Genomic DNA, 72,089 nt, shown 5'->3' on the forward strand with positions numbered 1-72,089 from the left:
TATTTTATCGATACAAAACTTCATCTACTTCATCCATCGGTCTTAGATGAAGTATAATTCGGGTTGCTGGCGATGCAGGTGCGGAGGTGATTCCATTCAGATAACGTCTTCGGCACGAACGAATTAATGTACATGTTGGTCTGGCGAAATGATATCTAAAAGGTTAATCCATTGTCGATACGAGAAGAAATGTAGCAAGGCGGAGACAACAACTTGACGCTTCAGCTCAGGGTTGGTAAAAAATATCTTATGAAACGGAGAATTGTGGAAAGGATGTGGTTGTGACAACCATGTCCTGTCAGAAAGGATATGGTTGTCAAGAGATTTCATTGCCGTAAAACTGCCGCTAGGTGAATAGTTGGCAACAATGAACCCAGCTGAACGCTTCTGGATAGCTTCGAGTGCGGACACAAGTGTGGGAGTCTGAGGGTCCCGGACTAAAGAAGCGTTCTCGAGTTCAGATCTGACTGTCTTCTAAAGAAGCAGCTTCAGGAAAAAGGAGCTAAAGAAAAGTTCTGGCGCAAGAACCGAGAATGCTGTTGGCATTGTTAATCACATAACTGATATGCGCATTCCATAACGAATTGTTATTGATGTGAACACAAAGATACGGAATTAATTGACAGAGGACCACTGAAAATTTGTGATCGAGTAAACAGGGTTAGTACCGTGAGTTGTGCTGCCGGAGATCCTCATTATTTTGCATTTCTTGACGTTCAATTTCGTGTGCCAGTGAGAACATCAAGAAGTAATGCTGTCAAGATCAGACTCAATGTAAATAGAAACATTCGTGATAGTTATTTCGCGGTAGAGGACAACACCATCGGAGAACAATATGATTGTTGAGGAAATGTTAGCAGGAAGAACAATAATGTAGATGAGGAATGATGAGGGTCTGAAGTCGGGGCCTTGTGGTATGTCGGAAGTGCAAGCTATGACTGTTGGCCAGTAGATGTTTAGTCCTGTTCGGTGAAAATAATTTATTTCATTGCAAAATATTTGGGTAGCTGTTCAGCAAGCTTCATATCAGAAGAAGAATGCGGTGAGAAATGCTATCAAAGCTTAATGGAAATAACAAAAAATGCAGTCAATAATACAGGCACTTTCAATGCCGAAAAAACGTTGTTAGTAAAGAGAATTTGAGTTTCCCTCAAGTAATTTTTTTCGAAAACCATGCTGACTGTTGTGAAAAAAAGTTGTTCTGTATCAGAAAATTTATTAGATTAGAGTAGATAATGTCTTCAAGCTTACGCAGAAAAGAAGTCAAAGTGATCACCTGTAATTCAATGTACTGGTTGTATCACCTCCTTAGGAACAGATATCGCCTTCCCTGCTTTTTAAAGCTGGGCATTGTTGCACATGCCAATGACTGGTAAAGAGCTGCGAAAAAGTTATTGAGCGATAAATGGCAGTCCATCTTAGAAATTGAGGAGTTATTCAATCCGTGCCAGGTGCTGATATTTTTATGTTAAGAACAAGCTTAAAAATCCCTCATTGATCAATGATGATTGGTTCCATGGAAGGAAAACCAGTTTTAATTGGAATAGGTAGGTCGTTACAGAGGTGAACAGAAAACGCATTTTAAATACATTCTGCAATAGTTCACAGCACCTGTCGCTTGCATACACTGAACCGTGATCGTCATGAAGTTGTATGTTGTGATTTTTCGGACAATTCACTATGCTCCAAAATTTGTGAAGATGGCACTGTAGAAGAGAAGCAAGGGCATTGCTGAAAAAAGTACGCTTTGCAATTACATGTTCAAGTTTATACTCGGACATTCCAGTGTGTATCAGATGATGAAGCGCTGCGACACAGACCATTTTTATTACGAAAGGAAAGGAGTCACGGCGTGAACCATGTTGAACGAAAGACCGCTCCAACAGTACGTACGGAAACGTGGCGATCTAATAATGACGTAATCTTTTTATTGTGATAGCAATTATATGGACACTCCGAAGCCAATTTCTGCCGTGGGCGTCGCCGTGAGGTTTCGTATGACATCAACGGCGATAAAATTGTCGCCGCGAGCCGTATGCTGTCTGTGCGAGTGAAATAGCGTGAGGGACGCGCGCTTTCACGAGGAGCGAACGCACGGCGGAGAGCAAACGCGCGTTCTGCGCCGTGCTCCCTGAAGCAACTTTTATAGATACTTTGAAAAGTATCTATAAACGTTGCCCTGAAGGGCTCCAGAAATAAGCGTCTCTTTCCACCTTTGCAATCACCACATATATAAAGAAAACGCGACTTCTTTCGTCGCGCGAAAGCCCGTGGGGGGACGGGAAGGAGGGGAGGCGAGAGGGTGGTAAAGACTTCCGACGCTGCTCGACGAGTGTCCCGTTCTGATGGAGGAACGCAGGGCAGCCGACGCGTACGGACGCGTCTCCGCCGGCTCCATCTTCTTCGAATGATTGCGATCGGAAGATTTGCTTCAATCCTCAAGATTTTTCACCATTCTACAGATCTCGTCGAGAGGATTTCACCGAGCCTGTTTTTGACCCGGTAGGCCCATTTTTCGCCATTTTTGGAGACGTTGAAGTTTTCTCCTACCGATTCCCCTGCTAACCCTAGATTTGGGATTAGCGGGGGCGAGGAGTACGGCCGGGCGCCCGCCTGCGCCGTCGGAACGGCATCATGCCGGAGGTGGAGATGGTTGAAGGGGAAACTCTTTCCCGCGAAGAAGCTGACGCGCCTGGGTGGCGGACCGCTTTAAGCAAGAATAAGCGTTCTTCCCGGCAGCAAGAGAGCGTTTCTACTCAAAGTGACGGCACAGCTGGCCGCCGCACGGCCAACGCGCAGGGCGTCGTCCGGCGCCTTGCGACCACATCGAGGCTCCCCCGCTTGCCGCGGAGCCATATTCGAGTCATTGTCAGACCCAAGGGAGGCCTGGATCTCAAGAAGGTTAGCCAGATTCGTCTGGCCCAAGCCCTGGCGACGGCGGCGAAACTACCCCCGGAGGAATCAAAGGAGGATATCATCTGCCCGAACTTAACTCAGAATATTCTTGTGGTCTTTACCCCAGAGCCCAAGAATGCGGGCGCCTACGCGGCGCTGCGTCTCATCAGGCTCGGCTCGACTGAGTATCAAGTTTCTGCCTACACCGCGGCCTCCAACGATACCTGCAAAGGCGTCGTCCGAGGTGTCGACGTGGACATTGAAGAAGAAGAAAAGCTGATGAAGAAAAGCTGCCATGCGCTGCATGCTCTCTGCTGGGTCTGACGTGAAGGCTGGCATGGCTGGGAATGACGTCGTAGGCACTGGCATGGTCGGGAACGACGTTGAAAATTCGGGCACGCATGGCGCGGGTTCGTGGTTTGGCGGTGGGTCTTTCGCGGTATCAACCAAAAGTCGGTCGATTAGTTCCTCCTTTTTGCCGGTTGTGGAGAGGTTTCGGCGTGGCAACTCAGTTTTAATGAATTGTGCATTCAACGTGGCGAGGTCTTCTGCGGTGGCAACACGCCAGTTGATGAACGACATCGTTGTTGACACGCCGTGCTGGGTAGGCTTAGGAATGGTTTGGCGTTCAACAGCGCTCAGTCGAGGGCACGGCGGCTTACTTGGCGGGCGAAGTGGCTGTGGCAGGTTGCGGATGTCGACTGCGCCATGTGTGAGCGGAGGAAGCGGGCAGAAAGGTTGAAAAACGTTTAATTGGCAAAATTACAAACTGCGTTCATGGTCTGAGGCTGAAAAAACTCCGGCTCCCCGCTCTTCTCTCGCAAAACGTCCAACGACTCTCAAGGTTGCTTGACCTCGTCTCTGAATAAAGCTATGTTTCGAGCTGAAGCTCACAGTTTAACCGCCGGCTTCTTGGCCAATCCCCCGTGGTGGGTATGCGCCATGGCATAGGAAGCAAGCAAGCAAAGTGCAGATCGAGAATAAAAAATCAGTTCGAAAACTCAATGCTGTCAGGGCTGGATCTTTCTCGTGTTAGCTCCGACAGTTAATGGTAACCCGATAAAGAACACGCAACCATAACCATCCCGCATGGATCCCGCCGGCTCTTCCACCCAGCCTACCGGTCCTGACACCCAAGAAGACGCCAGACCTAGCAGTGCTGCGGTGGCTGCGATCCAACACGTCAACCTGTCACTATTTTGGCCAAACAACCCTTGCACATGGTTACTGCGGTCGAGGCGCACTTCCGTCTACGGCAAATCACCAGCCAACAGACCAGGTACTGGCATCTGGTGTGCTCCTTACCTCCGGACATAGCCGAAGACTTCGCTGATATTTTAGCTTCGCCGCACCCGAGTCATGGCTACGACACGTTGAAGGAAGCTATCATTTCCCGTGAGTCCGAGTCTGAACACAGCAGACTCCAACAGCTCATCACGGCCACAGAGCTCGGTGACCGTCGCCCGTCCCAGCTCCTGCGACGCATGCGCCAGCTCATTGGCGGGACCTCCGCCCCTCAAGAGGAGAAGCTGTTGCGAGAGTTGTTCCTCCAGCGCTTACCGCAGAGCATGCTCCCGGTCCTCGTCGCTGCAGGAGATGTCCCAGTAGACACGCTGATCGAGTAGCAGACTACTCGCGGGCACATAGCCTCAACGCCATGACCACGTCGCCACCGGCCACCGCTGCAGACCCCGAGCTCGCGAGCATCGACAACCGTTCGGACGCCCTTGTCGTATGTCTCGACGACTTCGTACCTGCGCATCACCGATCGGCATCCAGGTTCCAGTTCCACAGTCGCTCCTCGACGTCTCCACGCTCTCCGGGACTTCAGACAACCGACGCGACACGGGAAGGCTCGTCCTCGACCATGTGCTGGTACCACCGCCGATTTGGGGCCTCTGCTCGCAAGTGCACTCGCCTGTGCTTCTGGTCGGGAAATGCGACGACCGGCCACTGACGGCGGCAAATGGTACTGGTCGAAAGTCATGCCGCCTTTTCTATGTATCCGATAAGATCACTGGCGCTTGCTTCCTCGTCGACGCAGGAGCCCCGGTTAGCGTCATACCGGCCTCCTGTGCAGATCGCCGTCGCAATGAACAGACCTGCCCACTCCAAGCGATCAAGAACTCAGTCCTTCCCACATGCGGCCAACGCTCTCTTACACTTGGCCATGGACTACGCCGTACGTTCCGCTGGCTTTTCATCCTCGCTGACGTCTCGCAAGCTGTTCTTGGAGCTGACCTCCTCAGTTTTTTCAACATAGCTGTGGACATGCATGATCATCGCCTCATCGATCTCAACACGCGCCTATCCATCAACGGTATACTCTGCACTTCCTCGTCAACGAGCCTTCGAGCTCTCACACCCGCTTCGCCATATGCAAAAATACTCGCTGACTTCCCCAACAACACGAAGTCGCACACCAGAGCGTCACCTCACCGGTGAAGCATTCCGTCACTCACCACATTGTGACCACTGGACCCCCCGTTTTTACACAGCCTCGTCGACTATCTGGAGAACGCCTCACCATAGCCCGCCGTGAGTTTGAGCACATGCTTGAACTTGGCATCGTGCGGCCTTCCTCCAGCAACTGGGCATCGCCACTCCACATGGTGCCGAAGAAAGATCCTGGCGACTGGAGACCATGTGGGGATTACCGCGCTCTCAATGCCCACACCTTACCAGACCGCTACCCACTTCCTCACATACAAGATTTCACATCAAATTTGGGTGGGTGCACGATCTTCTCTAAGATTTACTTAGTGACGGCTTACCATCAGATTCCTGCCGACCGACACCCCCAGTCTGCCTTCGTCAGCCAGGATCTGCATGACTACAGTCACGTCTTCATTCGGCGTGACCAAATACGGCCACCACTCACACCGGCCTATGATGGCACATTTCGCGTACTGCATCGTACACCTAAGACGTTCACGCTGGACATCAACGGCCGTGAAGACGTCGTGGCTGCCGATCGACTAAAACCTGCCTTTCGGTTGAAACTACACACAGTGGTCGCTAAGGCCAGGTAATTATTGAACAGATGATACAATGGCAGGATTAGTGGGAAAACCAAGTCTACTTCTTTAGAATAAGAAACTGTCGTGCACGTGCGTTTAAAAGTAATCTGGCTAAAATGGAAATCAATACGTACATGTGTAAAAACTTTACTATCACCTGCATGACATGCAGCCGCTCATCCCTCAACGTTTCAAACAATGTCCGCGAAGTTGTTATCTTCCAATAAAAATATTTGCGAATTTGTGTCTTAGGACAAACACATCATGCCAACAATTATATATTTTCTCGAAAAAGATTAAAGAACAGTGAAGTGGCCAGTAGCAAGAACACAGAACAACTTGGTAATGCCTCGTCTCCACCTGTGTTTACCAAACCTTTACTCCTTATCTCAGGAAATCACAGCAGCAAAGACGTTTATTTCCGGCTTCCTTAGGAAGTTTAAAAGCCACGACTCTTGGAGGCACCCACAATGTGCGATGCTATAGCATTTCTGTGACAAAATGCTCTTGTCTTTAATGAACAAAGTTTTGTTTCTAACACAGGCATACATTCCCAAAAAAGTTTAAACGCTTTGGGATGTAGAAAAGTCGGACAACAGTAATCCTCATCCATCTCGCGTGCATTCAATTTCTTCAACGATACGTGCCCAGTACTTCCTGGTCGCGAGCGGCATGACACAGCGTGACAAAGCCTTCTTGATAGGAAAGTAATGAGCAGGGAGTTTTTAAGAAATGAAGCGCAAGCATGCTAATGAGGAATATTTTTGCGGGGCGAAAATACGCCCCACTCGGTGTACACTTTTTGAGGATGTACACAGAAATGAAATTCCCGTAGACTTCGCACGGTTAATCATAAGGACTGTATCAGCTGACTGTTTTTTATAGGAGGAGAAAATAAGGGCCCGTATTCACAAAGCGTTATTACGCTAGAATTGTTTTTAAAAAACCGGCAATCCTAATGCTGAACATATAAGTAGCGAAGCCAATGGGCCAATGGCAAGCAGCTGTTACGAAAGAAGAGCTTTGTTAACCAGGCCCCAGATTCGAAGACACAACAGCCTCAACTTTTCGTATGTTTCCTTTTTATGGGAACTATCTCAAGCAGTGGGATTCCGCATAAAAGGCGAAAGTTTGATTCCCACACCAGCTTATCGATTACGGGCCAAACATTTCGCTGCAGTTAAGTTTCTTTGTTAAATCCTAAGTTTGCGAAAGCCATGTTAGGAATATCCTTGAAGGTAGGTTGAGCGAGCAGATGTATCCCAAAGCACATCACATTAGAAGTGCAGATAGCCTAGCACACGTGCACATTGGCAGGCTGCACGGTCACAGATGCGTTAATTGCAGTGCGGATGCCACAAACGCGTCTAAACGTCGTAATGAATTCCCGCGATCGAGATAGAATGTGCGAAGTTTACCGTTCACCCAAGCGCGAACCAAAACGCGAATTCGGCGATGCTTTAGCTGTAGGAGCAGGAGAAACGCGCCATGATCCGCGTCCAACTTGTCGTCCAAACAACAACGAGGGATTTATAAAGAGTTCTGACAAAATTCGGCCTTGGAAAGGACGCCTGACTTAAGACCTATTCTTCGATTATCGTTTTACGACGACCGGCGCTATCAGACGGCCGCGGCCAACAGCACTGATTGCCTGGGCCTACACAGCCGACTTCGCCGTGGTACCTAGCTGGTCGAACCATCAAGCCGATCGAGGTGACCGCTTCTATCGCCGCTCACGGCGCCCTAGAAAAAGGCTACAGTTTGTTTTAATGGGAGTAGCAATCTTGGCCTACTTCAGAGGTTTGGGGATGGTGATGCGGTTAGCAATCAAGCGATGTGTGCATAAGCGGTAATAGTGATGTCAAGTTTATTTAACACGTGTAGTGAGAATTCCGATACGAAACACCATTTAGTTTTGTACTTCAATGCGTAAAGTAGCGTTTTTATAAAAAAAGTAGGTGGAAAACAGTGCATTTTTACGGCAAGTCTTATGGTAGATATCTCCAGACTGGCGTCATTCTGGAAAGTCATTCCAAGTGGATACACCTTGCAACTTCATCGGCTACAATTCGTAAATTGCAATGTGTGTGAAAAACTCAATCATTCAAAACATAATTAATGATTTTTTTAAATTATTTGAATATGTGTTTCGATTTCTCGTGCAAGTAATGTCCGTCTCTCTGAATAATGCAACTGATGGACTATAATTATGTTACCTGCAACAAGATCTCTTTTTTTAAAGTTCCATAAAAGTTAAAATGATAATCTTGCACGAACGATATGTATTTTGATACAGCGGTTACGGCATATGCGCTTAACTGTATAAAGCGAATTGCTTTCTTTGGCTGTTCCCCCAATATTTATGGACGGAGTTTGTTGTTTGGAGGTTGTGACAAAGGCGCCGATGGAAACGTTCTTAGCACAACACCAAATGTCATAGCTTGTAGACTTAAACTACCGCTATAGATCTGCTCTTTAATTACAGCCCCATTTGTACGGAATTGCGTCCATGAATAATGAATTGCGACCTAAATTAATTCATGGCCACAAATGCGTGTCGTCAAGCCCACCATTTCTTTAATAAAGTTAATAGTAGCTTTCTTCAAGCATTTGGCTATTCGCTTACGTTCGTAATCATTGTCGATGGCTTCAATGATTACTCCTGCTTGAACTTGCCCTAATGACGCTAGTGGGCGCCTGACAAATTGAAGCAAACCACTCCAATTCGCTGTGTTAGTGTGACAGCACCAGCGTTTTATATTACAACATTATGATAAATCCTCAAGTGAGCGAAACAATGGATAATATGTTTCCCAACTTTGTTGTGAGCCCATCAATCCAAAATTCTTTGGAAAATTGCGGAAATAGTTTCCCCACCACCGCTGTCACTGTAGCTAAAACGTCCCCAGCTCCATCCAGGAAAAGAGACACCTTGTCGATGAAAACAGGCCTGGGACCGCTGTGATGAGTCAGGACAGGGACGCTCCCACCGCGGCGAGGAAAAGTTGGGTTTACGACCTAGAAGGGAATAAATAAAGAAAGAAGAATGTTTACATTGGTGTTATAGACTTGAATTGCCGACATTTCATTTATCATGTCGGAAATACATATCGTTCTTGCATTCTTTCTTTCTTGTTTCCGTTTTGTGCGTACCTGTACGAACCTATGTGTGCGCATTTTTACAATAACAGATTGTCCTTACTAGGCTGCTGTCCAGTGCAGTGCGGTTTTACTCTTCTGTTTTCTGACGAGCCGTTAAAGCACAATGTAAGAACCAGCGTTTTCAATGACGCTATACAAGATCTCGGCAACGGGCTGAAATCACAAGAGGATAGTTAAGCGGTGGCTAATTCTGTTGCGTTTGGATTTCATGTCACCTACTTTTAAAGGAAAAAAAAGCATGACATCGGGACCTGCCCGGTGAAACATGTGATTCAAATCTTCGATGAAGTTGCATGTTTGGCAACTGTCCGTTTGCCTGAGTATTCCGTAAGTCTTATAGAGAAATTGGATAGCAGATATGTCATGACTCTGGGATTGGAAATGTAGGAATATCACGATGTGCTACCTCAAGTTGTATCATTATTTATATTGCACGTACTCTTTTGTTACTTCCCTTGCTTCCCTGCTGTGTTTTCTAGAACGCGTACCATTCAATAAACGCTTGAAGTAGTTGTCACTGCTGCGGACTGTATCTTATCTTATTTTTACCTTGTGTAATGCTGTTGACTCTCGAAATAAAGAAAATGGGATTATGTTCTTTGAATGTCTACTCTCAAACACCTGAGGCAAGAGCGTGGTGACTAAAGTACATAATTCCCTAATGATTCGTTGAAGTGCACAATCTTTCTGATACATAAGCGAATGATTCGTTGAAGTGCATTATCTTTGTTTTTTTTTTCAACGAATCATTCGCTAATAGTGTTTAACGTCCTAACACAACAGAGGCGAGAATGAAGCTGTCGTAATGAAGGTCTCCGGAATTATCTTGAGCGCATGGTTATAGTTAACGCGCAATCAAAACGCTGTCCACGAGCAACATTTCATTCGGTTTTATTGTACATTATTCGGGCCGCCTCAACCGCCATTCATTCTACGGATTTCACGTTTAGTGTTGCAAACTAATCCCTGCACCACCGTGCTTTGTATATTACGCAAGCGTCATGTTACTCTTCTTTGTCCCTGTGTTAATCGCGACATTATTTGCCTATTGAAATTACCTCGAACGTTACGGTCACTCTCGCTCCGGTGTAGGTGCCGAAGGTTCCGTTGAGGCCGTTGCATGTCTTCCAGCGGGCCCAGGCGCTAACCTGATCCTCTCCGCTCGTGGCCAAATCAACTTGTACTAGCCTCGACCCATTTTTGCAGTATGGAACAACTGGACCGAAAAGCTTGAGTTTATCGAAACCAGTGTAGACGACTGAAGACGACAGAAAACCGGCGATGAACGCTTCAGGCCAGTGTTCGTGCTCTGCGTACTGTACGGGCAGGTGGCTCAACACATCCGTGACCATGAGCTCCAAGTTAAGGCCAGAAAAATCACACGTTCCTGAAATACAAAAAAGAATACTAATACTAGAATGCCATCCTCTATGTTCGCGCAATTGCTAAAGAACATTCTGTGGGCGATTTGATCCGTCAAGTCACTGTTCGTGTTCGTAGTGCAGCTGTAGTTGATTTCAGCAAGCTTGATTTGCCTGTGCTATCGCACAGGAAATGCTACTTTAGTGGAGCTCTAATTTAGCGCTTGTTTCTGCAAGCCCCTCGGTGTCTATTACGCTGCTTTCTCCTTAGCCCCGACGCAAGCTTTTCTTCTTTCGTTTCCTTAAACGCACGTGTGCCCTTGGTAACTCGAGAATGCGCAATATTTTCGACTTTACATAGAAGCCCACACTGCTGTATGAATGATTTATTCCTAGTGGCCGAAAAGGTTGCAGTTTCGCCAAAAAGGAAAGGAAAAAACATTATTAGCGATGCGCCATTTATTGCATTACTATACGATATGAGGCATGCAGTTTTATTGTGCAGAATAAATTGCACTTTATATACACTTACAAACAATACAAGCTTGGTCTCACACGGCCAAATCCACACATTAGCAGAGTTCATTTGATGATCATCAGCACCTTCCGTCACAACGCCGGCGAAATTATCCCTGACAGCTGCGGGGAGAGTTAGTTCATGCAATGATATGTTACTTTCAATTCACTATCAATGCTTTGACTTTCGGGGGGAACAGTGACGTTCTTTCTTTGTTCTGTGCAATTAAATGGATGCTAAAGATAATAATTAGGTCAACGTGGACTGCTAAAATGCCATTACAGAAACCTAGCATCATTTGTATCTTGCCATGAAAATACAGTTGAGGACAAAATTACATCTGATGGGTCCGCAGATGTTTAGTGAAATTGCAATCGCCCGTCTGCGAGCGGGGAGTGGTGACGTTGTATACGCCTGTATCAACATTTACTACCATCGGTAAGGCGCCAGACAAACTGTAATCTGTTTGCAAATCCGCAACGCACGACCTATGGAGAAACCGTGTCATGACAATGCGTTGGATTCGCCGCTGCTGCTATTCTTGATCAAGTGGTGTGGGTCGTTCATGCGTCCCGCGACATCACATGGGCTTGGCAATCTCTGTTACTTGCAGTTTGCGTGTTTCGCGAGCCAGCAAAACCGGCGCAGCACTACGGGATTGCGAAGCTACTGAAACTCTAAAACGAAACATTTTGACCGCCTGCATCATTGCCAATGAGTTCTGGTTTCTAAAAATGTAACAAAACATGACAACTAGCATTTCCTTCTCGTCATATAATGCATTGCAATCGTCTTTTTATTACGACTGCTCGAGCGCTAGTGATAGAATTATAATGAGGAATGCATACGTCACCTGGTTAGTACCTGAATGTCCCGGGTGAGTATCCATTCTTGTCCTGAATTTATCCTCAATTTCTCGATTGTTCACTCTTTTTTCGTGATAATGTTGACATCCTTAGACGTTCTCGAGCAATAATCTATAACTTTAGCTTGACTTAATACTCGTATTTCGTGTCCCTTTAAGCAACCGGCTTTCTCACTCGACTTCGCCTGCACGTTCTCGCAACCCCTCGGCAAGCCGAGGGACTCGGTGGGCTGCTCAGCGTGGGTTGCGCAAGCACGGTCGCGCGAGCAGCGGCAACGGCGAAAACGCACCCGCAAGGGTACGTGTAATTTATACCGAGACAAAACGAAAACATTGATGAGGCTATTCCAGTATGCCGCAGAATCCTGACCCAATGAACAAATAATACAGAGGATTAAATACTTTATTGTTCACATGGTATTAAGGACACAGCATAATGTAAAATATGATTTTGTGACTATAATGGCATGCTTTCCTAATGACGTCTACAACCATGCACGCGATAGTTTATCACGGGTTGCTGTGAAAAGATGTACACCAATTTGCTTCCATATAACTCTCCGATATGCTGGTCCAGCGCCTCCTCTATCTTTCTGTGCATGGGAAAAGGATCGGAGAACAAAGGGAGCCGGCCGTCGGCCCTAGTACGGCTTTGCGCCGCCACGCGCCGCCGCCGGAGTAGGATCACCGTCGCGCCGTTGCTCATGGAAACCCTGGCAGTGGCTGTACTCGCAGCTGTTGAATGGTTCAGTTTTCGACTGTATTCGCGTTGTTTGAAGCACAATCAAAACTTTGTAAACGGAAACCCTGAAGCACTTGTCGCTCTCGGCAACCAGCCAACCTTAGAGACATGTGTCGTTCGCTGCTATAAGTGTTCGAATCGCTCGCGTGTCGTCTGCTGCGCCGATATGAGACCACGCGCCACTTGAAATCCAATGCGTGAAAATTGTTCCATCACCGTTATGTTCTCTTGTCTGTGAATCGATTTTTGAAAGCAGTGTTTGCCAGCAGCTAATGCTGAAAGCTAGGGTGCTGAAAGAGACCCTGTGCGCGATACCGTGTACTCGTGTAGGAGACTACACGCGAGCCGGCAGTACATGCGCTAAGTAGCACGTAATGTCGTTAGACTGCTTACAAAGCGGTGCGTGATCTCGCGTTCCCGTCGTAAAGTTTTTGAGAATTACATTTGTTGCCACCGAAAGAAAGCCACAGCTGGTGCCAGAAAGTGGGGAGCTGTGGCGTATGATTCCATCATTCGAGAGCTTTGAGCAATTAAATCGTGATGGTACAAAAACAGCGCGTTCTGCCACGCGCTTCCTTGAACACTGGCCTATGTGAGCGAACAGATATTGTTTATTCAATCTAAAGCCGTAGCGTTGACTCATAACTTGAGCTAATGCGATACGCGTGAATAACGCGCCCTGCTGTCAGTGATGACAGTTATGTAACGTGAGGCTCTGCACAACCTGCAAGCAGATATCACTGCGCAAATAAAGCGGTTCATGTTTTCAAGATCATTGCGTTGCGAGTCATGGTTTACATTGATTCGACCATTTCAACAGTGGAAATAAAGCATTTATTCCGGAGGCAAACTCCCACTTGTCATAGAAACGTATGCCACTTTCACGGTTTCGCGTACTTTCGGGAAAGGCGCTTTTTTTCCGAAATGTTTAACTGCGTCTTGCCTATAAGTAACATTGAATGCATAGTTGCAGAGGTTCGATTCGCACAATGCTACACAACTGTAAGACATACACAGGCATGCGGAGCACGTGCTTGCAAACGCGGAAAAAACATACACGCACAAACTCCTCCGGGAGTTGTCGAAGTATACAGAAGCGTTATGCCACTTGCTCATCTCCACGCATCTCGGTGTCATTATCAGTGTCAAGACACTTGATCTGGCCAGTACAAACGACAGCGCTGCGGCGACACGAACTGGTGCGCACGGCGGTGTAGGGTGCCTTGATAACGCAACTACTGCCGGTGGCTGCGCCATGTGCGCTGATGACGTTCGGATCAGCATAAGCCGTTATCGCTGTTTAGCTCCTTGTCTATCCGTGTCGAACCATTATGAACCGTGATCAAAAGACTCGTGCGGCAGCACGGACAGATTAAACATACTATGGCACCGTCGCGCGGAGTATCTTGAAAGCGATCTGCGAACCGGACAGGGAGCGCCGACTGCTGATAACTCCGCGCGCTGTCTTTTCGCTGCTTCGAAGTTTACGTTGAAGCGGCAGGCAACATGAAGATAAAGTCGCTTGCTGCTGCGGGCTCTATATTGAAAGCGACGGATGCACGGACAGTTTTCTCGCTGGGCAAGCGTAGAAATGCGTAATCATTAAATTAAAAAAGAAATAAAAGAAACACGAATGCATATATATTCATGAACTCGTATATGAGCTCACCTAACAGTCAGTAAATATTCCTAAAGGGTGTTAAAAGCAGGATGTTATTTTTTTCATTCTTGTCCTGAAGTAACAGTACAGCTAGTGATGCATTCGGTATTCAGATAGAGCCGTTAAAATTTCTTATTGACACGACTGCACCTTGTCTAGAGTACATTTTAATCTGTGTTTATCTTCAGGCCTTTTCCCACGTAGCATGCAGACTGCAAAGGTCACAGTAATATTCAAAAAAGGCAATTAGAATGATATTTCAAACTACCGACCTGTATCGGTGCTGCCAGTTTTTTCAAAGGGCTTAGAGAAGGTGATCTTAACACGGTTTTGTTCATTTACGGATCAGTTTAATATCATAAGTTCTGCACAGTTTGGTTTTCGTAAAAATAGGTCGACTGAATTAGCCCTGCTAGCCCAAAAGGAATTTATATTATAAAAATTTGAGGAAAAGAAAATGGTGCCCGGAATTTTTCTTGATTTTTCCAAAGCATTCGACCTGATCAGTCACAAAGTTCTACTTAAAAAACTGGATCGTCATGGCATTCGAGGCCCAGCTCATTCTCTTATTACGTCCAACCTTCAACACAGGTCTCAGTTCGTACATATAGCCGGGGACCATTCTGAGTTGAAACCTTTAAAAACAGGCGTCCCGCAGCGGAGCATACTGGGTCCGTATCTTTTCATTTTATGCATAAATATAAATAGTCAATGTTGGTGCGTCTGCGAAGTGCGTAATTTACGCAGACTACGCCAGCCTGTTTTTTGACGGTGACTCAGGTTCTGAAATGGCAAATCGAGCCAATGAAACACTTGCATAAATACACACGTGGGCGACAAATAATTATCTTAAGATTAACACAGAAAAAACAAAGGCAGTGCTGTTTCACCCACGTAGCAAAGATTTTCAACTCTTCCCTATTATTTTAAGCAATGCTGAAATAGAAATAGTACCGTCTTTCAAATCACTTCGCGTATATTTTTCCGAAACAATATCATGGTATTGCCAAGTAAATCACTTAGTAAACTGTCCAGAGCAATCCGTACTATGCGTCGACATTGTAATTACCTTCCTACATCTATTAATATGCTTTTATATAATTCAATGCTTTTTTCTTTGGTTCAGTACGGAATTATTGTCTAGGCAACGACTTCAGCGGAGAACATGCATAAACTGACAGTATTGCAAAAAAGATCAATACGCCTTGTCTCCCATGCACCATATCTCTGTCACACCGGTTCTTTGCTTTCAAAACTTAGAGCTATAAAAATAGAAACCTTGTACAGATATAGGCTTTGTCGCTTATATAGAATTCGAAAAGTTAAGAATGATGACACATTACCAAAACTGGCATCTTTACAGCAGCATAATTCTTTGTATAAGTTCCGTCAACTAGAACCTTGGAATGTTAACACGAGCCGACCTAACTACAGCGACCAAATGCTACAGTTTTTGCTTGCCGACACTGTTTAATCGAATGCACGTAGAAAATGGTTTCAATAATCTATTGTACCTTTAAAAAAGCTATGCGATATATTTGTGTGATAGGTGTTCGCTGCCGCAGTGAGTTCATGTTATTCTTCTTTTTCTTTGTTTCATCACTATGCCTTTTTCTCTCTCTCTCTTAAAGCCGTGCTAAATCGTTTTCACGATACTTTTGTTGATTAATTCTGACCGTGGTTGTTCTTTTCTTCAATATGAAGGTTATGTATTATGTATAGCATCTACCGTGTTAACCATTGTTGAAGCGCCAACATCCTGTATTCTACTCACACAGCGCCGCCACGCGGCAGCTGCAAGCAGCGGCGAAGAGGGCGCCCGACGGCCTGAGGAGCGCATTCGCCCAGGCATTGAAAATATAGAGGAGGCGTTGGCTGGTCACTGAAGCAAACCTTCTAGGGAGCTTTTGATGAGGTTGAGAAAAGCTGAATCGCTGAACACTTTCACCCAAAGCCCCTACGGAGTTCACCAACGTATGATTTTCTTATAGCCTTAGAAATGCGCGGAGAATCATGTGATTTTGGCATTGTCAATGACAACAGCAACACGCAATACTAAACCTTCAAATGTTTGTATGTCGTGGTTAGTACAATGTACCCGTATCACACATACCTGCTGATGACGTGGTTTGCGGGCGAGTGTAGGGCAGCAGAAAGCATAGCAGGAATAATACGGCGCGACCTTTCCGCATATTGTGGAACCTGTTATTTAAAGTGGGGAAAATTCAGTCAGAATTAGTCTGAGATCATTCAAAGTTCATATAGGTGCCCCTCAAAGAATAATAAACGTACTAATTGGCCACTGGCAGTGATGTCACTTTCATAGACAAAGTTATCACTGGAAGATAACAAACACGTGCAATATTTTATTACAAATGCACATTTTGCTTAATAGGAACGTCGGATAACATATGAAGAAAAGACACCTATTGTAGTTGATGCTTTCCATGTGATTTGCAAGCCTTTTGATAAATATACACTGGAGCTGGTAAATTTACTATGATGAGTAGTTATGCTACAATTTGTTTGCATGCACTGTAGCTAAAGCAAGAGGAAGAATACGAAAAGAAAAAGTGGTATCCCTCACACCTTGCATGGCATTTCATGTACACTTCCCACATATTAGAAGCAGCATTCTTTTAGAAGTTTTCAATGCACACCTGAAAGAAAAAAATACTTTCTCCACTTTTTATATCTGTCGACTGGTACGAAAATATAGCTGAAAAATGTTTTTTTTTTCTGTCGGCCCAAAAAGTATATAAATAAAGTAGGTTGCTTAGAGATCACAAATGAGAAAAAAATGCGTAGCCCTGCTACGTTTTCTTGCAATTTGAGGACTATGAAGAGACTGATGCACAGACTGATGAATTTGATCATGCAGGCGATTTCATATGTAGAGTAAAATACAGTACCGAATAATGCATTTGTTCGTAGCCCCATTCTGCATGAACTGCGCGTTCACTTTACGAAGCAATGTCACTACCATTATAATTACCTGCTAGTAATTTTTAGCGAAATCTCCGTTGTGCTGCCACCGTTGTCCAGTTTTATTGGAAGCAGTCTTGCATTCGATACATTAAGACTTTGCGTAGCGCATCGTAGCACGTAATGGACTGGTTATAGAGCCAAGAATTCCCGTAGAAACACAACAAAACACCAGGTATTTTTTGAACGTGAAAAAAGAATATGTAGCTTGGCACATAGCTGCTGGCCATTATTCGTTTATTTGAACGCTAACGCTTGATTTCCCGACCGATTTTTTTGCGCTTTTTGTCATATTTAAAATTTTCAAGTGAAATATGTTTAATGCATTTATTTATTTTCACCTTTCTTCATATATCCCATTACAATGACCTCTCCAGTATCCTCGGCCTTCATTTTCAGGAGCGTTTAGGCTACGCTAGGCTAGTTTTTAGTCAAGTCTATAAATGTTTGCCATAAGCATGCAATATATGTACATCAAAAGCAATTTTTTACTCATTTCATTCTGACTTACACCACTGATTTGGTATATCTTTACACATGTATAGCATATTCGTGAATACTTCAATCACTCGAATACTCGCCAGACTCTTCTACGAAAAAAAATATTTCCTTGCGAAATTCTTACCGCAGTTCATATCTATGAAAAATCACGTGCTGGAGTACAAAAAGTGGTAAAGAACACCACCGTAAGAAAACCATTCAAAAGTATTGTCACGTAGTAGTGACGGTGAAGAAAACAGTCGTAAAACTGTGTGTGACGAAACTGGTTCTTTATTGGGCGAACCTGTGCCCACAAAAGAAAGCTACACTCGAAGCACAACGATAGCGGCGAACACAGTCGGCGATCGTCGAAAATCTCCTCAGCGGCGAAACGCGTCGGCTTTTATACCTGAGTCATCGAAGGTTCCAGATTAATCCCTGATGCCCGCGTGTCTTCCAGAAAGTTCTAGACAATTCGCGTCGGTCATACAATCAGATAACATAAGCGTCAGTGAAGACAGGCAACGGAAAGAAGCATCGATAACGTTCTAGAAACTTCCGATACAGGCGCGTCCTGCGCCGAGCGATAACGTTTAACGTTTGTGAGCCGGTGAAGAGCGGTCACCGGTAAAAGATAAACAAGTACACGTGGCATTACCCTCCCCTTAAAAAACATCGTCCCGATGCTACTAACAAACACGAGTCCGAAAACATAAACCACGTCTAATAAAGACAATAAAAAATAACAAAGCAACGAAGTACCTAAGTTCGTCAGCGGGCGTAGAAAGGCTTAAGACGCACCACGTGGATGACTTCGGGTCGTGCGCGGCGCCGCTGTGATTGCGAAATGCCGTCTGGCACGACCTCGTAGTCCAGTGCGCCAATCCGTCGGATAATCTTGTAGGGTCCGAAATAGCGTCGTAATAGTTTCTCGCTAAGTCCTCGCCGGCGTATCGGAGTCCAGACCCAAACACGGTCGCCGGGCTGGTACTCGACGTAGCGTCGTCGAAGATTGTAGTGTCGGCTGTCGGTCCTCTGCTGGTTCTTGATGCGCAGCCGGGCGAGCTGTCGACCTTCTTCGGCACGCTGCAAATAGGTGGCAACGTCGAGATTTTCTTCGTCGGTGACGTCCGGTAGCATGGCGTCAAGCGTCGTTGCTGGGCTCCTTCCGTAGACCAGGTTGAACGGCGCCATGTGCGTCGTTTCTTGCACGGCCGTGTTGTATGCGAAGGTCACGTACGGAAGGATGGCATCCAACGTCTTGTGTTCGACGTCGACGTACATTGCCAGCATGTCGGCGATGGTCTTATTTAGCCGCTCGGTGAGGCCATTCGTCTGCGGGTGGTAGGCGGTGGTCTGGCGATGGCTTGTCTGGCTGTATCGCAGGATGGCTTGAGTTAGTTCTGCCGTAAAGGCCGTGCCTCTGTCGGTGATGAGGACTTCTGGAGCACCGTGACGCAGGAGAATGTTCTCAACGAAGAATCGGGCTACCTCGGCGGCACTGCCTTTGGGCAAGGCTTTTGTTTCGGCGTAGCGGGTGAGGTAGTCAGTAGCTACGACGATCCATTTATTCCCGGACGTCGACGTCGGAAAAGGCCCCAGTAAGTCCATCCCGATCTGCTGGAACGGTCGGCGAGGTGGTTCGATCGGCTGTAGAAGTCCGGCTGGCCTTGTCGGCGGTGTTTTGCGTCGTTGACAGTCTCGGCATGTCCTTACGTAATGGGCGACGTCGGCAGAGAGGTGAGGCCAGTAGTATTTTTCTTGTATCCTCGAGAGCGTGCGGGAGAAACCGAGGTGTCCAGCCGTTGGGTCGTCATGGAGAGCTTGCAGAACCTCTGAACGCAATGCTGAGGGTACCACGAGGAGGTAGTTGGCTCGGAGAGGCGAAAAGTTCTTCTTTAGGAGAATGTCGTTTTGCAAAAAAAACGACGCCAATCCTCGCCTGAACACCTTCGGCACAGTGATGGTCTTGCCTTCCAGGTAGTCTACAAGGCTCCTTAGTTCCGGGTCGGCTCGCTGTTGTTCGGCGAAATCGTCGGCACTGATGGGTCCCAAGAAAGTGTCGTCATCCTGGTCGTCTTGTGGCGGCGGTTCGACGGGGGCGCGAGACAAACAATCGGCGTCAGAGTGCTTTCGCCCGGACTTGTAAACGACGGTGATGTCGAACGCTTGAAGTCTCAGGCTCCAGCGTGCGAGGCGACCTGAAGGATCCTTCAAGTTAGCTAGCCAACACAAGGCGTGATGGTCGCTCACAACTCTAAAGGGCCTGCCATAGAGGTAGGGGCGAAACTTTGATGTAGCCCAGATGATGGCGAGGCACTCCTTTTCTGTTGTGGAATAATTTGATTCCGCCTTCGATAGCGACCGGCTAGCGTAACTTACAACCCTTTCTAGTCCGTCAGTCCTCTGCACAAGCACGGCGCCGAGTCCTACGCTGCTTGCGTCGGTGTGGACTTCGGTGTCGGCGTTTTCGTCGAAATGCGCAAGAATGGGCGGCGATTGTAGGCGTCGCTTCAGTTCTTCAAATGCTTCGATTTGCGGCGTCTCCCACTTGAACTCGACGTCGGCCTTCGTGAGGTACGTCAGTGGCTCGGCGATCCGTGAAAAATTCTTGACGAAGCGCCTGTAATAGGCGCACAGTCCAAGAAATCTACGCACTGCCTTCTTGTCATCGGGCGGAGGAAAGTTGGAGATGGCCGCAGTTTTCTGAGGGTCGGGGCGCACTCCAGACTTGTTGATGACGTGGCCCAAAAACAAGAGCTCCTCATATGCGAAGCGGCACTTTTCTGGCTTTAACGTGAGTCCGGAGGTTTTGATTGCTTGAAGAACTGTTTCAAGGCGCCGCAGGTGTTCTTCGAAGCTTGAGGAAAACACAACGACGTCGTCCAAATACACGAGGCAAGTCTGCCACTTCAAGCCTGCCAATACTGTATCCATGACGCGTTGGAAAGTCGCAGGTGCCGAGCAAAGACCAAACGGCATGACCTTGAACTCGAACAGTCCGTCTGGTGTTATAAAGGCAGTCTTCTCCCGGTCTCTCTCGTCGACTTCGATTTGCCAGTAGCCGGTTTTGAGGTCCATCGACGAAAAATACTTTGCGTTGTAGAGTCGATCCAAGGCGTCGTCAATCCGTGGGAGGGGGTATACGTCCTTCTTCGTGATCTTGTTGAGGCGACGATAATCGACGCAGAAACGTAGGGTTCCATCCTTCTTCTTCACTAACACCACGGGGGACGCCCACGGACTCTTTGACGGCTGGATGATGTCGTCGCGTAGCATTTCGTCGACTTGTTGCTTTATGGCCTCGCGTTCGCGCGCCGAAACTCGGTACGGGCTCTGACGAAGTGGGCGGACATATTCGTCGGTTATGATGCGGTGCTTGGCGACAGGGGTTTGTCGAACTTTTGACGACGACGAGAAGCAGTCCTTGTACTGCAGGAGCAGAGCTTTTAGCTGTTCTTTCTTATGATTGGGAAGGTTCTGATTAACGTCGAAAGTCGGTTCAGGCACCACAGCCACCGCCGAAGGCGCACCAGAATCCGTGAATGCGAAAGCACTGCTGGCTTGTACTATTTCGTCGATGTGGGCGACCGTGGTTCCTTTGTTAATGTGCTTATATTCGTGGATGAAGTTCGTAAGCATCACTCTTGCTTTTCCTTCACATAGTTCAGCTATGCCTCTAGCGACGCAAATTTCACGGTCGAGCAGTAAGTGATGATCGCCCTCGACGACGCCCTCCATGTTTGCAGGCACTTCGGTACCGACGGAAATCATTACGCTGGAGCGAGGCGGAACAGTGACTTGTTCTTCAAGCACATTTAAGGCATGGTAACCGATGTTTGTATCCGGTGGTATCGCTTTGTGCGTTGAAAGCGTTATCGACTTGGACCTTAAGTCGATGACTGCACCGTGTTGGCTTAGAAAGTCCATGCCTAGGATGACATCCCTGGAGCATTGCTGCAGGATTACGAAGCTCGCGGGGTAAGTGCGGTTGTTAACCGTGACTCGTGCTGTGCAGATTCCAGCCGGCGTTATTACGTGGCCTCCCGCTGTCCGGATATCGGGTCCTTGCCAGGCAGTCTTCACTTTCTTCAACTTGGCGGCGAACGCGCCACTGAAGACGGAATAGTCGGCTCCAGTGTCGACGAGAGCGGTGACGTTATGGCCATCGATTAGTATGTCTAGGTCGGTAGACCGTCGTCTGGCGTTACGGTTAAGTCGTGGCGTCGGATAACGACTGCGTCGGCTTACTCTGCTGCTGCTACGTCGCGTCGGGAGGTCTTCTTTCGGCGGCGAAGTGTTGTCAAGGCTGTTGCTGGGCGGCGTACTGATATGTCGTCGTGATGATTCGCGAATCTTCTTCGTCGGCGGCGGAGGATCTTCGGAATTGCGTCGTACAGCAACCGCACCTCCATCGGTTGCTGTCTTTAGTTTCCCGGATAGGGGCTCACAGACCGGCCCCGGGCTGGGCCAGTGTATGGTCGGCGTTGCGGCGACAGATAACGTCCTGGTGACGGTGAGCGTGAGGGTCGTCGTGGCTGCCACTGGGCTCCGGCGAGGTAGTCAGCGATGTCGCGTGGTCGCTCGCCAACCTGTGGACGTGGCGCGTTGACGGCGAACCCTCGTAGGCCCATCTCGCGGTATGGGCATCGGCGGTAGACATGACCGGCTTCCCCGCAGTGATAGCAGAGCGGGCGGTGGTCGGGGGCGCGCCAAATGTCCGTCTTCCTCTGGTAGCTGCGCTGGGCGACGGGCGGGCGTGCTGGCGGCGGCGGCGGTGGACGACGGAACTGCGGCGTTAGGGGGCCCTGGCGCGAGCGCGGAGGGGGGCCTTGACGACGGGCGATGGCGGCGTAGGTCATCGCTTGCGGCTGTGGTTGAGGCGATGCCGGAACCTCTGGCACTTCCAGTGACCGCTGAATCTCTTCTTTATCTATGTCAGCGATCGAAGTCACCTGAGGCTGCGACCTTGGGAATAATTTCTGCAGCTCTTCCCGTACAACCGCTCTGATCGTCTCGCGCAGGTCGTCGGCGCCTAGCGCTTGAGCTTCGGCGTAGTTTGTCAGTGCACGGCGGTTGTATTGCCTGGCTCGCATTTCAAGCGTCTTCTCGATCGTTGTGGCCTCCGAAACAAATTCTGCCACACTCTTGGGCGGGTTGCGCATCAATCCGGTGAATAGATGGTCTTTGACGCCCCGCATCAAGAACCGAACCTTCTTTTCTTCAGACATGTCGGGGTCGGCGTGGCGGAAGAGGCGAGTCATCTCCTCCGTGAAGATCGCGATGTTCTCGTTCGGCAATTGTACTCTGGTTTGCAAGAGAACCTCGGCCCTTTCCTTTCGTACGACACTCCTGAAGGTCCTCACGAAGTTCTCACGAAATAGGTCCCAAGTCACTAGAGTGCTCTCTCTGTTCTCAAACCAGGTCCGAGCAGCGTCATCCAAAGAAAAATAGACATGACGTAGCTTGTCGTCGTCGCTCCATTTGTTGAACGTCGCGGTCCTCTCGTATGTCTCGAGCCAGGTTTCCGGGTCTTCAGCCGATGATCCACGGAAGGTCGGTGGCTCCCGAGGTTGTTGCAGCAGGATGGGGGACGCTGGGGCTGCCATTGGGGTCGTTGACTTGGTCTTGATCGCTGTGGTCTTCTCGGGAAGAAGTCCGTACTCCGGCAGAAGTCCTTGCTGCCTGCGGCTAGCTCGCTGGTCCTTGGCGACGCTGGTGTTGTCCTCCGGTTTCGGGCTTGGATCGCGGCTTTGTGGGGGCGTTCGCTGCATGAACGCAATAGCACCTCCACCAGATGTCACGTAGTAGTGACGGTGAAGAAAACAGTCGTAAAACTGTGTGTGACGAAACTGGTTCTTTATTGGGCGAACCTGTGCCCACAAAAGAAAGCTACACTCGAAGCACAACGATAGCGGCGAACACAGTTGGCGATCGTCGAAAATCTCCTCAGCGGCGAAACGCGTCGGCTTTTATACCTGAGTCATCGAAGGTTCCAGATTAATCCCTGATGCCCGCGTGTCTTCCAGAAAGTTCTAGACAATTCGCGTCGGTCATACAATCAGATAACATAAGCGTCAGTGAAGACAGGCAACGGAAAGAAGCATCGATAACGTTCTAGAAACTTCCGATACAGGCGCGTCCTGCGCCGAGCGATAACGTTTAACGTTTGTGAGCCGGTGAAGAGCGGTCACCGGTAAAAGATAAACAAGTACACGTGGCAGTATCGTTTACCTTGCAATGCAGCAAATGAAACAAACAGATGAGGCACCAATAGCGCGATAATCTCGACAAACGGACTTCTGGAGCCGCAAATTCACGTGCCGGTCTCGGCTCCTGGCAATGCTGTATGCTGTGAGCAGCCCACCTTCAGCCATTTATATTCTCTGTAGCGGATGCACGGCCACGTGCTTGTGAGGAACGCCTTGTTTGCACACGTGGGCAGCCAACCCTTCTTCCTTATCACAAACGACATTGCCGTTGAAGGATGCGGCTCGACGCAACTTGTACGAGACCTCGAGTTCCTGCTTCCTGAGAAAGGTTTCTAAAGCTGCGAATACATTTATAACTGATATACGGTACGGTCCACTGTTAAAGAGAACGTATCCATACGCAGCTCTCGCTTTGCCGGCGTGATGACTGCAAGTACCCGCTTATTTTACCCGCCTTCTTTAGAGACCTGCCCGCATCACCCAACACAATTCATCTGCTGAAAAAACCTGTCGATTGGACACTTGTCAAGGAGGGAAAATATGCCCGTTCCCAAACTCATACGTTACCTTTAGCCGCTGACTGCACTGCACGTTGCGCACTGGCCAGAGTAGAAATCGCAGGCATTTCTTATTGCTATTAGGCACAAACAAAGATTTTGTTCGACCCAAGTTTTGGGTGTTTATCGACGACCTTTAAGTTCAGGCTTCATTTTTATTTTTCAGCAACTGGTAATTAATAAAGTATTAAGATATGGAAGGGTAAATTTGCAAGCTTTCAATTATGAGATATTTTGTTCTTACCCTAATGAGTAAATTTATCTTTATACTTCTTTTTCTTTAGTATTGCTTTAAGTTGTAAGCTTGCATAGATGACATGGCAGCGTAAATTGGCAGCGGTAAAGTGAATGGGTTTGTGGGCATTCATGTGGAATTTTAATACAGCGAAACTCACTTCAGCAACACTCGGAACACATACAGAGAAAGCTAATACGAGCCACTGGATACGCACAACTCCAAAAACAAAGTCAACGGCAGTTCAAACAGACACAACCGTTACAGACATCACAAAATCCAAAATCGAAGTGTTCATACAGACACACGCGCCTGCCTGCGCAAACACAGGCTCAATTCCAGCTCAGAAACAGAGCTGGAATTAAGGGAGGTATGCGGGAGAAAGCCTGCCAAACAGAAACATAACACGCGCAGATATACCTGCCAAAGGTCAACTCAATAACCGCAATTGAAAATAGAATAATATTTTCTCAAACGAAGCACCGAATTTTTACAGGCTAGAAAACTTGCTAAAAAACGTGCTATCTACGCCTTCCATTTTAAAACGTACGCAGATTGTAGACAAACTATTTAACCGCTTAAGGTCTAACAGTAAAGGATGTACCAGTTTTAGGCACACTTCCACCACACCACCATACGAACTGGAAAACATTAAACAATGCCTCGCTCTCACTTGTAAATATCCTCAATGTACACTACGAAGTGCAACAGGAACGTTTTAGCCACAAACTTCAGAACATAGCTCTGACACCAGATGAGAGGAAATATCAAGAGCAAAACCACAAAAAACAGCCTAGCAAATTGGGCAGAAACAGAGCGAAAAGGCTAACTTTAATTAAAAAACAACCTTCGATTCAAAAAGCCACCTCACGCCAAGAACTTGGATCTTGAAACGTCCGAGGCGGCTGAAGTCTCTACAAAATAAACCAGCATAATGTTATCGACATTTCCAAAACATTAGGCAGGGAAGAAATAGGCATGCTTAACAAGGGCATAAACTCTTGTCCCACAAACAACACAATAAATGAATTCGAGCTTCACAAAGACTTTTCAGAATTTGCTCGACGAATGCGTATAAGGCGTTTTTTCGCAGACAACGCATCAGACACGAAGATGACACCACTTAGAGCCCAAACCACTTAGACTCCTGAAGGAGAACTAGCCGTAGAACTCGCTGCATTTTCCATATAACTCAGTGCTCCGTTTTCCTGTATCCATAGACCGAGTATACGAGCTTTTGATGCCTCCTTCATTGTTTGCCTCCTAGAGGAAGTTTTATTGACGCCTATCGTCCTCTAGTGTATAAGGCGCTCTCACTCTAATTTGTTCGGACTCCTACGGGGCAAAATTCATGCCAGATTTCGCAACATGGTCCTCTAGGATCCTAATTGCCTTCTTGAGGGTGAGCGCCAGCTGCACTGTTTCACTTTGTCTCATGGCGATTCTTGTACCCATAGTATTGACGGCCTCAACAGTGGTACACAAAGCTGACATGCCAAAGACGCCGACAACTTAGGATCAAATCAGGAAAGGTCATTTGGCGTAGGCCTTGCCATACTCGCGAATTTGGCATGTCCTTCAGGCTGATGAATAGACAGTACGTGTGTCGTCCTGTATACAAGCTGCATCCTTCTTCCTTGTCACAATATTGCTGCAGCCTCAAAGCGTTCTCATGAAGGTTCTGGTTTGAAATGCGTAAGCATTGCTATGCTCACCCAACGAGAAAGAGCGTCCGTGCGTTTTAAGGTAGGGTCTGTGCGGCCCCGCCATACGCAGACTGCGCCGGAAAATGACTGGTCCCGGTTGACAATCATTCGACGCGGATGGATAGGGCGCTAAAGAGCGATACCTGCTTACAATGATCGGAAGGCCATCAGCGCACCGGCGCCGCTAGCCTCCAATAGTTTACTTACCTCATCGATTCACCTTGCACCGCCATCCGCAGCAGTTCATGTCGCCGCAGTGCTGTCGTTTCTACTGGTGGGATGAAGTTTCATAAAAACGACAATGATACCGGGCTGCATGGACATGAGTAAGTAGCACATTGCTTACGCATACACTGGCAACTACCAGATAGGGTTCCAGCTTTATTTTTATTGTGCGATGGTTCCGAACTAACATTGCCACTTTAGAGAGGTACGGAGTTATGCTTTTCAAGACGACGAGGGTTTCTGATAAGGTGCACTGTCATTGGAGGTTAATAATTTAATGACACTGTTAAGTTCACCAGTTTATTCTAATGCGCTAAGAGAACGCATAGAGAAGTGTTTATATCTCACACTTCTGGCGTCTTTCTTCTTCGCGTAGACTTAGAATCGCTATGTAATTTCATGAGAAGACATTGTTACAGTCAGTAACAGATGAAAAAGTACGTCAGCACATTTAATGAGTCAGTGGTTTCAAAACTGCAGTTCAGATAAGGTTACTTACGCATCTGTATTCGCGATGTTCCGCACAGTGCAACTAGTTGACCTATGCTTTACTGACTCAGCGTGGCTTCCGAAGCCATGATTTCGCTCATATTTACGAGACTAGAGCGTTTCAGCAGCTGTACTTGTGGATCTTGGAACCCGCTATTCGTTTTGTAATTAGAAACAAGAACATTTTTGGCGTACGATTTCTTCATCATTGTTCTTCACGGGCCTTAAAGCATGACTAATTGACCCACGCTGGTCTGACTCAGCAAAACTTTCTTTTTGATCGAATGTTTGCCCTACGAGGCGACAACGTATCATCAGAGGTACTTTTGGATCTGAAATAGTGACAGCATTTTCGACTGCATGTTGAAAACAGGGTAATTTTCGTTATGATATAATCCTAAATAAGTTCGTGGTTTTACAGACAATTAATTTATTCGCAATGGTAGACTCACGTTGGCGTTTCGCCACAGGCTACAACATTTTCATAAAACTAGCAGTTTATTCGACATACAATTAAAAGCTAACTAATATATCATGGATTCCAAAAAATATCTGTAACTATAGCTCTGCACAGTTCTTTGTCCATGTACAATGTGTGCGCGTAGACGACTACACAGAATATAGGCTTAGCGGAACTGTGCCTTCTAAACGGGGAAGCAAATCTTTGAAAATTGAATAACCGTACAATCACAATGTTTTGATAATATTACCATTAGGAATATCTATACACGACAAAACCAAAACGACACCTACAAACATAAATAGTTCTGCAGTGACCAACAGAGTACATGCGCAGACCCACATTACTCTTTTTTCGCTTACCTAATAATAAAGTTGAGCGGCAGACAACAAGCATTTGCACGCTGTTTCCTATAGCGATCCGATTGCTCACGTATTCTTTGCGACATACGTATCCTTATTAAATTAGAACACTAATCTTTATGACAGTCTGAGAATATCATTCTTTTGCATTGCCATATTACTCGGTGCATCGGGATTAGGTAAAGATTTACCACTCGAAAGTTGTTTTGTCAGGTTTCCTCTGAGCCATTTGGTCATCGTGCGTAGGCCGCTAGCTTGAAAGATCAAGCAACTTTTTATGTTGTTTCAATTTGAGATGTTCGTTGATATTTGAAAAGGTAGCTTACCAATGGTTAAGTAGAGGCAATTGTTGACCGTGAGGCCCTTCGATTGCAAATGTAATCGCAACACGCCCGATACCATCCTTTGATTCGTCTGCTTAAATTTCCCGAAATTCCGCGAACTTACATATTGGGTATTCGCTATTCGTAAATGAACATCTTTACACTCGAATAGAATATACTTCAAACTTCGACATACTAGAGGATGTTGGATACCTTCAGTGCGGGTGGGTAAAAGGTGATGTGATTTTTATTTAAAAGCCGGCGAACATTTCCCATCAGTGACAGGTCGTGGTAGATAGCAGTTTTAACAGCGGAGCTGTTTAACCCGGCCGTAATTTGTAGCGCGTTAAAAGAAAAAAAAAGTGGATGTGGGTCGATCCTGGCGGTAGTGCAGAAAGGGTCCAAGCGCAATGGCACATACCCCTGTGAACTAGCGAAGCTGAGCCTGGCATAAGTCTAGCTAAGTTTAGTTGGGACAACTGAAGCTGAGTCACTCATCGATAGCCAATCAATAGCCAATCCATAATCGACAATTAGTAAATAAATTCTGGAAAGTGCTGGGAATGACTTGGTAGTGCTTAGGCTACCCCAAAGGTCAGTACTAGCTAGGTGCCCATTAGCTCCGCTGTCTCTTTAGCATTGCGCCTCCAATGCAAGCGACGCATTTTTTTTTATTATCGAACCATCAAGACCTAATCAGCATTACAGAGGGTGATGTGTACATGGCTTGCAAACCAGTAAATTATGAATTAAAGGGGTCGTAAAAAGAAAATGGAGCGGCCCGGTTGTAATTTTCGCTGCCTCAATAAGCATTAGACATGCTTATTCCTCAATATTTCGGCGCGATATTCAGTCTACAATTAATAACGCCCGTTTGAAACTTTCGCCTTCTTGCGCTCCTAAAACTACCATGGGGCACCGCAGGCCGGCATACGGACTAATCAGTAACATCAGCTTAAGACATTTGAAAACGTAAACATGTTAACTTTCGTTTGCTCTCAAATAATAGATGTATATGAAAGCTAGAAAGTAAGAAAATCGTACGTCAATTTTTCTGCCCACAATAGGGACCGGGCGCGGCATGAGTTCGGACCGGTGGTGCCTTCATGCGGCGCCGCCTCGAAAGTAATGGCATGTGGCGGGTGGACCGGGCGCAGAAGGCGCTGCCACCAGCCACGTCCATTTAGTATGTTCCGCCGTTTCCTTTTCTGTTTTGCGTTACCTAAATACTACATGAAACCAAATCTGATCAAACATGCTGGGTTTTGGGTGCACGAAAAGTTAGTGAAACCTGACTGAAGATGGTTAGGCCACACAGTTCACTCGTTTTTCATCGCGGCATCACGTTTTTCAGGAGGAAAGACTGTATATGGGTGGTCTGTAGGCCACAGCACGTACAGTGCTCAGCAAATAAAACGCGATACGCGAAGCGGATGGTCGCCAGCACTTTTTGCACCGACTGTAAGCGCTGGGAAGACCGAACTGGTGCATCGTGATGAACAGTGAAACCGACAACCTTTATGACGCATTGTGAGAGCATTTGGTCCCACGGCGATCACCTAGCGCTCACCTATGGCGAAAGCGGGGGAAGCCGCGCGCTCCGAGTATCGCGCTTCAATCGCTGATCACTGTACGTACAGTCAACTACAAAGTTTTAAGCGAGCACAAGGTCTGAGAAAAAGATCAAAATTTGCGCAGCCTAGTATTCGCATTTGCAACCTCTACCAGTATATATGAACAACATTGTGATGCTCGGTTTTACTACTACTGTTAGAGGCTGCTCGGGAGTTGAACGTTTTCTGAGATCCCGTGGTCCGTAAACACTTGTGGAAGACTGTAAGCTTTCGAGGCTGCTTTGCTATAATGGTCAAGTTGTTCTAACATAATAAAAGAGCCGTTGGTACGCAAGAGCTTCGTGTCCCATGTGATCATGTGAAATGTCTGTCTTCGCTTTCACGTATGTAGCGGCTCCGGAGCTTGGGCACCGAAGGCGAACACTATGATTTGTAGTCGTCAGTGTCTTGTAAGTGTATTAATCTTTCCATTATAGGGTATATTTTCCTTACTCGCGCTTTCCAACTCTGGTACGTCCGGTAGACGACTGCGTGCTCTGCATCGACAGCGAACGCAAACGCAAGCCGCGTGTTTACAATCTCCGCCAGCAACGGCTCTCGTCGCGCTACGCTGTGTGGAATGGACAATGACTGAAGATTGAGATAGTTCATAAGACATTAAGAAAGGCGAATCATTCCAACGATAAAAATAATTACAACGAACAGAGAACGGGAACTCACTGACACATGTGCGATCGGTGAAGCAGCTCAAGAAACAGAAAAAGGAGGGTTACGTCTTCTGTTTTTTTTTGTCCTTAATTTTTGAGTTCTTCGCCTATTTCCATGAATAAATACGTGACAATGTTAACGCGCAAAACAAAATGCCATCTGGAATATAACCACCGGAGTTCCACGTCGTAGCTTGCGACGGTGAGCTGCGTTATATACTTTACCTGGAAAAAAAAATTATGGGGTTTTACGTGCCAAAACCACGATCTGATTACGAGGCACGCCGTAGTGGTAGACTCCGGAAAATTTTGACCACCTGGGGTTCTTTAACGTGAGCCTAAATCTAAGTACATGGATGTTTTCGCATTTCGCCCCCATCGAAATGCGGCCGCCGTGGCCGGGATTCGATCTCGCGACATCATGCTCAGCAGCCCAACACCATAGCCACTGAGCAACCACGTTGGGTGTATACTATATCTGGCGCTATGAATGTGATCTGCCTCGTACAAGTGACGACCTTTCTCAAAAGTAAACACACGAAAATGCGTTTTCGGGTACGTGAGCCTTTAAAATGCGCAGTGCGAAATCACTGGAATTCGCACTGCACATTACATATAATATATAATACAGACCAGCAAGACATGATACTGAATTTTCAAGGAAAGTAAATATACTTATTCCATGCTAGCATACAGGAATACATAATACGTAAAAAACAAACTAAAACGCGCAATCACCAAACACATTTATAAGTACACAAAAATTTACATTTCCTACAAAAGTATGTTTTCTTTTAAATATAACTTATCAAATCTGTCCTGTATACAGGGTGTTTCTGTACACTTGGGCCAAACTTTAAAAATATGCAAATACTCCGTAGGTGGACAGAACCAAGGTAATGTTTTTGCCGTCGCTTGGAGATAGACTAAGAACGACAGAAAGCTGAGCTAGTTGGTACGGATTCATAATGCAAAAAAGGTAGGGCGTGCAGACCCCGACACAAGACAAGTGGACAACACGAACGCCGACTATCAACTGAAGGAATCACTGAGGCAAAAAAAGAAAGCAGACAAGAACTCATCTGCGCATGCAGTTTTGTCAAACTCATCATATGCGCAGATGAGTTTTGTGTCTTCTTTCTTTTTTCGCCTCGGTGCTTCCTTGAGCTTATAGTCGGCGTTCCTGTTGTCCACCTTTCTTTTGTCCATGTCTGCACACTTTATCTTTTTTGCATTATGATAATAGACTATTTCTGTATTCCACCTAATTAGATAATTAATCTTAATTATTTATTCAACTTCTCAATTATTATAATTAGATCACAAGTGTCAATTAGAAAATTGTATGGAGCAACATGAGAAACTCCCGATACAATTTTGTGTTGCTCAATACGTGCCACACAAAAGTGTCTTTCCGAGTGAGAAAGATGCCCGCGAATACACGTAAAGTACCTCGAGTGGCCAGTCGCACGACAATTTTGTGTGTATTCGCAGGCTTATTTCACGCTTGGAAAAAATTTTATGTTGCATGTATTGAGCAACAGTAAGCTGTATTGGGAGTTTCTCATGTTGCTCTACAATTTTCTCATTGACACTTTTCATCTAATTATAATAATTGATAAGTTATAAATAATACAAATTATCTAATTGGGCGGAATACAAAAAATAGTCTGAGTATCTCCAAGCGACGGCAAACAATATTACCTTGGTTCTGTCCAGTTACGTAGCATTTGCATATTTTTAGAGTTTGGCTTAAGTTAACTAAAACAACCTGTATATATGGTAACACTGAAAGAGCCTGAGTTTGGTGCGACTGAAAGGAATACATTTTCAATATTAAATTACAACTACAAAAATTCTAGTTTTGATGGCCTTGAAAAAAATGTATATTTCGAAAGTCTATTAGGAAAGTACATGAAGTGCAGAGCATACACACAAGAAACACTCTTGGTATTTTGTACACCGGTGTCATGGCAAATCATTGTGATAAGTTCATTTGGAAAGTCGATATAAAGCTTGACTGGCCAACATTTTTGATATACTGAAACAATATATATTCCACACATGAAGTTGCTTTAAATAAGGTTTGAGCTAGGAGCATCATTATGAATTTTCGCTCCTCAACAACGTTACTTGAGCACGAAATCTTTTTCCCGCCTAAATCTTTTTTTTAATGTAAATAGTAAATGTAAATATTCTCTGAGCTAAAAATGCTGTATAGCAGATTTTACAATTACCATCATGGTTTGCTTAAATTTTTGTAACGCGAAGGCATTGCATGGTCTGTTATAAAATATGTTGCTTGAAAATGGTTTTTTAACACGAAAGTGTTTTATGCCGGGGTCCACCAAGACTTCACTGACGTATTTCCGTCACGGAAATACGCCATACGGAAATACGGAATGATGTTCTTACAATGTACACGAACATAATACAAAGAAAGAAACCAGAAGAAAAAGTTCCACAAACATGCAAAATTTGGAAATCGAACCCACGACCTCTCGGTCCGTGACGATAGATCGCCGAGCGTTTAACCCATTGCGCCACAAACGCATTTGCAGAGAGCTACACAGAGGCGCCTTATATATCTAACACTCCTCCGTGTACCCGCGCTCTTGCTCGGGGCGGTGCCGCCGCCTACGAGCAGAAAAGAGAAGTACTGCATTATGACACTAACGCGCACCGACAGTGAACGCTTCGGTGGTCTCAGCACTACGACGCCTCGATGCCAGCATTCGAAGGGACGCTGGCATCAAGAAGCACTACCAACGCCACCTAGGTGGCGTTCACCGTACTCAGCACAGCGGAGCGTGGCCTCCGCAATTAGCTCTGAAAATGTTTCTGAAGTTGATCGCGGAGGCTGCAATTACGACGCGCTGTACGCGCTGATTTGACTCGGTGACGATTCAGTTACGTGCTTTGTCTTGCGCGTTGTATTAGTGTGTCAGTTACGTGCTTCGTCTTTCGCGTTGTGCTAGCGTGTGCAGCGTAGTGCAGCTTCCATATGCACGACGGTTGCTCATGGTCATCTTTTCTACTGCCAGGCAAAAGCCTAAATATTCCACATTGATTACGGTTTAGCTGCAAAGCACCGTATTAATGGGGCCCTATTAAAAACAAACTACTGTTCATTAGGGTACTTTGCTGGCCACATGCGCACGAAGTTAATATGCATTGCCAATTTTAAAATTATTTGTACTTGGAGCGGTTATGGAAGATTAGTGCTTGTAGCATGTAAGTACATAAATTACCAAATAATGTTCATTAAATCAGCCATACTCTGGTTACTGAATGAAGCTTCCAATGTGCGCATTCACATTTTTTAAACACAAGCCGCCATGCATCAGCCAGTCATGCATAAATAAATGTTAAACATCAAGCTTATTATTCTCCAACAAGAAATGATTGTATCAAACAGTGTAAGAATATTAAACAGCATATATTAGTCGATTCAAATTAGAATAAAGTACATACGTCTGAGCTGTAAGAATGTAATTTATGCTGGAAGTCACCTTTAGCTTTCATAAAAGCGAGAATACTGTTCACGGTTAACCACAAGGAACAGGGACCCCATTGTCTGAGCATCTTGACCATAAGTGCAGAAGATGGCTGTGCTGGAATCCTGCTTTCTGCATTAGCAAAATAACAACAGAATCATGAGAGTTGACTCTACATTTCTTAGGATCCTATACACTGCGGGGAATTTGATAAGGCAACAAGCTTCTGAAAACAACACTCCTAATTATTGTGACCGAACGCAAGGCACAACTTAGATAATTGCGCATGACAAATGAAAGGTAGGAAAAATTTCCAGTTTTCAAATTTAGGAACCGCGATCACTAAGTCATCGTGAATACAAAATGGCACACAAGCAAAAATGAATATAGAGTAGTCTTTTTTAACTACGGAAAAAGAAGAGCATAAAATATAATAACACTACCAACGACATCTCTCAACAATGGGTATTTCTCCTGGAGCATGGATGTGACCACAATAATGTGACTGCAATAAAATCTGCAATGTAGCTGTGCATTACACTTCAGAAGCACTGCTGCAGAAGACTTCATGGGAGAAGGCACAATAAGACTGCTATCCTCTAGGCATGAGAAAATAGTTGTTTTTAATGCAACACTTATACACTTAGAGACGAAGATTGCTATTGTTCAGAGAGAGGTGGACAACAGATGAAAATGAAGAAACCCCCAACTGCATTCTGACCTGCCCTGCATTGCAGTAGCAAAGCAGTACTTGTATCCTGCCCAACAACCTCCAACTCTCCACTGCAATCTATAAAGCCTTTTCTGTATACTTCATTATTTTTATCTATTATTGTGTATTTCTTTACTGACTGAGTAAAAATAAGTGTTTCAGCACATTTCCCTGGAAAATATAGCACGTTCTGTCAACTATTTTCTGCCCTTGATTCAATGTGCTAGCTCGGCAAGACACTGACAAGTACTAGTCCCTTATTTATACTTACAATCCTTCCTTATTCTCCCAATTTCTACTTCATGCTCTGAGCAGTGATGTACGTCCTTTACGCTGTTTATGTTGGATTTCTACAATTTACGTGGCCCTTCAGTATTGTTGCTGCTCAACTAGAGCCTAAATTTCCTGCTGTCTCCTAAAAGCACCATCTTTATTGGATGACATATCTTACATTTGCCCCTCACTGTGGGGGAGTTTATTTAAGTGCTGACCTATTTACTAAACCGCCGTGCCACAACCATTTCTCATCCTGTGTTGCCACTACATGCACGAGTCACAATGCCTGCAAATTGGCTCCCTGCCCCACCCTCTCAGATTCCAGGTCACTCTCTCTCCTAAATGTACATTTTGCCACCTGGAGAATATTCAAAAGCATTGCATCCGCATGAAAAGTGCTCCTGTTATTCTTTTTTTCTCTTCTGTAATGGCTTTGTTAAATCAAACATGCTTGTGATTTTCATGAGCAGCTCAGTAAACGAAAGGTTTTCAACTACCATAAGAGGCCGTGGTTTTTTACAATGTCTTCAATTCCCTTGCAGTCTAGATTGTAATCAAGCGCATTTTGATTTTCATAATGTTTTCAAAAAAATAAGAACAGCCCAAATTTTAAGGTTGTGATAATTACGTGAGAATTAAAGGTAGATGAGTTTAATGCAATGAGCAAATAAGAAGCGCATTGCAGAGGGTAACCAAATATTCCTTTCCTGCAAATAAATTGGTAGGAGGAGGGTAATTTGAAATGAGCGCTGAATGCACAATACAGAATATCATACGGAAATGCCCCAATCTGTGAATATCCTTGCACAAAAGAAAAACTTAAATATGAAAGGCAATGATGAAATTGCAAGTATATAGTTCGGATTACCAGTCATATCCGCAATGTGCATTGTCGGCAATATCTAAAACTGCACACGCACAACTGCACAAAATATCAACTTAAGGCTGCCAAAGGAGCCTCACAGTACTAAATGGAAACTTGGCTCAGAATATTAGACTACACGCCTATATCTACTTACAATGTTGTCTTGTCTGAAGGCAAACATAAGTGGTTTGCCCCTGATGGGTTTCTGATGGAGAGCACAAAGGCTGGGAATTGTGAGACTCCTGCAGTCATCTGGATGACCTGCAAGAAAGGACATTCTAAGTTCCACATAAACAAATGCTACCAGAACGAGAGACAAGATCACTGGCAATAAGGCTGATTTTGGTTTGCAAGAGAAAAATCAAAGTATGGACTCGGTGCAGCTTACTGAGAAACAAAAAACAAGCCTCATACCACAGATGCTGCAGTGAGAGTTCATGGCATTGAAATTTCCGCACCCATGTATGCTTGCCTGCTCATACACTGCTGGCAGTGCTGTGCCAACGCAATTTCCATTGCTTAATATTTCATTTTGTGCTCTCTAAGTTTATTACCAGCTGTGAAAGTGGCTGCAAGATTTCTTAAGTTGAATGTAAAGATCTTAGTGCCACATTGCAAATCTGTACTCGACCACACTAGTGATTTGCACGACTATGCTGGCTATAAATAGTTTTAATGAAACAAATTTGATTAATTATTGGGTTTCCTTGGCGATTCTGGCCAACCAGCACCAGTGAGTTATAAAATTCAGTGGCAACTCCGTGGTAAATGCAAGAAGAATGCGTTAAAATGTCGCAACTCCTTGCAGGTCTCAAAGCCATTATTTAAACCACGTTCACCACATTGCGAAGTGTTGTTCAACAGGTCACTTTACTCAAGTCCAACCCTTTCGAGCAGCGAAGTCGAACACACACATACACACACCTGCACCACATGACTCGCTTTCAACACTTAACACACATACGCTTTTTTTACACTTTGACACTCCTACTGATAAAGCATAAAAAAACTTTTATGGGACTCATTGCAACCTTCTCAATCTAAACCTCCAGCTCAATCAAACACATTGTCGAGTGCCAGGGCATGGTTTAAAAATTCCATTTTTACGAATTATAATTGGGCTATAGGGGACAACTTTCGAAGGGCATGCGAACCACTCAGAGAGACCTAAAGCTTAGCGCTTCATATCCTCAAATTATTAAAATCTGCTGAAACCAATTGCTATATACGCGGGACATCACAAATAACCAGCTATTCACAATTTAAGCAGTTGTCTCCTTGAATTCGGGAGTGTTACGTGTCAAAACAACAATGTGATTAAGGGGCACGCGCTAGCGGGTGACTCCCCAGGTGGTCCAAATTTCCGGAGTGCGTCATAATGAGATCGTGCTTTGGCACGTAAAACCCTATAATTTGTTTTATATAGCGCGTGATTCTGGGTTGATTCTGACCACGAAGGGCTTTTCAACGTGCCCCAATGCACAGGACACGGGCGTTTTTTGCAGTTCGTAGGCAAAACGCCACCTCCTATAAGCAGTTGCCTACTTCAAGGAAATGTGGGCTAACCCAAGGTATACGTTTCACGATCGTAATTAGTTGAATCGTGGGCTCTACACACATTGTGCCCATGGTGACCTTGGAGAGAGGTAATTGGCTAGTTCCTGGTCAGTAAAGTACATATTTTACAGTTTACTTCCGGCGTGATTATTTGCTTTCTACGTCGGATGCATGTTCTTGTGATGAAGCACAGCTTGTGACAGGCTTAAATTGCAAGCTCTGCTAGAGCTGCGCCGCTTGCATCCAGCCTGTTATCAACCTTTACCATGCAACTAGTTGTTGCTACAGTCCTTAGTCGCTATTCTGGATGCTTTATTCACCGAATCGCCGTAGTTGAAAATTCAATGAGCACTGCCTTCCACAATAGTAGTTTGATTACAGATGTTTGCGTGTGCGAAAAGAGCAAGATCAGGTGGTCGTCTGTTCATGCTGTGTCGCCCTTTGTGCAAGGTTCTTACCTTGTTTTGTCGAGGCGAAGCCTATAATCCAGAAGCGTTCGAAGAGCTACGGACGAGTGCGACTTCGTCGAGGCACCGCGTGTGAAAATGCCCTTGCTCAGTAATGCACATGGACGGCTGCCACCGAATCGCCGCCTGGATCTCTGGGCAACAGATGCTCCCGAGAGCGGTCAGCATCTGCACGCACTGCCCGCAGGTGCACCTATTCGGATGTTTAGGTTAGCAATTGCACACTCCTCGCAAATTACTCCATGTAGGCTACATGACTCGGTCGTACCAGTGCGTATTCCCGAGACGATCGGGTTCAGGAGGCTGATGGTCGGTACTTCCGCAAGCGGAGGTTCTGCCGCGGGGTCTCGACAGCACTGCTTCCCGGGTGCAGGCTCCGTCTTCGCCGTCATCGCCGCCGCTGTCTTTCTCTGGCGATGGCCGATCTCGCACTCGTAAAGGTTTGTCGCCGTACGGGTCAAAGCCTAAGAGCCGACTCCATTCTAACAGAAGACCCTGCAGCTCAGGAAGATCGGCCATTCGTTAATTGCTCGGTTTATGTGCGTGACGTCTTTACGGCTCCACAGTCGAATCACTATCATGCTCCGAAACTCGGTCAACTATGGCTCAACAGGCCTCACTGCGTAGCTCTTTGTGTCGACGAAATAAATTTTTGACTGGCTGACTAAGATGACGCGACCTGTAGAGTTGAGGGGAACGCGCACTTGGAAATCGAAATTGCGCTTTTATCGCTATTAAATCAACCCGGCAGATAAAACGAATCAAGGTATATTATAGAATGGAGTAGTTGACATTAAGCGGAAGAAATGGAGCTGGGCAGGCCATGTAATGCGTAGGATGGATAACCGGTGGACCATTAGGGTTACAGAATGGATACCAAGAGAAGGGAAGTGCAGTCGAGGTCGGCAGAAAACCAGATGGGATGATGAAGTTAGGAAATTTGCAGTTTCTCGTTATAAGCTGGTGGGACATGTTGGCATTCTGCAACATGCGAGGTAACTCCTGCTGGGGAGAAGGAACACTTCGCTTAGAGCTGTTAGGTGTCTCAAAACGCTGGCGGGCCAGCACCGTCAGTATGGTTCCATGCATCACTCCTCGACGGTGCTCGAGATGAGACCGAACACCCACTGAAACATGTGGCTATATTGATTCAATGCTAACGAATTACCCTCGACAGCCATCGTGAGATGGGTTCTGTCCGAATTTTTTTTCTCATCGGTTCACTGAGCGACCTGTCCAAGGCAGACTGGTCGAACGATGGCCAGCAGGCTGATTTTGCCGAGGTTGCCGTCATGACACCCTGTCACACTGCGGTTGCACCGTTTTCTGTATATTATGATAAAATAGCCTCAGCGACACGGTCTGGTGACTAACTCGCCGATCGCCATCGTCTAGTGTAGGAAGTCAGGCATGCGCTGCCATGGCAAGCAAAAGACACTGGACACTTAAAGAAGGCTTTGTCAACAACGTGGTCAATAAAAGCTCTCACTCGCACATACAGCGCACGGCGCACGGCGACGATGTTATCGAGTTTGACCTTTATACGGAACATCGTGGCGACTGCGATGACAACAGGAGAAATGCGCTTCGAGTGTCCATATAATTGCTATCGCAATAAAAATAGGGTGACAATAATGATGCTGATGATGATGTTCGCATGTAAACTATCGTTCGTGCTGACCTGTTGCGTCTCTGATCTTAGCGAAATGGGCAGCAAACAAGAGCATGATAGAAGCAACGTGACGAAACTGTACAAAAGCAAAAAGGGACGCGCACAAAGCGCTACTGGGCACAGTTTCGGCGCACTACTTCCGCCATCCTCATGGCAAACCAACTCGCTGAATTGTAAGTTGCATTAAGTGAATGTCAAGCTGACCTCCAACCTATGATGCCTATGATTTCCCGCTGGACCTTATCTCGTGCACAATCAATTTTCTACTCCTGCAACAAGTGGTGTCTCTAGGAGCTAGCGTAGATCACGCGAACAAATAGACTCGGTCCATCGAATTTGTTTAGAGGTTCTTCTAACCAGCAGTGCGAACGATTGCAATAAGCTTTCACGTAGTACCAATAATAAAAAGGGACCATGTAAACAAAACCCACTGGAAGAAAAGCAAGCTTTATTATAAAATAGTGACCTAGCACTGTAGGCGGGCGGTCATATAAGGTGAATACCATGAGTCGAGCTCGCCATTGTTTCGTAAATGAATTAAGAATTATCGCTGGGGCTCACTGTAATTTCGGATCCTATAACACAATTGCCGCTGCGGGCTTCCTCTCTAATTAGTACCAGCGTTCGCAAAATTTTGGACAATGCAAGCGCCTTTTCCTTCGAGTGATTACGCGATTATAGAAATATTGAGGTGAAAATTGTTCCAAGAAATTCATGGAGATCCAGCGCATTGATGAAGTCGGTGTAATCGAAGCTTTCGTAAATCATCAAGGCCAAATAGTGCATTACCATACGAGACGAGCTAAAGGTTGCAGTGACGCTCGCATTCCTCAGCCATCATGATTTTCTTTGCAGAGCAATTGGAACTTAATTGTCGAGCAAACGGTGTTCAATCACAAGATACGACTTGCTTGACCTATGAGAAACGCTCCTCATCGCTGCAGTACGATGAGGCACGCACAGCGACCTGCAGCTACGAACTCGTCCCAAAAGTTCTACGCTATCGTCTGAAAACGCCCGAGCTCACTTTTAATGCGTTTATAATTCTCTGAGAACTAACGACGATTTCTCGTGACAGTCCAACCATTCTTGGGGCCCGATCCGAAAACTGTGCAGTCTAAAAAACGGTTAAACTCACACGGTGATACTTCAGCACATTGTGCTGGAACCGGTAGTACTTAAGTCCCTAGATTTTCCGCTCTTTTTTTAAGTATATATAGCGACATCTACCTCCTCCCCCGACCCCCTCTCACACGCAGCCAGCGTCGGCCGCCATATTCTTCATAACCTACTGAAGCGGCGCATCCGCTTTGATAGCATCCGACCGTTAATGGCTGCTGCTGCACCGCATGTGTCAAATATAATCTTCAGGCATGGGGTCAGACAACCAAACACGAAGCCAAAAGCGGCTTAGTAGTGCACTTTTGAAGCCGGAACGCGAAATTGTCGCCGCAATTGTGAACCGTTCTCAACGGATATTTACAGGCGGACGCCTGCCGCGTTGTATTGCAGTCGACCAAGACGACGCCTGCCGCGTTTGTGCGGTCGCGCCGATCGCAGGAAATCCTTCGCACACGGAAAAAAAAAACTAAAATATAAACGCGCATAGAAACATTTCTCACTATAATGCGTCTTCAGCCTGCCCTGAAGTTTGCTTCTGAACCGCGTCTCAGACCCGTCTCGGTGCTGTTCTGGTCCCCAGCATAAGCAGTGTCACATCTAAACGAACGCTACGGGCGACTTCGGTGGATAATGTGCTCACTCTGGCCAAGACTGTCCGGCGACGATGGCTACGTTCAAACTCGGTCCTCAGGGAGAACGTATTGCTTCAGTTTGGCGTTCCGGGATGAAACGTCTCTGCCACATTGAGCTGCTGGTAGTAAACTTCTCGAGCGAACTTCGGGGCTATGTCAGCGGTGATGTCAATAGACATGCTCCTGTCTTCAAAGTGGCGCATACGTCAAATGAGCCTTACTTTTCGTACATACAGGACGCGCTGGCCTTTTGTCTAAAAGCTGACCAGATGTCCGAAGCTGAAAAGATTGTCCACATTCTGAAGGGTATCGTAGACGACGCGTTCAATCTGCTCGTCTTGACCAACGTTACTAGTGTTGAGAGTGTGATCGAAGAGGGCCTGTCGTCTAAAGCAATTGAAATACCCCTTAACGAAACGTTACCTCTACACACAAACCACCGCATCACGAGTGCTCTGCACGCATTGTAAACGAATGAACCCGTGACGCATGCGCCCAAACAATGCCGGAATGAACATCCCTGCATTCTTGGGCTAACGGTAAGGAAAGAAGGCTAAGCTATAGAGTCTTTAAGACATTTCATCCATGGGTTATGCCATCCCTTCTAAAAAAACGCTTCATACTTACGGCGAGATGGTAATTCATCATCTGTGTAGCTTCAGAATTGTTTAGTGTTAGACTGCTTCGTGCTGCAAACAAAGATGGAGAAAGCGTTCATATGTTTCCCGTAATTATTTCGTGACTCACAAGGAGCGCCTACGAAAGACGACTACAAAATGAAGTCTTTCATCATCAGGGCGCGTGTGCAAAGAGGGCCAGCGTTGGATCTCTATCAGAATGGCCCAGCCGATATTCGATCCACGCTGTTAATATCAGGCCATGATTGGGCCAGGGATCAGAACGGCACAGCCCATATTGGAACCACGCTTTTAACCTTAGGCCATCATTCGGCCAGGAACAGCCCATACATATCGAACGTTGGCACTAGCTGACGTGCCACCTGGGCTGTAAAACAAGTTGACGTAAAACAGGTTATGTCTTGAGCGCTACATTCTCAATGTAACATAGACGTCGCCCAAGTTGGGGTGACGACTACTTTCTAATCCGGTGTCATCATCACAGATGCCCAGTTCTCCAACAATTAGACGATGGCCCACCCAGTGACCATTCTTGGCAGAAAAACGGTTAATGACATCAAGAAATAGATAAAAAGACAGGCGGACAGAAAATAAGAAGCCCCCGGAAAGAATATCAGGTAGCCAAATGTTTCCAATCGCATTCTGTAATGAACTTTTATTCTTTTTTTTCTTGCTGGTTGTTCACTAAAATTACGTAGAATCTTTCAAAGTTCTGTTTTTGACGTCCAAATACCGGAATAAAATTCTGTGTTCCTTTCTGTGGGCGATACGGAAGCGGGGGAAGGAAGTAGCCCTAAGTATACCTACAATTCTTGGCAGTAATGCCAGCTACCTACCACTGAGCCAAACAAGGGGACGCCGGAGGACTGCTAAGAAATAACTTCTGTGAATTGTTTCTGCAGATTACTGCTACAAACTATTATGTACAACCAAGACTGGTTGTTCCAACCTTGCTGCCCGGGAAAATTAAATTATCAATTTCCTCCGAATGAGTCAGTCCGAGTGAACCGTCGACGTGAAGCCGCAGCGAAAGAGGTGTGTTTGTTGCCGCCACATATGGGCTTTAAAGGAACACATATTTATCATCTGCTCAAACACTTGGCTCCTTCTCTTTCCGGACATGGCTAAGCCACACACTGCTAAGGGCAGGAGGGTCCTATTCCCGTGTGCCTGGGTACATGGTGTCAAAACGCGTCAAACGCCTGCTGACGCAGCGAGCAGAAGCAGCTGTGGAAAGTGACGAGCGGTGCCTGGCGCCCAATTATTGCACTAATGAGCACACGCCAATTGCGGGTTAGCTGCGCCTCTAGCGCGTGAAGGAGGCGGAGCTTCGGACTTTGCTTCGGGTAATGCGGCCTGATGATGAAAGACTTCATTTTATGGCGTCTTTCGCAGGCGCTCCTTGTGAGTCACGAAAAAATTACCGGAAATATAAGAACGCTTTCTCCACCTTCGTTTGCAGCACGAAGCGTCTAACGCTGATCAATTCTGAAGCAACACAGATTATCAACTACCATCTCGCCGTAAGTACGAAGCTTTTTCAGAATGGATGGCATAACCCATAGATGAAGTGTCTTAATCACTCTATACCTTCACCTCCTTTTCTTGGGCTAGCCTTACTGCTAGCCCAAGGATGCACAAATGTTGATTCCGGCATTGTTTGGACGCATTCGTCACTCGTCCATTAGTTTACAATGCCTGCAGAGCGCTCTTGATGCGCTGGTGTGTGTGTGTAGAGGTAACGTTCTGTTCGGTAAGAGGTTATTTGCCCTGTATATATATATATATATATATATATATATATATATATATATGTCCCAGCTAGTCACACAGCATGACTTAAAAAAATAGGAACGGCGTTACGCGAAGCCAACCTAGTGCGTATTGTTTCCAGTACAGTAGAGTAGCCGCGAGTATTTTTTTCGTTACTAGAATTTAATTATTACTTGCAATAATTATCTAACTCGAGAAGTACTGCCCTAATTATCACAGTGTCAATGAGAAAGTCCTATAGCAACATGAAAAACTCCCGATACAGCTTTCCGTTGCTCAATGCGTACACGCAAAGCGCCTCGAGCGGCCAGTCGTGCGGTAATTCTGCGTGTATTCGTGGGCTTCTTTCACACTCGGAAAAACACATTTACTGTAACACGTATTGAGTAACATAAAGCTGTATCGGGAGTTTTTCATGTTGCTCTACAACTTTATCATTGACAATGTGACAATTCGGACAGTACTTCTCGAGTTAGATAATTAGTTACAAATAATTATTTGGATCTCAGTAATGAAAAAAATACTGGTGACTGCTCAACTGTACTGAAAACAATACGCACTAGGTTGGCTTCGCGTAACGCCATTCCTCTTTATTTAAATCGTGCTGCGCGATAGCTGGAACACCCTGTATATATACGTATATGGGTCATGTAGAGTTGCGGTAGCTCATAAGGCGCGTAAAAGCCATGCAATAATTTTTTCAAGTGCGGCGGAACTTTTTTCTCTATTTTAGCGATCGTCAGTGGACTACTTACTAGGTGAGGTACACAAACATTTCGCAAAACTTGCTAAGTTGAGCTTTTATTTTTTTTAACGTGCTAATGTAGCCTCTGTCGAATAACGAACATCTAGACCCAAGTAGTAGCTGAAAAATTTTATGGTGTCATGGCGAAAGAGTGTGACAACTTCAGCGTGGCGTAGCCTCCCATATAAAGCTTTCCCGTCTTTCAAGCTTGATTACATAGCAAAAGCGACTATTTCTCTATTGCGGATGCGTAAGTTGATCATGCACACTAATAGGAATGTTCTTTGCAGCTTTTGTTTTAAACTAGGGGGAAGAAATGAGTCTACTGAATTTGCGATGGTCATAGCATTATTTCAAAAGCGCTACGGTGCATCTTAACAAGTAGCGACCAACTGTAGTAATAAGGGTGACGAACTCGACTGATTTGGGTATGTTTTTAATGGAATTAAACAGCGCAAAAGACGGTACGCAATATACATGGCAGATGCAGCGCTAAGAAATGTCAACTTACATTTCATTGCAGTTCCAAAAGTGTACCAATACGGGAAACAAAGGATTGCGTTCAAAGATAGCGATATAAGGTGTTTACCACAGCACGTTGTTAGTGAAGCAAAGTGCATGATGAACTTTTCACATCGGTGGTTCACAAATACTTTTGACAGATCGTTTCTAGTCTAGACAACCACCAACAGGCGAAGGGGACGTGCGAAATGAATGTATCAGTGTAAATATAGGGAATTCAAGAATATTTAAACCTGCGCTAGTGTCACAAAAGAGCGCGTAATCCAAGCGCGCGCCGCGTGTCACGCAAGCCAGCGAAAGAACACGCCGGCCGGCGGCAACTTCAACAGAGGGGGAGAGCGCATACGCCTCAAACAACAACGCTAACAACGGCGCCGAAACGTCTGGAAGAAGCTCGACGAAGCGACGTTAACCGGAGAGGAAGAGAGAGAGAGAGCACACGCGCGCGCCGAGACACCTTCTCACCCGGCGAGTCGAGAGAGATAACAACAGCGTGAACGCGCGCCAACAGCATGAGTCATCATCACCCCCCCCTTGACAAAGCTCCGACAGCAGCGGTCGAAGGTACGGGAAAAGAGTAGAAGATTCCCAAGCTTTGGCCATGCTACGAGATCACGACTCCGATAGGAAGGTTCGAGAACGCCTGTGGAAGCTATATAACCGCCGTGCGAGAGTCGCTCAGTGGAATTCGGGAATTCAGGAATGCAAGGAGTTCAGCAGTTCAGTCCGCACCGGTGATGTAACGTGAAGACCGAGCGTCTGCGGAAGAAGGGGATTCCCCGGCAAGCTAGTAGACGAGTTCATCGAGCGTCTGCATTTCCGGAAGAAGTTCCTTCTTCGAGAATTGCGCGAGCTACGCCGACACCGTCTGACTCCAAGACCAACCAGCACGGTGAATACGATTGGACACCTAGTGTTCCTATTTATTTTGTACTTTACGTGTTGGACTCTTAGTGCTTGTCGTGAATTATTTTCTTGTGTTTGTTAATACCCATCTGATTTGTATTGTGTTGTCTAGCCTAAGTGTGCAAGTGTGTGTGTAACTGCCTTGTGTGAAGAATATATTTTGTTGTGTTTTGACAACTCTGGGCTCTGACTCGGTCTTTGGACAGTAACCGGCGTTCGCTGGCGCACAAGAGGGCCCACTCTTAATTGTCCTTGCTTTCGTGGGATTATTTTCGGAAGCTGATAAGTCGGCTTTGGAATTTAGTCCGGCGTCTGCGCCTCGTTCACCGGGGTCTGTGACAGCTAGCATTATACATACGCCTTCTGTATACTATACATGTACTCACAGAGGCAGGCATTGCAAGCTTACTGATTTAAGAACGGTTTGAGCTTTGTGAATGCGCTTTATTTTGTGACGTGTTTATGACCAAAATTCGTTCATAAGTTCTTAGTGAATTCCACCATGGGAACATACTTTATTTTGCTGCGGATAGCTTTATTTGCAATGAAGCATTTAACACTTCACAGAGCAGCTCGTATAATGAGCTGGTGGAAGTGAGTTACTCTGCCACGCGTGACTCTGCCGGCTTCACCGCGGAACGGAAGCGGTTGCGTTCTTCAAACTTCTCGCCGTTAAACAGCTCTTTTTGGCGAGGCAGGGAATAGTAAGCAGGCTGACCGAACAAGGCTTGTGGAAATACGCTTATGTATAGGTTCACTGGCACAAAGGGCTAAGCCGCCCAATCAAGCCGATACCAACGTTCCAACCCTAACTTCAGCATTCCGCTTGTCGTCAGCATACTTAACAATTGTCTCCTTCAATGCGTCTTGCGAACACGATTAGCAACATCTTCCGCGCCAGACAATGTCACTTGTATAGTTCCAGGCAACAAGAAAAGTTTAACCGCCCTCCTGAGCTATGTGCCGCGTCTGCTAGAAGGACTTGGAATGATCTCACGTACCAACTGCTCCTCCTAAGGGCTTCAAATATTTTATCCAATTTTTTTAAATGCCATCCAGCGACGCCGTCGTAAGGCCCGTGCGTGCCGTATGACATGCGGGCCACGCCTGCGCACCGCGCATAACTATTCTGGGCAACGGCCATGAACTCGCACAAACCTACTAGCTCGCCCAGTGCTAGCTGCACATACGCAGTTGTAGAAGTTTTCCCTTCAGGCACACATTCTGTGGAACATACCCGGTGACCCAAGTTGCGCCATGAAAGAGGTTATATACATACCACAAAGTGGGTATCACAATAAATGTTATGCAAACCCAACGCACCGTGAAGCGAAGCATTCTGGAAGCCCGGGTAATGGATACTACGAATTTGCCCTGTGTTAGGAATGTATACGTGCTCGTGCACGTTCCAAAGGACCTAATTAAGTTTTTCCATTCCATTTCTGCGTCCTTGGGGAAAAGGAAACTGGCGCGCGCATGTGCTCTGGCACACCCCTGCTGCGCAAAATGAGAAATCTGCAGTTCCTCATTGGTTCTTACATTTTTTTTAAATGCACCGGCTCCTGCATGGCCAATCCGCCGTTGTAGGTATGTGGCATAGTCATCATCATCATCATCAGCCTATATTAATGTCCACTGCAGGACGAAGGCCTCTCCCTGTTATCTCCAATTACTCCTGTCTTGCGCTAGCTTATTCCAGCTTGCGCCCGCAAAATTCCTATCACCGTACCTAGTTTTCTGCCGTCCTCTACTGTGCTTCCCTTCTCTTGGTATCCATTCTGTAACTCTAATAGTCCACCGGTTATCCATCCTATACATTACATGACCTGCCCAGCTCCATTTTTTCTTCCTAATATCAACTAGAATATCGGCTATCCCCGTTTGCTCTCTCATCCACACCGCTCTCTTCCTGTCTCTTAGCGTTAGCATGGCATAGTGAATAGGCTTATAGTACAGGTGTACATAGTACAGATAATGTGGCATAGTACAGACTGTTTTATTCCTAATGAACACGCCAAATAGCTCCAAGAGCAATTTGGCGCATTGACAATAAGTTGCGCCCGTTTCTTGGCCAATCATCTATTGTAGACATGTTCTATTGTTCCATCCGCTTCTTCGCGAACCACCCGTTGTGGACATGAGCATGGTATGAAAATCCTCATAACTGTATTCCAAACGCGGACACGCTTCCCGGCCGATTCCCTGTTTTGTATATGTGACAATGTATACAAATTAAAATCATTATCAACACGCGCAAATCATCTCTAACAGCTACTTTGAATCTGACCGGTAGACGCGCTTCTTTTGGTAAGAGTGAACAGGAATGTACTTGACGAGACCCGACCAGCGACCCAGCCACCGACAGACTGACCAAGGCGACGCCATCGGATGGTAGGCAAAAAAGCGTCGCTTTAAAACCACCACAATGGCACAACTAACCATCGATGGATGCAGAGCTGTGTTCTGAATGAGAACCGAATTAGCTTTGCTTACAGATGCTGGTGTTTCACTTCATTACGTATGCCACTTTCTCGTGTTTGCAGCAGCTTTCAGGAACCCTCGCTAAAGTACCTATCTCAATAAACCAGCAGTCTATCCAGCACTCGAACGCTTCTTTGCCATTCAGATGCAGCCGATCCTACATTAAAACACGCGAACCTAATTCCCTCCTGGAAGAGCTTAATGCCACCAACACCAACATAGTAACCAGCTTTTGAAAGTGGGGCTCCGCCAGTGGCGGTTTCTGTGCTCAGTGGATGTGCTCTGATGCACGCCACTAATCCGCATTGTGTTTAGTGCAGGTCCGTATCTGCTGCAGTATGTTCTCAAAAATATCGACCAAATATTTTCTCGAGTAGCCGCAGAGCAAATATCTGTTGCTCCCGAGTCTCCAACAGGTTTCAAAGAGTGTTCCCGTATTTGTCGTGTACCTTAAACACACGCACGAATAAAAGATAGGATAGACACGCAATGCGTAGAGATAAACCCCAGCGCATATAGATGAACAATGTCTCTTTTTTGTCAATCCATGTGCTTACGTTCTACGTTTTTTTTATTATGTGAAACCGACAAGCCCAATTAGTCTCAGATTCAGAGAGGTGTTCAGAGAGACGTAGCTCTGCAGCACGTTTGTCCATCAAAGCTAGAGTGGTCCCGTTTGAAAGAGCTCAAGAGTGCCTAGAAGGTATAACTCGTCGTACTCGAACTTCGGTTTATCTGGACCTACGAGGCCTAAATTGTAGTAATTTGTTGGAGAAATTACACGCTTATCCGGCTATGCCCCCCCCCCCCCCTGAAATTGATACGTAAGGTCCAGAAACGGCATAGATGAGACTCGGACAGAAAGACAGATAACCTCCTGTGACCACGGCAGCTCGTGTCTGCCTACATAGGGAGCGCAAGTGCAGGCTATCGTGGCAAGCGCAGAAGCACCAACCATCTACGAGTGCGGTGGCCTCTAGCCGCGCAGGACAGTATCGGGTACCACCAGTGAGACGATCATTTCTTTAGCCTAGCGCGAAAACAAGCTCTGGAAAACAAACTGGCCCACTGTGACTAGGGAGCGAGCAGGATCGCAAAATTAGAGAGTAATACACGCACTAGCTACCACATACCTTAGATATGTATGTTTTCTAGTGCGTGAATCACTTGTGTATTTGGTTACGTAATTTCAGTACCCTACTGTCCATAATCCCTCAACAGCACGCTCTAGACTTTGGAAAATGCCACTGAGGCTGCATCCCCGATACAGCTTACAGAGGTTTTCGAAACCGAAGCACATATTCTCGGAACCTCGGAGAAAGATTCAACTTCATAGCAAAGCGTTCCATTTTTCGCTAAAGCACCAACACTGACATGAAAGGAAAAGTGATCTGGCTGCCCTCCATGCAGTTTCAAGTCGTGCAAGCACGACTATGCATAATTATGTAGAAACCAAGCACAACGTTTAAGTTAGTATGCAATGTTCGGAAGGTAATTAGGCACATAAACTGCTACAGACAATGATTTTTACACATTCTAGCTTTCCATGTGTCCTCAAGCACACTCACTATTCAAAAGTACACATGGGAAGTGTCTTTCTATGCCTCGATATTGGCGTCGTGTCTCATTGTTGAAAAATATTTCCGAAGTTATACAGCGCAGTGAATTTTGTTTCCCTTTCTTCGTCTATTGATCATAAGCGGACGCGGATAAACAGCTATTAGAGCTCGAAACTCTAGGCAATACACCTATTTTTGTTCACCTCCTTATCGTGACTATTTACCATGTAAGCGCAAACTATGTGTTTATAAACTCTTTATTAGCACATTTATTGCGCTTATAAATGCCTAATTTGGTATTGACGCCCATGAGACAGCGACCGACGCTCTTGAGACAAGGCTGTTGCGTAGCCCTAACTGCTGTATAAATAAACCCCCTCACAGTTTGGTGGAGGTGCTGGGTATCGATCCCAGTCTCCCAACCTGGAACTACGAAGCCGTACCTTACCTCCAGCGTCAGCGATGGCGGAAGAAACCACCACGCAAGGCTCCTCTCAGACTCAAGCCACCGTCTGTCCCGGCGTGCTGCCTCAGCGTCACCCACCGATATTCAGCGGGACTGATGATCAAGACGTCGAGGACTGGCTGACAACTTATCAGAGGGTAAGCGCAGTCAACAAATGGGACGATACGACTAGGCTGACCAATGTAATCTTTTACTTGACCGGCGTCGCCAGTCTCTGGTTCCGGAACCACGAAGCGGAGATTAATAACTGGGCCTCGTTCAAAACAAAGTTTTCGGAAATCTTCGGCCGCCCCGCGGTACGCAAACTCCGCGCAGAACAGCGACTTCGTGAACGTGCTCAACAACCCGGTGAGAACTTCACCAGCTATATTGAAGACGTCGTCGACTTGTGTAAGCGTTTAAACCCGTCGATGCACGAGTCGGACAACATCAAGCAAATCCTCAAAGGAATAGCTGATGACGCATTTCAAATGCTATTGGCAAAAGACCCACAAACCGTCGCCGATGTCGTCAGCTTGTGCCAGAGTTTCGACGAATTGCGCAAGCAACGCGCCCAAACTCGCCGCCCTCTGGAACAGAACGACTCGATCGCGGCGTTGACTTTAGGCGACCAGAATGCACTGTTGCTTCAGATCAAGCAGTTTGTACGTGAGGAGGTCGCCCGACAGCTTTCCATTTTATCGAGCACGCCCGAGCCCGCCCAGGCTCAACATCTGGCCCCAGTGTGTTATAAACTCTTTATTAGCACATTTATTGCGCTTATAAATGCCTAATTTGGTATTGGACGCCCATGTTAAATTTTTATAGGCTAAATATGCTATTTGAAAAGTAGGGCAAGCTTCTTACTCAGGCGTGTAAGTTCAAGTCACAGCGTGTTTAACACAGAAGCTTGCGCTACTTTTGAGAAGATAAATATAGCAGTTATTCCCTACATCACCAGGTATCTCACAACCTCTAGACTAGCCGTTCTAGGCAACGTCAACTGGTTTTTTCAGCACACAGCAAAGCGGGCAGTTTGTGTAAAAAGGCTAATTTTGCAAATGCTGTTAAGGGCGGATGGTAAAAAAGCACAGAAAGAAATATCGTTGCATGCAAAACGTGGGTCATCTATATCTTCACGTTGTCCTGTAACAAAGGTTTCGTCGAGCTAACAGGACGTCGCATAAATGAAAGGCTAAGCGAGCATAGAAACACGGCAAATAAAATGTCTCCTCGTGGTTTTCTAGCGCTATATTGCTAGATGTTTAGGTTATCATTGGCGGAAACAAAAGTGTAGTCCCTCGTCTAATAATTGAAGCCGAGCTAATTCACTATTTTCGTGATCGCGTGTATCAGTAAAACTTCCTTAATCTTGACTGACAAAGAATGGAAATATCTGCGCATGCCATGATCGTTTGTCTTTTCTGAATTCCCATGAGTGCTGTGTTTGGTTCATTTGTGCTTTTTTGATTGTAAAGTGATTCTCGTAATCTGTCACATCATCCACTGACGGTGCTTTTGTTCCACTCGGTGAAGAAATTAAACATCGTTGCTCTCAGCAGCGCCTGTGCGTGAAATGTGCATTGTTTTGGCATCGTGTTTCCCAGTGCTCAACCCCCTTAGTGAAGATTTACCAACCAACCCAAATCGCCATCCATGACCTTTCGAACGTTCAGAAACCTTCGCACCATCTTGAATGGACCAGTTACTAGTAGAGATAATATCAAAACTAAATGCTAAGGTCTTGTGTAGTGGAAGAACTGTCAAAGGTCCTGACCGGTAAAGATTCTGCAATTCTAGAGGGCATTAGATCATCAAACATTTTGAGGTACAAATATGGGCTGCAAGCTTCGATGGATGTTGAGCGTTCTTTTCGTGCATACAAATGAATACTCCGTAATAAAACGGCGCGAGATGAAACGAGAAACTTTGAGATGGTGCTTGTTTGTCACTGCTTTTATCAGTTTTCTTGTGGTGTCTAGTAACGGTAAGGTTTAGAGCAAACCTTGCATCCCACGAAACTTCCCTCATTTTCTTTTATCACGAAAATAAAATGAATTTTTCAGAACAGGGGTTTAGCGTGCTGTGTTCCTTAGAAACGCATATAATATGTTCAAGTTGACCTTACAGATGGCCTAAGCGAGAGTACATCACCCCTATATGAGGGCCTCAATTGATAGCGTCTAGCGCCTATTATAGGCGTCTAAGACAGCATTTTCAGTGCCGAAACATCCGGGCTATAGCCATTCAATTGTGTGAAAAGGCTCTAAAGGAATTGAAAGACGATCTAAAGCCGGTTTCCGCTGGGCTATCAAACAGAGTGCCTTTTGCAGTCCTGATTACGAATGCATGACACTGGCTAAACAACAGACTTGCTGCGGCATGCAAACCAATTGCCAAAGTCAAGCCCATCACCACTGTAAAAAGATTAAGCGAGCTCTACAAGCGATGTATAGAGTGCTCTTCTGGAGGATGCAGGACATTCTGCATACGAAATAAGGATTCGTATGCTGATAAGGGTGGTTCTCATTATTATCCCTCTAATGCCCAAACACAGTTCCAAGTCAAGGAAAATGGAATCAAATGGTTGGCATTTATTTCAGGCAAGGAGAGTTAATTTGGAGTATAAGAAAAATGTTTCTTAGATATACGTCTCTACGTCAAAATGTTTCGTAATTACTGCTTTAATTATTTATTTAGTAATTGCTTCGCTGAACTATCCACCGCTGAGACTTTATTTCAGCATATCACTGACGCCACTATGGGCTTAGCGTTAAACTTCCTGGCCTTCAATAAGCCTTTTTATGACTTCCACAACAAAATATGGTTGCTGCTGCTGCGAAGCTGCCACTCACTTTGGAAGATAATGTTCTTGCAAAATTTCTCTTATACTTTCTAGCCTCAGTGATCCGCAGAGGTAACAAAAATAGTCACAACTGCGTTGTGGTCCTTTGCCGTGCAGTACGCTTCCCTAGAATAAGAACAGGTCTATAATATTTATTCCAGTATTTCTACTTGTGAAACAATGGGCATGGAAATGAAATGGTCACTTATTCCTGCTTCTTTGCTTATCACGTGGGCAATATTTTCCGACATATCTGGTGAGTATACCGGTATTCTCCACAACATAATTTTACGAGATTGTGTCTTCTTTATAGATACTGTGAGTACACGCAATAAAGTTATCGGTGAAGCATTATTCGATGATTTGCTTCATTTCAGTGAGTGCGTTCAATCTAACTGCCTTGCAAGAAACTTCAAATATAACACTCACACAGTACAAAAGACATCGTATGAGCACGGCAAAATGGAGCCCTGTCTTTCCTTCTTCACTGCCCGTCTTCTGTCTGGTTCACTCCAACTTCAGTGCCCACCAACACGGCTACATCGCACAATTGTCCTGTCTTTTCTGTAATGCGATCGTAATGGACACAGAATTGACGAGAGAGCCTTCCAAACAAGCGATCTGTCAAGGAGCAAATACCCAGTCACACATACCCAGTAACTCCAGGGGCGCATAACCTGTGCCAAATACCCAGTGGGCCCATTAGCACCTATGATTAGACTGCGATATCTTCGGATTTGGCCCACTAACAGTGGAAACAACAGGATAAAAGCGGACATACCCGATACGAAAACGTAGTGGTTACTCGCGCAGCTAGACATTGTCCTCAAAATGTGGGCCGTTCCCGCTTCCTTAGCGAGTTCTTCATAAGCGCTACCCATTATGGAGAACTCGTGTGCTTATAGACTCTTTCATCGTCCAATACATCGTCCAATACTAGAGATCCGTGCGGTCTGAAATGTCTGCGAATCCCGAAGGTAGTCAAGTCCCGAAGGTATTGCAGCGAAAAACGTGGACCGTTCTATTAGGTATGTGCAGTATAAAGGATTGAGCTTAAGGCCGATGATAGAGCCGTGAAACAAAAATTTCGGCAATCCGAAGCTAAACTTACTACCTAGCCTACCGAGCTGTATGCGCAACCCACAGAAACCCACAGATAATCACACAAAATCACACAAAATGACAGAGAAACACAAGAGAACCACAGCTCCGCTGTTTCTGCAGATTTCACATTGGGTGGAACTGGGTTTACTATTTCAGTAATAAATAACATGTCCCAGTCACATTTTTGACGATGCAAGGTATAACAGGCAACGCAGCTTCGAGCACTCAAATTGGGCGGCAACTATTGTGTCCAAAAGGCTGTGAGTGTTGTTACGCGAACGAAGGATTAAGCACAGGAGACAATTTACAATGTATATTTACAAAAGACAACTGCAGGGCTGGCCAGTTCAGCCGACAACTCGAAAACAAGGAGCAGTTCGTCTTCCTCGTCGGGTCGGCCGCGCGCATTGTCCATAAGAAACACGCAATATGCACGTGTTATTATCCCCGGTGGCCGAAGCACCATCCCGGTGCGTCTAAATATCGGTGGTATCAGGAGATTAATACGGCTTTAGGTGTGCGACATGCACAACGTCAGTGAAATTTGGGCAGAGGAAGCACTGGTACTGACTGGGGCGATTTCATAAGCAACTGGAGTCACGGCACACAGCACTCGATATGGGCCTGTGTACCAAGACAGCAGTTTTTCTGACAGGCCAACACGACGAGTCGGGGACCACAGGAACACCAGAGATCCAGGCGAAAAATTGAGGTCTCTATGTTGTCCATCGTACAAACGCCGTTGGTTCTCTTGGGAGGTCAGGAGGTCAGTGCGGGCAATGTCACGCGCTTCGGCTGCGCTGAGGATGCGTCAAGTGCATATTCGCTGGCCTTTGCGGCGCCGGTTGGAAGGGATGTGTCCAGTGGCAATGTGTGTTCTCGTCCGAACAACAGAAAGAACTGGGAATAACCGGCAGTGACGTGACGCGAATAATTTTATGCAAATGTGACATAGGATAGGACAAGGTCCCATTTAGTATGGTCGGATGAGACATACTTTGCAAGCATGTCTGTCTTTGCAGAACTACTTTGCAAGCATGAACTCGCTCATGAGACCATTAATCTGTGGATCGTAAGACGTAGCTTGTGCCCGGTTGAGCAGGACTGCAGGATGTCGACGATGACTTTAGAAAGGAATGTCCGACCACGGTCAGTGAGCTGTTGGAGTGGAGCTCCATGCTGCAGAATCACGTCGCGTAAAAGAAAATCGGCGACATCTGTGGCGCAGCTTGTTGGAAGCGCTCTGGTGATGGCATAGCGCGTGGCGTAATCTGTCGCCACAGCGACCCTTTTGTTGCCAGACGTTGATTGAGGGAAAGGGCCAATTAAGTCGAAGCCAACGCGAAAGAACGGCTCCGAAGGAATGTCGAAGGGTTGAAGGCACCCAGTAAGGAGCGTCGATGATGTTTTTCGGCGCTGGCATTCCTCACTCGCCGCACCGTATTTCCGGACGGAGCGGGCAAGGCCTGGCCAAAGAAGCGTCGGAAAAGCCGGTCATAGGTGCGGGTGACCCTGAGGTTGCCTGCCGTTGGTAAGTTTTGAAGTTCATGGAGAACAGCTGACCGGAGGTGCTTAGGAACGACGAGGAGTATGGCAGGACCGTCGGGGCGTGCCTTGTGGCGTTATAATACACCATGCCGGACAGCAAACAAGTGAAGCGACGTATCAGACGGCGAAGATTCCAAGCACGTAATGTGGCTTCACGGCGTTTCTCGTCGGCGACGTGTAGCAACTGAGAAATGGACAAAACGCAAGCGTCGGCATTCGTGACAGCGTGGGCGGGTGGTTCGTTCTCTGGGTAGCGTGATAAGCAGTATGCGTCTTAAGTTAGGCGACCCGACTTGTATACTACTGCATAGGAATATTCTTGTTGCCGCAGAGCCCAGCGACCAAGCCGACCGGTAGGATCCTTAAGCGAGGAAAGCCAGCAGAGCGCGTGGTGGTTCGTGAGACAAGAGCAGTGCGTGCCATGCAAGTACGGGCGGAATTTGGAAACTGCCCAGATGAGAGCCACGCATTCACGGTCTGTAATCGAATAGTTGCGCTCCGCTGCTGTGAGGAGGCGGCTAGCGAGGATGATAACACGATCACGTCCGTGTTGGCGTTGGGCTAAGGTGGCTCCGATACCGTGACCACTGGCATCGCTATGGACCTCTGTAGGAGATGACGGGTCAAAGTGGGCCAGTATATGCGGAGTGGTGAGAATGGTGGTCAGGTGGGCAAACGTTGCAGTTTGAGTGGGACCCCATGGAAACGGCATGCCCTTCTTCAGAAGATCGTTAAGTGGTCGTGCAATCGCTGTGAAGTCTTTAACGAAGTGTCCGAAGTAGGAGCAGAGACCTGCAAAACTTCGGCCCTCTTTGACAGACTTAGGTACATGTAGGATAAGACGGGACAGCACAAATTTTCTCTGGGACTGGTTCAATACCGGAAGCGTCGCGATCTCGCGGCGAACAATACGTGTTACGTCCTCATCGAAGGGGGGGGGGGGGGGGGCTGAAGCGGCAAGGTCAACGCAGGACGACGTCGCCGCCATGTTAGGGAGCCGGGAGAACTGTGGGACGACGCGGCGGCTTTTGGCGAGCTCAAAGCGCCGGCATTCCTTGACAATGAAGTAGATAGTGGAAACATTGTTGACGATCAACAAGTTTAATGCGTCATCCGTGATCCCTCTGAGAACGTGGCGTACTTTGTCAACCTAGGCCATGTTCTCGTCGACTTTCCGGCAAAGAGCGAGCCCGTCTTGTATATAGTAGTCATCCAATTCCGAAAGAGGTCGCGTAGCTTCTCCTTCAAAGCATCCCAGGCAGATAAGTCGTCCTCGTGTGTCTGGAGGCCAAGTAGAATAGTACATTCGCTAGTTTTATGCTAGGGTCCCAGCTGTTGTTTTGGCTAACACGCTCATACGCGTACGAAGGATTAAACACTGGATACTGTTTGCAAGGTGTATTTACAAAAGACAACTGCAGCGCTGGCCAGTTCAGCCGACAGCATGAGAGCAAAGAGCAGTTCGTATTCTTCGTTGGGTCGCCCGCGCGCATGGTCGACAAGAAACACGCAATATGCATGTATCAGTATGTACATGGCCTACCTGCTTCCAACAGTCAGCGTGCTGCAACTATTCCGCGGTCAACTGAGCTTAGCAGGCTTGTAGGTTTGCTCTCATCTCTTGGATATCATCGCATCATTTCTTTCATTTTATATTTCTCCCTCTGTTCCTTGGGAACGCTGTAAGGTGACCTTCCTGGATGCTAAGAGGGGCTGCTTAATCCTTCTTCGATTACAGTGCACTCTGAGACTTCTCTGGTATAGAGAGATGTTTTTTGACGTTAAACGCCTTTTCTTTTGCCTGTTTGATATATCACACGTGAGTCACAAACACCTATTTGTGCGATTGTAATACACGAACAGTGTTATGAGAGCTAAGTAATATGCAGCTTCATGTGCAACATTTAGCATTAAAGAAATGGCTACCTCTTCAAGAAACGTTAACGTTTGCTTTCGATCGTCCGTTACGCTAACTTATTGCCCAGGTCGAAATCGCCAATGAGTGAAGGATGTCGGCTTAGGGTCTACCAGATATTGAAACGGCGCTTCTATCTTTCGGTAGCGATGACCATTCGGACGCAGTGCCCGAGCACCAATAAAGCGTTGTGCGTTATAAAGTTCCCAGAACAGAGCAGCGCTGTATTGAGTAACTATGCACAAACATGTTATCAAGGTGTTCTTGTGTTAGAACAAAGACGTTTTTCCAGTGCGCATTGCGCGCGCTAAATGTGTCACTGCCAGTAGTCTTGATAAAAAATCTAGAGAAGATTACAGGAACATTTAAAAACTATTCTTATTTCATATAAACAACGTGTGAGAAGCTGAAGGGGACGCATCGAAAGAACCAAGGCAACTCATTTTATTTACTGTATTCTTGGAATGTTAATAAATTTAGAGAGCAAAGTAACATTAAAATATTAAGTTACATTTCGGTAATTGCTTAGTTTCTTTCGCACTGCAGTAAGTAGCATCTGTAATCAATTACTGTTTCTAAAGGAGGTTTTGTAATTGCAATCAGTTACTTTTTTGCTAGCGTGCAAATGTGCCTAAGCTGCAGCTTGGCGTCTTACTCCTAATAATTAACACCAGCATTGCAATGCAATAATACAGCGTCTACCCACACACACAGACACACACAGACATATATACATACATACATGCATATATATATATATATATATATATATATTCGCTACAATACATACAGGGTGTTTCAGCGAACACTTTCAAAATTTATTTAAGGTTGCCTGTGGCAGATAGCCCAATTCTATTTAATGAGCTGGTCTATTCGACGAGGCGGACATTACTTGCACAATAATTGAATAATCAACAAAAATTCACTCATTTAGTGTTTCACTAATTGCCTGATGGCCCATATATTGCAACTGACAAATTGTAGCCGTGGAGTTCGCAAGGTGGATCCACTTCGAATTAATTCTCAGGATGCCACCAGTTTCGAGATATTAATTCCCGAACGTTGCGTAGAAATGCATTGGCGTTGCAGTTAATTTTGTGCTCCAATGTATAAAGCGACGTTTTGTTAAGGAACTAACTGTAACGCCAATGCATTTCTCCGTAAAGTTCGGGAATTATTATCCCGAAACTAGTGTCATCCCGAGAATTCGTTCCAAGTGGATCCGCCTGGCGAATTCTACGGATACAATTTGTAAATTGCAATATGGGCCATCAGGTAATTAGTTAAAAACTTAATTAGTGAATGTTTGTTAATTAGTCGATTCTGCATTTCACTTTCTTGTGCAAGTAATGTCCGCCTCTTCGAGAAGACCAGCTCATGAACTAGAATTGTGCTATCTGCCACAGGCAACCTCTAAGAATTTTTGAAAGTGTTCGCTGAAACACCCGGTATATTGCACTGTAAAATAAAGAGCAGTGGTGATGTGGCTTGAGAGAGGGAACGACGACAAGAAATATAAACCTTGATTCGGTGCTCGATCGGCTGTGCTACCTTTCGCTGCTCTATCGTTCTAGTCGCGAACGCTTACTTCCCAAAGTGCTTCGCGACATTTGGTGGTGGTGCTGGACCTTTTGCAAACCTGGAACTCCGAATCCGGATGATCCCTGTCCCATTTCTCATGCCTGACGGAGACTAGTCCTCCCAATCCACCCCAGGCACCACCTGCGGTCGTGTGTCCTGGTGCGCCACGCCAACGGAAATCTCCCATATTCAATAGCACGGACGATCATGACGTAGAGGACTGGCTGTCATCTCACGACCGAGTGAGTACCCACAACAAATGGAATGAAGCTGACAAGCTTGGTTACGTACCATTCTACCTTTCCGGTGTACCCACCTTTGGTTCCGAAACCATGGGGCTGACCTTTCCCCCTGGACAGCATTCTCAACGAAACTTCACGAAGTCTTCAGTCGCCCTGCTGTGCGCAAACTTCGGGCTGAACAGCAGCTTCGCCGCCGTGCCCAACAAACGGGCGAAAACTTTACCAGCTACACTGAAGATGTAGTTGTCATTTGCCGGCGTATCAACCCAGATATGACCGAAGATGACAAGATCAAGAACATATTGAAAAGCATAGAAGATGACGCCTTCCAAATATCTTGGCAAAGAATCCTCAGAAGGTCAACGACCTCATAATGCTTTGCCAGAGCTATGAAGAGCTACGCAAACATCTGCTTTCTCCGCGCCGAGTTCTCGCTCCGGACGTCGCGCTTTCAGCTATGAGTGACGGTGTCAGTGCAACACCTTGCAGTTCAGCAATCTTCGGCCAAATCAAGCAATTGTACGAGAAGTGGCACGCCAACTCTCTCTTCTGTAACCCTTGTCTCCTGATCTCCTTCAAGCGATACAAGAACAAGTCGCTTACGCCGTACCACTTGCTCATCAACCGCCTCCTATGACTGTTCCACTTACGTACACTGCTGTTGTCGCGAATCCAAGGCCTCCGTCTGCAGCTATTCAATCTGGACCTACCAGCGCCTTTCCCTCCCCAGCGCAATTCGCAGCAACATATGTACACCAGTGATCAAAAGTATACGAACCACAGGGTCGCCACTAAAAGTGAATTTCTTCGTAACTAACAAGTATAAACTGGAACTGATGGGTACACTCAAAAGTTCGCAACGCCAAGTTTGGACTGCAGTCCTCAATTTCAAACTGTGTTCACAGGCAGAAGAAAAAATTGGCTTTATCGCGCAGCCCCTGGTCCGTATACTTTTGCTCACGGGTGTACCTACAAGCAGCTACTCGCTGCCACAGCATCCCGTGCGCCCACCTCGCCAATATTTCCATCAGTCTCCACCCGCTGTTCTCAGTCCATGGCACACCCATGAAAACCACCTCATCTGTTATTCGCGCGGCCTACCTGGGCACGTAGCACGGCTTTGCCGCCGGCGCGGGTGGTATTCTTTGGATTCTCCGAGGGCACAAAGCAACGGTTTTGACTCTCCGTTCCGTTCCGCTACTGCCGCTCATACCTTCGAAGCCTCGCCTCCTGCATCCCGAACCTTCAATACCCGTCGGTTTCCATCTCTCCGTCGGCTTTCTCTGTCGCCGCTTATCCGTCGCCCTGAAGCTATCCGAGAGGAAAACTAAGAAACGCAGTTCCGGAGGCAGGAACTGCGATCTCAACGAACTCCTCAAGACCTTATTTATTTCCTGCGAACGTCCTTAAGTTTATGCAGAATACATTGCCATTCATGCGTTTGTAGACACGGGAGCAGCAATATCAGTGATTTTGGAACAGCTTCGTCTGATATTTCGAAAAGTTGCGACACCATATTCTACCATTTCATTACGTACAGCAAGCGTTGTGCCGATTTAACACTTAAGGAAGTGCGCCGTGTGTGTTGTTATAAGCGGAACTTTATACCGTGCTAAGTTGGTTGTTCGGCCCCGCTGCTCCCATGCCATGATTTAGGATGGGACTTTTTGTCATCTCACCCGTGCTGAAATCGCGCTGTCCCCATTCGGCAACAACGTTTTTGAAGATACTGATGACGCTTCCGGTGATGTGTTCGTCACCGCCGACACCGAGATTCCTCCATACTCTGCCGCACTTGTACCCATCTCCTGTATTGGGTTTTCCGACTCTGCAGTTATTTTCACACCGTCTAAGCTTGTTGCTCGCCGTCATTCATTCTTGCTTCCTTTTGCCCTTGCCATTCGACAAGGTTCCAGCGCACTTTATGTCTCGAACCTATTTCCTTGCCCTGCTAGCCTGCTCCACGATGAGTGTCGTGGTTATGCTGACGAAATCGAACCAAGCTTCCTTTATGATGTGCTTGACGACCCGGCTTCTCCTCATGTTGACGCTATGCCCCTTCAAGTTTCTCTTCCCACGCCGCTGTGTGACCGAACATTTTCCCGGTGTATTGATCCCAACCCCACTACAGGTCACCGCGCCCAGATCCTCGATCTCCATGCCCGCTTTCGCACGTCATTCGACTTACCACAATCTCGCTTAGGCCATACTTCTACTGTTGTCCATCACATCGGCATCGGTAACCACGCGCCTTTACGCCAAAGGCCGTATCGTGTATCCGCCACGGAGCGTAGCGTGATCGCTGAACACGTTGGAGACATGCTCCAACGCGGTGTCCTACAACTTTCGCAGGGTTCCTGGGCTTTTCCTGTAGTGCTGGCACAAAAAAAAATCACAGCATATCCACGTGGTGAATGATGATGAGTGGGCGAAGCTCCGGAGGGAATCATCGGATCTCCCGCTTAAGGGGACGCTAGCACAAACGCGTTAGAAACGTGCAGTGCTCTCTAGTAAGGGGGAGCGGCCACAGCGTCTTACGCAGCCATTTACACATGCCGGAACGTGCACCGCGTTTGCCGACGCCATCACATGACTGCTGAGAGAGTATACCCCCGTATTCATAAACGCTCCTCGACTTGAACTTGACTTGCCACCGCTTTGGGCAGCGCGTTCGAAACGCGTTGAAGGTAAGGCGGAGAGGCCACAGCGTCTTACACCAGCTTCTTACACGGGCCGTAACGCGCTAGCACAAACGCGTTAGAAATGCGCTAGAAACGCGGCCTTTCGTTCATGTTGGGTATTTATTGCCATCGTGGTGCGTGTGTCTATGTGCGCTTCGTGACGTAGTGGGCTAACGCCGCGCGCTCGGAAGCGAGGGGTCCTTGGTTCGATTCCGCGCTACGGACACAACTTCGGAATTTTTTTTCTCATTTTTCTCAGACTGGTTACACACTACTACTACAACGACGGGGACGGAACGGGTGCCGCTATAAGGAGCTTCGCTCCTAAAAGAACTGCCAGCCCTTCGACTGGGGTGAATATGGAAGACCAGCGGAACTGAACTATGGTGGGAAATATGGTATGTATTTCCAATTATGACTATTAAGATGTGATGGTTTAATTGGGTATTTGAACTATTAAAGAGACAAATATATATGATCCGGTGGTTCTAATTTATTGAGTGACCACAGGGAGCATGGCCTTATGGTCGCTACGGTACAGCGCCATAGGGTGTACGGCAAAGGTTGGCACGATCTTCATAAACACGTCATCAAGGCCGCGCGCGTTCTGTGCGAACGCGGGCAAAACGCCGTCGCCGTCGACAACAGTTGTGCGCGTTGTTTGTGTCACTGCACACAACCGCTGTTAAAACACTGGCTACGTGACGGAACGGCTAAACGCCGTTGTCCACACTGTTACGGGAGAGCGGGCGCGAGCCTGGAGAGAGTCGGCGGCACAGGCAGCAGAGGCAGGGCTGCGCGCATGAGCCGCAGTGGGAGAGCGGGTACGCGCACGCACAGTCTAGATAACCCGACGCCTTCCTCGCCCGCTGCTCCCCTTCCATTGGGAAGTCGCGTTTGCTCTCCGCTGTGCGTTCGCTCCACGTGAAAGCGTGCGTCCCTCGCCCTCGCGCGCTTTCGTTTGCACACACATACAGCATATGGACAGAGAGTGTTTTTCTATTGCCGGATGCAACCATCGAAGAGTGAGCCCTTAACAGCTTCGCTGTAAAAAAAAGATGGCCCAATTCTATTTTGCCTGTATTAACTACCGGCGACTCAGTAAGATCACCCGTCAGGACTTTATTCACTACCCCGTATTGGCGACACGCTAGACTGCGTCCAAGGCGCCGAATTCTTCTCATCTTTATATTTAATATATCTGGGTACTGGCAAGTGCTGGTGGCTGAGTCAGACCATTCAAAAACGGCCTGCATCACACCTGACGGTTTATTTGAATTCACCGTGATGTCATTTGGCCTGTGTAACGCGCCTGCCACATTTGAAAGAATGTGCGACAGTGCTCCATCACGTCGTACACGGTGTTCAGCGTCTCTTTGCCAATCAAGAAATTATACACGTCTTCGGCTATCCCTTTCAGAACGTGTCCAACCTTGTCCTCTTCAGTCATCTTGTGATTCACTGTCTTGCACAGCTTCAAAATTTATTCGTTATATAAGGTACATGTCTCTCATGGAAGCTGTCCCCTCTGAGCCAATGTCTGCTACGCTCGCTTCTTCTTCGCTTTAGAATCACCGAAGCACTTCTGCACTTCCTCAACAAAACGATGCTAAGTGGTGAACATGTCCTTGTGGTTTTTATACCAAATGAGAGCGGTGTTCGTTAGCGAAAATACAACATGACTGAGCTGCGCTTCCGAGTCTCCGCCATTGCTTACGCTGACCCGCTTATAATTCTTGAGCCACTCGCGGACGTCTTCTCCTGAGGTCCTGCCGAAGTTCGGCTGCACTAGGTAGTATGGCCAGGGACCTGTAGGAGTTGCCCCCGATGCATCAGAGGTCTGGATTTGGGATATCATCACGGTAGGTGAAGGCGGAAGTCCGGCAAGGTGGTGGCTGCGGCGAAGACCAGGGAGTAGAGCTTCAGTCGTTGGGTTCGTCTTACCCAGTACCCTCCACCAATCTGTTACGGGCTCAGGAGACGGTTAGGGGGGCTTTTATTGATCTAGGCATGAAGATGATGGAAATCGTAGGAGCAACGTCATCCAGCTCTTTCTCTTCTCCCGCTTCCCTCGTTATTTCACTGGCAGTGACGCGCTGTAACAGTATATATATATATATATATATATATATATATATATATATATATATATATGCACCAAATTTTTAAAATTAGAAAAATGTAAATCTTGGTCACGTTTTGTTTACCATTCGAGTGTACGGATTGGCGGCCTCTAGATACAGAGCAACTTCCGCACTTACGTGCGTAATTAGCGAAGTTACGCTAATTAACTTTCTAAATATCAACAATAGGTGGCTACAGCAAATGAGTACTTTGGGGCCCGTCCTCGACACTACCTAGCCCAACGATCAAATTTTGAATAGCGGAGTTCATGTGGGAGCTACGCGAATAATTATTTCCCCTTGGCAGGCTGCTTGAAACTGAAACTGGCCGCAAAAAGAGCGTCTGTGTCGTCGATGTCGCCGCCCCCCTGCCTTTCGTCACGTCTCCGACGTCAACGCTGGTCCGGCCCAACGCGCAGCTTGCGTTATCTCCTTGCTGTCTGCGGCCTTGGCCTAACGCTTCAATGCCGGCGGGCCGCCAAATTTACTTCGTCATTCCATTGGGCGTCAGGTTGCGCTGTAGCGCCAACACCGCTCCTTGGGCTTTTAGGTACTACAGGCACGGCGTCATATCAGTCTGTAGCGTCGACGGCAAACGCCGCAGTTAGCAAGGAGATAACGCAAGCTGCTCGCAGTCCGGACCGGCGCCTACCTCGGAGACGTGACGAAAGGCAGGGGGGCGGCGACATCGACGACACAGACGCTCTTTTTGCGGCCAGTTTCGGTTTAAAGGAGCCTGCCAAGGGGAACTAATTGGTCGCGTAGCTACCACATGAACTCCGCTATTCAAAATTTGATCGTTGGGCTAGGTAGTGTCGAGGACGGGCCCCAAAGTACTCATTTGCTATAGCCACCTATTGTTGATAATTAGAAAGTTAATTAGCCTAACTTCGCTAATTACGCACGTAAGTGCGCAAATTGCTCTGTATACACAGGCCGCCAATCAGTGCACTCGAATGGTAAAGATAACGTGACCAAGATATATATTTTTCGAATTTAAAAAATTTTGGTGCAGCTAAAAAAAAACACCCTGTATACTGTAAGGCTGCAGCACAGCTGTTGTCTCGTCGCCTTTATTCGGCTGAGCCACGCGCTGAACGAAGACGACGCGCACCGTGATGATGATTATGTACAGGTGAAGAAGATGAAGGATGAATATTTTGCTCACACTAATTACCTCCTCGCGCGGAAGCGGCCAACCTGGCCGCTGGTTATAGCGGTGCGGTACGTCGTTGGAATGGCTTTAGGCGCGAAACGTGGACAATTTCTGGGCCACGGTAGCGGCCATCGGAAGGCGTGACAGCGGGAGTGACGCGGTAGTTCACTGGCGAAGTTTGCTCTACAACAGTGTAGGGCCCTATAAAACGCGACTGAAACTTTTCGCACAGTCCAGGAACTCGAGTGGGTGTCCACAATAACACTTCATTGCCGGGGCTGAACAGAACGACGCGGTGAAATGCATCGTAGCGAGTCTTCCTATCCTGTTGACTTGCCTCGGTGTTGAGGCGGGCGCGATGGCGACACGCGGCATGCAAGGCGAGATATCAACTGCTCACTACCTGACGCCGACGAGTTCACGGGGGCATCAAAAAAAGAGACGTCGAGGAGAGAGGTCGGTTGACGCCCGTAAACTAGAAAGAATGGTGAGTAGCCAGTAGTGCGCTGTGCAGCGGTGTTGTAGGCAAAAGTCACGAATGGCAGGATGGTATCCGAGTTGGTGTGGTCAGCGTTGATGTACATGGAGATCATGTCAGAGAGAGTTCGATGGAAGCGCTCTGAGAGGCCATTAGTCTGGGGATGGTAGCTGGTAGTCGTCTTATGGATGGCGTTGCATGTGCGGAGGACGTCCTCGAGTAGCTTCGACAGAAACACCTTGCCACGGGCACTCAAAAGGACGCGTGGCGCTCCATGTCGTAGAAAGATGGCTTCCAAGAAGAAAGTCGCAATCTCCTCCGCGGATCCTGAAGGTAGCGCAGCTGTTTCGGCGTACCTGGTCAAGTGGTCAACTGCAGTGACGACCCATCTCTTGCCGCTAACTGATAGTGGCAGCGGTCCGTAGAGGTCAATCCCGATGACTGCGAATGGAGCGTCAGGACACGGAAGAGGTTGCAGCAGTCCAGCCGGAGGTGAAGTGGGCCGTTTGCGGCGCTAGCAGAGCGAGCAAGAAGCGACGTATTTCGCTACGTAGGTGGCAAGCCCAGGCCAGGAAAAACGACTGCGGATGCGTTCATAGGTCTTGTGAAAGCCGAGATGTCCGGCCGTGGGATCATCGTGAAATGTCTTCAATATCTGTTCCCTGAGTGATCGAGGAGCGACAGTAACCCAACGCTGTCCTTCGGGGTGGATGACATACCGGTAGAGGATTGAGTTTGCACACTTGAAGTTCTGTAACTGGCGACGGGCTCGCGCGTTAGGACGACGAGATGAGCCGTGAAGGCGTTCCACAATTGAGTGGCAGTAAGCGTCGTCGCGTTGGTGGGACGCGAACGTCTCAGGGTGGAAAGAAAGAAAACCGTTGAGAGCGGCGAGTGAAAGAACTGCAGAGGACGCGTTTACAGGCTCGGTGACAGATGGAGGCAGGCCGGGAACGTCGGACTGCGGTGGTAACGGACAGCGGCTGAGAGCATCTGCATCATTGTGTTTCTTGCCGGATTTGTACGTGACGTCGAACTCATATTCTTGCAGACGAAGTATCCAGCCACCTAAACGACCAGATAAATTCTTTAACGTCGACAACCAGCATAAGGCGTGGTGGTCGGTCACGACCGTAATGTTGCGTCCGTGTAAATACGGTCGGAATTTTAGGACTGCCCAAACAACGGCGAGACACTCCTGTTCAGTGATTGTATAATTTTTCTCGGCCGATGTTAGCGTCCAACTTGCGTTTGCGACCACGCGTTCCTCACAACGTTGTCGTTACAAAAGAACAGCGCCGATTCCAAGGCCGCTGGTGTCAGTATGGAGTAGAGTGGGTGCGGACTCATTGAAATGACAAAGCACTTGCTCAGACGTGAGGGCACGCTTTAAAGTGTCAAAAGCCGCTTGGCACTCGACTGACCATACGTATGGAGTTCCTGAAGGAAGGAGCCGGTGCAGCGGAGCCGCGATGGTAGCGAAGTCACGTATGAAGCGCCGGAAGTATGAAGCCAGGCCAAGAAAGCTGCGAAGTTCTTTGGAGCGTTGGGGCCTCGGAAAGCGGAGGACGGCGGTAATCTTTTCGGGGCCAGGCCGAATGCCGTCTTTGCATTCGGCCTGGCCCCGAAGGTGGCCCAGTACTTTAATAATCTTGCTGGCAAAGTGGCACTTTTTGGTATTCAGCTGAAGACCAGCAGCAGAGAGACACGTCAGAACTTCATCTAGGCGCTGCAAGTGAAGTTGGAAGGTTGAAGAAAATATGACTATGTCGTCAAGGTAGCACAAACAAGACTTCCACTTAAGGCCCCGCAGAACAGTCACCATCATTCGTTCGAAGGTTGCTGGGGCATTGCAGAGGCCAAAAGGCATGACGTTAAATTCGTACAGTCCATCAGGTGTAGCAAAGGCAGTTTTTTCCTTGTCGGCCTCATGCATCGGAATTTGCCAATAACCCGAGCGTAAGTCAAGACCGGAAAAGTATTCCGCGCCTTGCAATGAATCTAAGGCGTCGTCAATGCGAGGCAAAGGATATACGTCTTTTTGGGTTATTTTATTCAAGGCACGGTAATCAACACAAAATTGCATTGAGCCATCTTTTTTGCGCACCAAAACGACGGGTGACGACCAAGGGCTGGCGGAGGGGCGAATGATATTTCGCTCGAGCATGTCGGCAACGTGCTTGTCGATTATCTCGCGTTCGGCGGAAGAAACGCGATATGGTCGACGGCGGACAAAAGAACTTCCATCGACGTGTATGCGATGAGTTGCCGCTGAAGTCTGTCCCAAGAGAGGTGAGTGTACGTCGAAGGAAGATTTATGTTTCGACAACAAGGCCAGTAGTTGATGTGCTTGCTGCGGAGTCAGATCCGTACTGATTGCGTTGGCGAGAGCAGTAGCAGGAGCAGCAGCTGCAGCTGGGCGTGGTTCTGCAGTACCAGTACTCGAAGCCATCACCGAGACAGGCTGTGTGTCCACACTGCAAACCACGACAGCACCTTTGGGAAGCAAAATCGGCTCATTTGTGACGTTGAGTACTGTGAGAAGAGCCGTGCCGTTGATGAATCGAACGAGACTCGACGCTAGTGCAATTCCTTCGGAGAGGCAACGGGCTGATGAGGCGACTAGAACATCGCCATTGTCAATTACGTCGGAAGCAATCACAAGAAGTTGCTCGTGGCCAGGTGGCACCACACAATCGGCTACGGTTCGCAGACGGTGGCGGGACTGAGGCCCTTTGTCGGTGTCATCGGTCTCGCGCATGTGGACAAGGCGTTGTCGGCAAGAGATGAAGGCGGCAGCGGCAGAAAGAAAGTCCCAACCAAGAATGAGCATATAAGCGCAGGAAGTCAGCACTGCGAACGGAATATGGTGGCGAATCCAATCAATAAACACTCGAACGGTACACTGTGCCGATGGCCGTATCGTAAAGTTATTCGCGCTACGTAAAGGAGTGCCATGGTAAGGTGTAGTGACCTTGCGTACACGAGAGCACAAATCGGCATGAATAATAGAAATAGCTGCTCCCGTATCAACTAATGCACGAACAGGCACACCTTCAGCATACACTAATAACAAATTCGCCGGGCTCTCAGGAGGTGTTGTTTGTCCGAGCGATGCAGCTTTCCCTCCAAAAACTGCACCATCTAGTTTTCCGAGTGGTAGTCGGTATGGGTGACTGGCTGGAGTGGCGATGTTGAGCGTCGGAGAGGGGAAGGAGAGCGGCGGCGTCCTGGACGGTAGTTTCGAGGAGCGTCAGGTGGAGCGGGTGGGGAGAAGGAACGTGTTGAAGCGCGGCGCTGGTATTGGCTCGGAAAGGACACCAGATCCCTCTCGTAAGCATCGTAGCCGCGGCGTTCGTCCTGCTGGCGCCTTCGACAAAACCGCGAGATGTGGCCTCGAATGCCACAATAATAACAGATTGGGCGGGAGGAGCGCCAGGGGTCGTAAAATGCAGGTACAGGTGCACGGGGTGTAAAGGCTGTGACGTCGTTCTGAGGAAGCGGAAGGGCACGCTGAGCAACGGAAGATTGCATGGCAGCAACTTAGCGTACGTGAGTGGCGGATTTGGCGGCGTCGGAGGGTCAGGACGTACAGCGGAAACCAAGGAAGACAGCTCGTCTTTGATGATGCCTCGTAGCCCAGTGGACGTATAGTGAGCTGGAGGAACAGCAGAGCACGACAGGCCTTGTGCTTGAAGCTCTTCGCGGATCAGAGCCCGAAACAACGTGCGCAAATTGGCATCCGAAGAAGGTCGCGTGTCACAGACGTCTGGCTGTACCCGGATGCCTTGTAGTGTATCCAGATGCTGGCAGGTCGCGATGACATCGTCTACGGTGGTGGGGTTTTTAACTGCCAGTGCGTTAAACGCAACGTGTCCAATGCTTTTAAATTGTGTCGAACGCGATAGGCCTCGCTCAGTGCTGCGTCGACGCGGCGGCAAAGGGAAAGGACGTCTTCAATGTACGAAGTGTACGTCTCCCCTGGTTGTTGCATGCGCGCATCGAGCTGCCGCTTTGAAACTTCAGAACGTATGGATGGCATTCCGAAAATCTTCCGGACTTGGTGCTAGAAGGTGGTCCAATTGGGCAAGGCGCTCTCATGGTTAAAGAACCACGTCTTCGCGACATGGGACAGGTAGAAGGCGACGTGACGAAGTTTTTGAGTGTCATCCCAGTGGTTGTACTCACTCACTCGGTCATAGTTCTCCAGCCATCTCCAGCCAGTCCTCGACGTCGTCGCGCGGGAGACCAGAGAATATAGTGGGGTCACGCTGCAGGGAGGTAACGGTCCATACGGAGGCGGCTGGTTGGGGGGCAGCGAGGGTGATGCCGGAGGCACCGGGTTGCGGTACTTGGGTCATGGCAGTGGACAGGCGGAGCAAACGGCGACCCGAACGAAGCTCCAGTGGAACTCGACGTCGTAGAGGTCTAGCGGATCGAAAGCAATCTCCACCACTTTGTAAGGCCGCAGTACAGCTGTTGTCTCGTCGCCTTTATTCGGCTGAGCCATGCGCTGAACGAAGAAGACGCGCACCGTGATGATGATTATGTACAGGTGAAGAAGATGAAGGATGAATATTTTGCTCACAATATATATATATATATATATATATATTGCGACGTAGCGTTTACACGACCTTTAATACGCCCCGAAGACGCGGCGGACCTATCACACTCGAGGCACAGATCAGTCTCAAGATGAGTCCCCACAAGCAATGAAGACGACGAAGCCGATGAGATGATGAACATGTGCAGCCAACGAAGAAGTCACTAAGAAATGCCCACAATATATATATTCACTCTTTCCACTATCGCTACATGTATAATAAATCCTTCGCTAGGTAGACGCAAAGGGCTTTCCGATGTGATCACCAGTTGTATGCAATTTCACTAAGCGGAAGGTGACAGTTGGAGCCCAATGATTAGGTTTACAGCAATACCTATGTTCTCAGGTAACAGCAACAACTACTCATCTGCAGCTGTTTCAGGGGCAATTGAACCCACCATCACTATTTATTTCTTATTGTATCTGAACCTTGAGTATGTAGATCTCCGTCACAAGGAAATTTATCGCGTGTTGAAGGCTGCGCTAACTGCGTATTTTTATCAATTTTTGGACATATGAACTGCGGTGCAGCACTCTATTTTTTAGGGACAAGTGGACGGCTTTACTGATATGTGCACATGAAATTAGGCGTAAACGCTTATTGTGCATGCCTTCAAACTACTGTGATGTTTTTTTTTTTATTTCGTCTGTCTTCGAACCTAAAAAAATATTCTTACACCAGCAGTACATGTATTATTTTCTCGTCGTTATTTCCCATTACCTTTATAATGCGTATGATTTGGAATATTTTATAGTGGTGTCCGTACTCGCAATTTCACCCTCCCCTGTTTAGGCTACCCGACCAGATGGTTTTCTCCAATAACGTCCCTACGTTCTTCACTTAACATTGCGTCTGTCTCTGCGTTTACCACTTTCTCACTTTTATTTTAGGTGTGCATGCAACAATGACCGCTTCAACGATTCAAAGTAATGCACTAAAGGTAATCCATACGTTTTCGTTTATGACTTTCTTCCCTTCCATTATTGCAAAATTAGAATCTTATGTCTTTTTTTTCTGCTGAGGATAACATACTGGGGTGGGTAAATGTTAAAGAGCGTTTTTTCGAGCGTGTAGTCGACGTTGTGGAAGTGTAGTGTTGAAAAAGATTACATAAGCCTTCTTGTAAAAATACGTCGAAACATTGTATTTGTGCTTCTCTGCAGGTAGAATTAACATTCCGTCAGTATTTACCATGATTTCTTCGAAAAAAAAGTCCCCACCGTAAGTAAGGTACTAAGTTGGAAGTCAACGGTACGTAATCGCTGTAAAAATACGTATTATAAAGTAAAAAATATGGTAGCTGAATGATATATGATGCTGGAATACTCCAACATATTGTAAACGAATGAGGTGTCCAGTAGCAGTTCAGGTCAGTTTCATATCTATTCGTCTTATTGAATACC

The sequence above is a fragment of the Dermacentor silvarum genome, chromosome 7 (assembly GCF_013339745.2).
Source record: "Dermacentor silvarum isolate Dsil-2018 chromosome 7, BIME_Dsil_1.4, whole genome shotgun sequence".
Taxonomy (NCBI): Eukaryota; Metazoa; Arthropoda; class Arachnida; order Ixodida; family Ixodidae; genus Dermacentor; species Dermacentor silvarum.